General features: G+C 41.7%; 3 protein-coding genes across 4 annotated transcripts; all 3 read left to right on the top strand.

Annotated features, from left to right (window-relative positions):
- The first annotated feature begins 10,805 nt into the window (after positions 1 to 10,805).
- LOC309517033 (vomeronasal type-2 receptor 26-like) lies at positions 10,806 to 31,424 on the top strand. 2 transcript variants are annotated; one of them, XR_014213125.1, is made up of 3 exons: positions 10,806 to 11,654; positions 17,850 to 18,637; positions 31,357 to 31,424. XR_014213125.1 is itself a non-coding variant. In XM_082196041.1 (2 exons), the coding sequence occupies exons 1-2, from the start codon at positions 10,818 to 10,820 to the stop codon at positions 18,123 to 18,125; spliced, it is 1,113 nt and encodes a 370-aa protein (XP_082052167.1). In that variant the 5' UTR covers positions 10,806 to 10,817; the 3' UTR covers positions 18,126 to 18,758. The 2 variants fall into 2 exon arrangements, 1 of the variants encoding a protein (XP_082052167.1); XM_082196041.1 differs by lacking the exon at positions 31,357 to 31,424 and having other exon boundaries at positions 17,850 to 18,758.
- On the top strand, positions 26,541 to 34,024 carry LOC309517026 (vomeronasal type-2 receptor 26-like). Its single transcript, XM_082196025.1, has 5 exons — positions 26,541 to 26,855; positions 28,273 to 29,133; positions 30,608 to 30,835; positions 31,750 to 31,876; positions 32,649 to 34,024. The coding sequence occupies exons 1-5, from the start codon at positions 26,712 to 26,714 to the stop codon at positions 33,557 to 33,559; spliced, it is 2,271 nt and encodes a 756-aa protein (XP_082052151.1). The 5' UTR covers positions 26,541 to 26,711; the 3' UTR covers positions 33,560 to 34,024.
- Positions 34,025 to 39,050: 5,026 nt separating this feature from the next.
- LOC309517042 (vomeronasal type-2 receptor 26-like) lies at positions 39,051 to 56,476 on the top strand. The gene is made up of 7 exons (XM_082196051.1): positions 39,051 to 39,181; positions 41,933 to 42,059; positions 49,113 to 49,404; positions 51,783 to 52,613; positions 53,708 to 53,923; positions 54,585 to 54,711; positions 55,530 to 56,476. The coding sequence occupies exons 2-7, from the start codon at positions 42,028 to 42,030 to the stop codon at positions 56,429 to 56,431; spliced, it is 2,400 nt and encodes a 799-aa protein (XP_082052177.1). The 5' UTR covers positions 39,051 to 39,181; positions 41,933 to 42,027; the 3' UTR covers positions 56,432 to 56,476.
- Positions 56,477 to 60,948: the final 4,472 nt, after the last annotated feature.

The following is a 60,948-nucleotide window of genomic DNA, read 5'->3' as shown; positions in this document are numbered from 1 at the left end:
TAATATATAGATAGATAATGGAGTACTATCTTCATTCTTTTAACAAATGCCAGAAACGTTGACTCCATTCATACATGGCTACACAGTCTCTTCTGTAGTTCACAGTGTATAGACAGGTGGAAAGCCCCCAGAAGTGCGAGAATTTGAAGCTGTTTCTTCTTCTTCTTCTTCTTCTTCTTCTTCTTCTTCTTCTTCTTCTTCTTCTTCTTCTTCTTCCTCCTCCTCCTCCTCCTCCTCCTCCTCCTCCTCTATGGATTAGGCACAGCCACTTTCTGTATGTTGTGAGAGTTGCCACCCTGGTTCAAGCAAGAAAGTGAAGGAGGGAGGGCAATTTTGCTGCTATGATTGCATACCTTGTCCAGAAGGGAAGATTTCAGACCAAGAGGGTAAGATATATGTAGATAGATGATAGATAGATAGAGATAGATAGATAGATAGATAGATAGATAGATAGATAGATGATAGATAGATAGATAGATAGATAGATAGATAGATAGATAGATAGATAGATGATAGATAAATGATAGATAGATGATAGATAGATAGATGATAGATAGATAGATAGATAGATAGATAGATAGATAGATAGATGATAGATAGATAGATGATAGATAGATAGATAGATAGATAGATAGATAGATAGATAGATGATAGATAGATAGATAGATGATAGATAGATATAGACAGATGATAGATGATGATGATAGATGATAGATAATAGATAGATGATAGATAGAGATAGATGATAGATAGATAGATATAGATAGATAGATGATAGATAGATAGATAGATAGATAGATAGATAGATGATAGATAGATGATAGATAGATGATAGATAGATAGATGATAGATTAGGCTTCATATGCCATGGCCCAAGGTTCTTTGGGGGACTGTATGCTTTAAAATTATGCTGTGGATGTGAAAACAGTCCTTAGAGGGGACAAAAGTAAAAAGAAAAGAAAAGAAAGAAATTATTAATGGTACTGATGTTTTCAGTGATGAGCTCACAAGTTCATGGCCATAGACCTCTCCTCATTTTACTCATATGTAAAGACCAGTTGTGGGTTTAAGCTCATGCAGGGAGCCCCGACATATACAGAAAGTTCCCTGCTGCAGACAATATGATCGTATTGGAGAGGGAAAGAGATGGTTTCACAGTTTTAAAATGGAAAAAAGAGAATACACTGTGATGTCACTTGGGTCTTCCTTTGAACACTGCTTTGATGTTACTGCTGATGCAGGGAATGGTGATCTCACCTTGCTGCTTTACATCTAACACATTCTAAATAATATTTCAAAATTTTATCAAATAATTTCTTCTATAATTTACATAAACAAATCATCTATTCATATGCTTTATAGTCCATGGTATATTTATGAGTTCATGAGTTCTTCACCCACTAGTCATGTGGGAAGGCTGGACATGCCTTCAAAATTATGCAGAGAGCCTCTACTCTTATAGAAAGCTCTCTGCTGCAGATGGTATGATCAGTACAGTAGTGATGGTTGGGTCATGCAGGACTAAACTGACCACAACAAAACCCCTTTTCAGCAATTTTGCCCTCTATATGTGAGCAGAGTAAGGTGTGAAGAGGTCTTGTTTCTTTTTGTTTCAGATATGAATGACTGTAATAAATGCACAGATGAAACATACCCAAGCAAGAATCAGGATAAATGCATTCCCAAGATTGTAACTTTCTTATCTTATGAAGAACCTTTGGGGCTCAGTCTAGGCTGCATTGCTCTTTGCTTTTCTTTGATCACGGCTCTGGTGCTTGGGACGTTTATGAAGCACCATGACACTCCCATCATTGTTGCCAACAACCGGCAGCTCACTTACACTCTCCTCGTCTCCCTCCTGTTCTGCTTCCTTTCTACATTGCTATTCATTGGCCAACCTCAGAAGTTGACATGTCTCCTCCAACAAGCTGTGTTTGGCATCATCTTCTCAGTGGCTGTTTCTTGTGTGCTGGCCAAAACTATCACAGTGGTATTGGCTTTCATGGCCACCAAACCAGGTTCCAGAATGAGAAAGTGGGTGAGGAAAAGTCTGAGCAACTCTATTGTTCTTTGTTTTTCCCTTATGCAGGCTGGAATCTCTACCACATGGTTGGCAACTTCTCCCCCCTTCCCAGATGTGGACATGCACTCTGTGACTGAAGAAGTTGTCCTGGAATGTAATGCAGGGTCTGTAACCATGTTTTACAGTGTCCTGGGCTACATGGGCTTCCTGGCAATTACCAGCTTCACTGTGGCTTTCTTTGCCAGGAAACTACCTGATAGTTTCAATGAAGCCAAGTTCATCAGTTTCAGCATGTTGGTCTTCTGCAGTGTGTGGCTATCCTTTATTCCAGCTTATATGAGCTCTAAGGGCAAATACATGGTTGCTGTGGAGATCTTCGCTATCTTAGCCTCCAGTGGTGGTCTTCTGGGTTGCATCTATCTTCCAAAATGCTATCTTATTGTGTTGAGGCCTGAGCTTAACAACAGGGAACATCTAATAAGGAGAAAATTGTGAAGACTGATGAAAAGGAAAGTTGTGTCGATTGAGCTTTCAGCAGCTCTTCTTGAAATTCAGAAGCCCTTATATAGAGTTTGGAACTCTGTGCTCACCATAGATAGACAAATCTGTCATTTCCAGTTTTTTAACCTTCCCATTTTTTGAAGGACAGCCATTCATATATATCCCATGCCATTCTTTCTAAATGCAATATTTCTTCTCAATCTCTGTGATTCTGTTCACTCATTAGTTATATTTTTTAAATAAAAACTTTATCGCTGGGGAGGGTTCTGATTTGCACTACAACAAAGCTGGAGTAAATTAGTTTCAAAGCACTATATCCCTAGTTTTTATTGTTCCAATTCCAATCAGCTTTCATGCAACATGGAGGAATTTAAAGATGCTCTACTGCATGTTTCCCCTCTTTGGTCAGGTATCAGCAAATTCAGTAAACAGCACTGAAGAAAATGAAGCAGTAGACTGCAATGTGTAAATGTGGGATATAAGTTCCTTTTCACCCCACTACTGTTCTACCAAATCTATAGAAACCGATTTCCGCCCACTCCCCCCGCCACCATATATTTTAACTTGAATGAATGAATCTTTATTTGTGTCAGCCATCAGTCATAGCAATAAAACAACAATACGATATACAAAGAATAGAAATAAAAATAAAAAGTTGATTATATAAAATATATTTTAGGGTTTTGAATCAATAGTCAAGTAGCGGATCTTATTCTAATTGCCCCAGCTAAAAACCTTGCAACCGTTTGTGTCACCTGCTCATCTTGATCTGCCAAGAGAAAGGATAGTGTGGCAGTGGCTGGGCAACCCGTAATGGACAATAAAAAGGGGTGATAACCTCATTCCTCAAGTCTTTAAAAAGAGTGCAAGCCAGAAGGACATGTGTCACTGATTCAGTACTGCCATCTCCACAGGAACATAAGAGTTTTTCGTGTGGAAACTGTTGAAATTGTCCCTCAAGTACAGCCAAGGGCAATACATTCAATCTTGTGAGAGTAAAAGCGCATCTATGTTTTACAGTTGCTAGGTTATGCAGATAGGGTGCCAGAGAGTCAAATGGGAAGGTGGAAAATAGTCATACCATGGGCAAAATTCCCTTATTGTGGCCAAGCAAAAAAAAAAACCTTTTAATCCACCAGTACCTGTGGTAATTTAAGTGTGGTTCCAAAAGAGCATAGACACCTCTTTTTGAAAGTGAATTAATCAAATATTTATTTAAATTTTACAAAACAATTATTTAAAAATGGATGGTTATGTTTAATGAAAAGGATACAATGTAAAAACAACAACTCTCAATTCAGTTATTATGATTCAGAATGTTTAATAGGCTGCTGTTTCTTTAACAAAAAGGGGGATAGCTATGAGAGTTTCATTCCCCACAATTCAGAACCATAGCAAATTACACTGATTCAACTCCATTTAACACCATGTTCACTAGGTCCTGATAACTGCACTTGCAAGTCTTCTCATAAAAAAACCCCTTAATTTAAATATTTATTCTAATAAACATCATTTTGTATGCAGTTTTTACTAATATACTCATGGGGGGAATCCCCTAATTTTTTTTGTTATTTTTGCTAACATATGTATTTTTAAACAGCTTTCGGTTCATTCTATACAACAAAGTGTATAGGAAGAAAGGTTTCTTCCTGCAGGCTTCTTCTTCTGGAGGCTGATTTCTTGAAACCCTTTTTGATTCCCTGTATTCTAGATGTTCTTAACTCTTCTTTTTCATGTTTTCAAAAATTGTTTAACTGGAGGCCTTACCAAAACCTTAAGTAAAAGCATGGGCTGTTGGTGGTTGGGAGGCATTTGTCTGATGCCTTGCTATTTTCTTAATACCTAAATGCCATAGTATTCTACACAGTATAAGGAGTAGCTTAATAAAATTACATATCAATAAAAGAGCTGTTCAATTGAGGCAGCAAGGGTAAAAACAAGCTAACATCCAGCTGGTGGCAGCAGTGAAATTTGGAAGGCAGGGTTCAGTTGCCTCCATTCCCTCTGAGAGTACAGGCTGCATCCCAAACTACCCCAACTCCTGGTGTTGTGGAAAGTCCATTTTAATTATGCTTGCAGCTTACAATGGAAAAGCAATGACTGGGTCATGCTAGGAACAACCCATGTGGCTCATCGATCCCTGTAGTTTTGAAAAGAAGACTACTCCTATCATGAAAGAAGTTACTTTTGTCTCTAGCTCCGGAGCACAACATTATTTCTGGTGTCATTTTTTTCTTGTATACCATTCCAGACACATTGTCAGATGTGACAAACATAATTTATTCAACAATTCCATTGGGAACCCCAAGAGTGGAACCCATGACCACCTCCCTCTTTAATTACTATCAAATGCCTAGTAATTCATTCTTCTTGTCTAGCTCCCTGTGGGATTCATGAGCCACAAACAAGATTTACAGCAAACGCTGTTAAGCAAAGGCAACCAAGACTGTTATAAATATACCCAGCACCATGTGGGGCAGGGGAAAGGGACTGGTAGCAGAAACAGTCCTCCAGTGTGATCTCTAATAGTTTCTATTATTCACTCCAAGGCTCAAATAAAGAAGGCTGTTAGTCATCAAGACACTATATATAGTGTTGTAAAAGAAAATAGCAGAATTTCCATGTAAAAAATAAAATTATCCTTGTAGTGAGGATGGTGGTTTTAGTGGTCTTCCTGCTGGCACTGCTTCCTCACAAGTTATGGACATCTCATGCTGCTAAATGTAGGGTTTGTGGTCCACGTTACCCACAACACATGTACCATCAGTCAGGAGACCTCATCATTGGTGGCATTGCAACTCATGGTAGCTTTTTCGACAGTTCAATAGCTTTCACTGAAGACCCTCCACCAGCATTGCTTGAAGATTTCTTGTAAGCACTTATTCTTTATTTGTTTTAATGTCTTTGTATTTTGTCACTGAAATGAGCAGTGGTAGAACTACAGTCTATAAACAGTGGCTTCTTGTCTTAGATGTATAAAAAGGTAATACATTAATAGAATGCTGAAATGGAAACCCCCCCCCCAGGGGGGATACATTTAAGCCTTTAGAAGTTATTTTATTTCTCTTCACTATATCTTTCATTGGCTGTGTTACCAAAATTTTGCTGTGATTTCTTTGTTCCATCATATCTCTCACTTCTTTCTATTCTCACACTTTTGTTCTGCTATCTTAGCATAGGGCATATTAGATTCATGTTATCAAGAAACCCTATTGTAAAGTGTAGCCCTTAGTGTTTAATGCTCAGAAACATCATTCTGCACATGATTGTGCAGTGCAAGTGTTTATGGAAGCATGGCAGAGGAAGTGAACAATAACACTAGATAACTTGAATTCAGCATTTCTTTCTCTGTCTTTTGTTTCCTTTATCTCTTCTCTTGGCTCTCTGTCCTACCCCTTGTGCTGTTGAAACACTGACTCATTTTGAAATAAAAAAATTCCTTCCAGTAGCACCTTAAAGACCAACTAAGTTAGTTCTTGGTATGAGCTTTCGTGTGCATGCACACTTCTTCAGATACACAGTGTGCATGCACACGAAAGCTCATACCAAGAACTAACTTAGTTGGTCTTTAAGGTGCTACTGGAAGGAATTTTTTTTATTTTGACTATGGCAGACCAACACGGCTACCTACCTGTAACTGACTCATTTTGAGTTTGTTCCATTGTATTCAGGACTCCTGACAGATCCCTAGTACCACCCCATTTTCTTATGTGGAATCAGGAATCTTTCTCTCTCTTTCCCATAGCTGTAATTGAATTGTTGATTCAATGGCTTACAGCATTTCTAAAAACATCAAGCATTAAAAACCTTCCAATACAGGGCTGCCTTCAGATGTTTTCTAACAGTCCGATAGTTGTTTATTTTCTTGACATCTGAAGGGAGGGTGTTCCACAGGCGGGTGCCAAAACCGAGAAAGCCCTCTGCCTGGTTCCCTGTAACCTCACTTCTTGCAGTGAGGGAAGCAGCAGAAGACCCTCAGAGGAGGACTTCAGTGTTCACGCTGAACGATGGGGGTGAATATGCCATTTGGGGCTTTAAAGGGCAGCAACAACACTTTGAATTGTGTGCAGAAACGTACTAGGAGCCAGTGAAGATCCATTAGGACTGGTGTTATATGCGCTAGCAGAGGAAGAGGGGGGCAGGGGGAGCGCACCGCCTCCTGCAGTGCGATCCTGGTGGGGTTCCACCATGTCTGCTCCCCCACCCACGCTGGGCGCCCCACTGCCAGAACGCATGCCCCATCCCTTTGGGTGGCGCACCACACCCCCGAGGCGCTCACCAGCCCTGCCCCCACCTGCTCTCTGCCCCCGGTGCTGGAGCATGAAGCTCCGCCACTGGTTACATGGTCCCGGCGGCCACTCCCAGTCACCAGTCTAGCTGTCACATTCTGGATTAGTTGTAGTTTCTGAGTCAACTTCAAAAGTGGCCCCATGTAGAGCACATTGCAGTAGTTCAAGCAGGAGACAACCAGGGCATGCAACACTCTGGTGAGAGAGTCTGCGGGCAGGTAGAGGCTCAGCCTATGTACCAGATGGAGCTGGTAGACAGCTGACCTGGACATAGAATTGACCTGCACTTCCATGGACAGCTGTGAGTCCAAAATGACTCCAAGGCTGTGCACTTGGTTACCCCGTTCAGGACACCCCACACCCACCCTCCCCCTGTCCTCCAAAAACAGAACTTCTGTCTTGATAAGCTTCAACCTCAATGTGTTAGCTGCCATCCATCTGCCAACCGCCACAAAACGGTAGCAAAATAATAATAATGCTGAGGAAGATGCATAATATAGCGGGTTTATTATTATTATTATTATTATTATTATTATTATTATTATTATTATTTAGATGTGGAATAGTTTGATACAGAATGCAACTTTCATTCTAGTGCAGTGCCAAAGAATTACCAACACATTCTGGCCCTGGAATTTGCAGTGAATGAAATAAATGAAGACCCTCTGATCCTGCCCAATATCACCTTAGGCTTCAACATCTATGACAGCTATTTCAAGGCAAAGCAGACCTACTATTCTACAATGCTACTTGTATCTACATTGGAGAGGTTTGTTCCAAACTACAAATGTGACATCCAGAATAAGCTGACTGCAGTGATTGGAGGACTAGACTCCAAAATCTCTATTGCAATGGCAAATATCCTCGATAGCTATAAGATTCCACAAGTAGGTAAGGCACACATGCTCATTTGCATGTGGGAATAGTGCAGAATTAATATCTATCTATCTATCATCTATCTGTCAGGAGTTCATCAGGAGTTCAGCCTACACTCGAGTAGGACTCTGGCAGAGACACATGCTCGACTGGCATGTTCCCTCCCTCCTGGTATTTCTTTTGGGAGCTTCAAAAGCTTTCTTCAGCCCAAACACCACAGCGACCGATGCCAACCAACACCAGCACACTTAGGGATCCGCAGAGTTTGTGCAACTTGTGTGACAGACCTCAGCAACTCAGTATTTTGGCTAATCTACTTTATTTATATATAAACACACAGAGAGCACTGCAACATGGCTCCCTCTCTAGCATCAGACAGCAAAAAGGAAAAAGGACAATAGTCCCACTTCACAGAACACAGTAACACAAACATCCTGCCTCTGTCACATCCCACTCTGTGGAGTCAAAACATACACCATCATGTGAAAGACAGCAATCCCATGACTGCAATCATGGAGCAGGAATTGTAACACTATCATCTATCTATCTATATCAGATATGTATATAATGCTTAATGTTTGGATATTTAATTGATGTACATAAATAATAATTAGAATTAGAACTCATCATAGAACCAAAAGCATTGCTTTTTCATGCTTTTGAATGTTTTGTGGACTAGAAAAGATTTCAATGTGCAAAGGAAGCACATCAGTGACAGAGCAAGAAGGGAGGTCCACTACCCAAGTGTTGGGGAAATATTGGGGTTCAAAGCCAATGCCTTTGGCTGCCTGGAACAGTTGGGCAATGGTACCTGCTCACCTCTAAACCTTGGTTTATCACCCCTCTTAAGGCTCCCAAACTATTTGATTTCCTTAACTTCTTCGGCTCATAGATATGCCTTTGTAAAGGCAGGATTCAACACCTTCCCATCGAACGTGCTGAGAAATAGATTCTCCAATGGACAGATATCGCTCTTATGTGATTGTAATTGTGGGGCACCGGAATCGTTGCATCACATAATTTTTGACTGTGCTTTTCACTCATTGGCCAGGAGCAAGTTTCTTGCCCAATATCTAAAGGGAATTGCCGATGATACGAATGAAGCCAAACTGAGATATCTATTAAATGATGATGACCCCCTAAGATCACTCACGGTTGCCAGATTCTTGATCAGTGTCCTATCCCTAAAGAAGAGAAACGGACTCCTGTGTGGCTCGGAAAATCCCTTTAAACCATGATCTATGTTTTAGGATGTAACTAGGTGAATCACCATTGATGTCTTCTATTGATTTGTGAGCAGAGGGTGATGGTTATGTTACAAATTTATTGCAATGTATGATGTTGGTCTTTTGTTTTTGTTCTGCTTTGGTTCTTGTCTGTTTTTTGTAAGTTTTGACGGTTTTAAATTTGGAGGTTCAAGTACATTATGTTGGTATGGGAAACTGTTGTGTGACGGGCCAATGGCCGTAATAAAGATCAATCTAATCCATGCCTGGAACAGTCAACAGAATCCAGACACTATTTTTTCATAAAATGGGACATTTGTTTAGGCAATGAGACATATGTGGATACAATTGTGCAAGGTTTCCTGTTTGTAGGCATTGTACACCATAATACATTGCAGTAAACTCTGGGTTGGACCACCCATGTACACATACATATTTATTTCTTTTTTAAAATATTTGTTTCTGACTGCTTGTGAAAGAGCATGAGTTCTGAAGAAAGAAGTTCTTTCCCCAATCATAAAAGGAATTTGGTTAGACTATATTGTCTCATGGTCAGCCCTGTATCTTTAGCATGGGATAATAACCACTAACTTTATGAGGTTGACATACACTTTGTGTCTTAATGTCAGGGCTGGAGAACCTTTTTCAGCCAAAGGGCCTTATCTTCTTGTAGGCAACATTCTGAGGGCCACATGGTGGTGGTGGGCTGGGAAAGAATAAGAAGTCGGTGGAGCAATGAATATAAAATTTAACTTTGTGTTGTAGGCTAGGTTCGAGACAAACTCACATACCCTTCTCTATTCAGGAAGATAAGAGGCATAATCATGGATTTGTCAGGAATCTCTGCCGCAGTCAGAGGTAACTGGCCTCACTCAAGGCATCGGCTGAGATCCTTGTTGACCTTCGCCACCTGCATCTCCCGGCAGGATACAGGCAAGGTCACAAATCGGCGATTCTCCTTAAACGTGAGAAGAACACACCCTCCTCCTCTCCCTCCCTGCATTCCCCCAGGGAGGGGAAAAGAGACAGACAGGAGTCCTATTTACATGTCTTTTATTCCTGTCATTCAGCAGTACAGAGAAACGTGTCTGCACTCTCCAGTCTCCGGCAGTAGAGTCACAGCTCCACCCCGTACTTCCAGTACAGGTCAGATGACACTCTCAGCTAACATCCGGTGCTCAGTACAGAGAATAGCCTGCCCCTTTTTCCCAACAGTACAGCTCCAGACAGCAACATCCTGTTTTGCATTCCAGCCACCTGCAGCTGGCTTTCGCATTGCTGCTTTTTCCTGACAGGATTAAGGACTCACTCTAGCTTGGCAAAAACACTCATTGTAAGAAGCAGGACCAGTGACAGGTGCATATGCGCCACTGAGGTGCAAAGATCCACCCAGCGCCCCCATACTAACTTTTATGGAGTTTTTGGCGGGAGGGGGGAGCCAAAGTTGTTGACTTTTGTAAAGGAGGAACTCGCTCACCTGTAACAACGATGCAGCGGTGAAAAACTGCTTTCTTTCCTGACTCGTCAAGAATATTTGACACTATGGAGTAACAGAGCGACAGAGGCAGGGGGCGGGGATTTTTGTTTCATTGCTTTTAACTGCCAAGCGGTCGAAAGGGACAGGTACATAGTAGATATATAATTGGCGCCCCCCAGAATTTGGTGGCCGGGGACCCCTTGCACCCCTGGGTAAAGACAGCCCTGTACTGGTATGGCCTGGGGAGAGTTCTGAGGAACAGATAAAGAGGCCTAGAAAGCTGCATTTGGTCTCCAGGCCTGAGGTTCCAGACCACAGATTTAATTGACCACTACACATGAAACTACAGCTTAGAAATTACTATACTTATCTCTCCTTCTTAAATCTTTGTCTTTGTTCAGCTCGTGTATGGTTCTGCTCCAGTGATGAATGATAAAGCCCCGGGACTTTATTTCTTCCAGATGACCCCTAAGGAAACCCTTCAGTATTCAGGGATACTCTCTTTATTACTGCATTTTGGTTGGATATGGATTGGGGTCATTGTTATAGACACAGACAATGGAGAGAGATTTCTGCAAATTGCAGTTTCACTGTTCTCCCAGAAAGGTATTTGTTTTGCCTTCATGGAAGAGCTCCCCTTTGTAACTTCTTTAACTGAATTTGATGATAATTTGGAACACGGGTCAAAAATACACGCTAAAGCCATGAACAGCAAAGCCAATGTAATAGTGTTTTATGGAGAATCTAATGCTATGATGTATCTGAGATGGTTTCCATATCTGTCAAAAGAGGAACATGAGACAAATATATCAAGAGGGAAAGTGTGGATACTGACAGCCCAGATGGAGCTCACTTCATTGGTCTTTCAAAAGAATTGGGATACAGATATAATCTTTGGTGCTCTCTCTTTCACAATTCACACCACTGACTTACCAGCGTTCAAGCCATTTGTTGAGAGCATCAGTCCTTCCAGGACAAAAGGAGACAGTTTTATCAGAGACTTCTGGCAGCAGGCTTTTGGCTGTGTATTCCCAAATTCTGTTTTGGAGAGGAGAGATGGATACATTTGTACTGGCGATGAGAAACTGCAGAACCTTCCTGGAACGTTTTTTGAAGTGCGCATGACTGGTCACAGTTACAACATCTACAATGCTGTCTATGCTGTGGCCCATGCTTTGCATGCCATGGCCTTGTCTAGAGTGAAACACCGTGCAATAGTGGATGGAAGGATTTTGAAATTTCAGAATCTCCAGATGTGGCAGGTAGGGGCATGAACATCATCATATAACTTTGCATGGTATCTTAGATCTTACAAAAGGCCCCCAAACAGTGTAGAAACCTATTCCTCATATTCTTCCTGTGCTCACATTATCATCACTCTTTCTCTCCAAATCATATTAAAGCTATAGAAAAGTAAAAGTATAGGGTGTTTATAAACATGTGCAATTTATGAAGCACAAATACTTGGGGAGGTTTTTGGAGCTGCAAATGGAATAGCAACTTTGCTGCAGAGCTTGGCAATCCAAATGACATTCTGTAACTAGGCTAGGAGTAACCTTTCTGTAGCCGTGAGAAAAAGCTGTAAAAATTTATGCCATAACATGACTTTCTCAGATAGTTGGTGATGGTGCTATCAAATTATTATAAATTTGTATACAGTGGTGCCCCGCAAGACGAAATTAATTCGTTCCGCAATTTTTGTCGTCTAACGAATTTTTCGTCTTGCGAAGCACGAAATCCCATAGGAATGCATTGAAAATCAATTAATGCGTTCCTATGGTCAAAAAAAGTCCAAACAAAGCCAAATTTGGTACAACAACAGTTTATTAACTGCTCTTTAAAGTCACACATACTGTAAAGAGCAGTTCAAAAATTTAAGGGAAAATAAATTAACTTTATAAACAAAACATGTCTTTGTTTTTAGTCAAAGAAAAAAAGTCGCGAGACGTTTTCGTCTTGCGAAGCAAGCCCATAGGGGAAATTCGTCTTGCGAGGCAAATCGCGAACGGAAAAACCTTTCGTCTAGCGAGTTTTTTGTCTTGCGAGGCATTCGTCTTGCGGGGCACCACTGTACTTTCCTGTACCTGTAGATTTCAGGACATTTCATGACATAAAATTACAATATAAAAAAAACCATAAAATACATCCCCACATAAAAGATTTAAAAAGGCATTGGGTGTCAATCATCCAAAGGTCTGGTTGAAGAGGAATGTTTTTGCCTGGCACCTAAAGATATATAATGAAGGCACCAGCCAAACCTCCCTGGCAAGCGCATTCCACAAACAGGGAACCACTGCAGCAAAGGCCTATTCTCATGTTGCCATCTTCTGGACCTCTCGTGGAGGAGGAACACAAAGAAGGGCCTCAGATGATGTTCTCAGGGTTCATATTGGATGCAAGTGGTTCTGTGTTCTAAGCCACTGAGCCTCTTGGGCTTGCCAGTCAAAAGGTCGGTGGTTCGAATCCCCGCAATGGAGTGAGCTCCTGTTGTTCGGTCCTAGCTCCTGCCAACCTAGCAGTTTGAAAGCACACTAAAAAGTGCAAGTAGATAAATAAGTACCGCTCCAGCGGGAAGGTAAACGGCATTTCTGTGCTCTGCTCTGGTTCGCCAGAAGCAGCATGGTCATACTCTGCCGCCAGTATGCTCCACCCTTCCTCCCCTCTCCCCGGGAATGCCCTGGGGTGACACCCATAATAAGCCATGAACGGGCTCATTCCCGTGGACACATGTTCAGCGTTATTGTATGCAAATTCGGCCAACGCTAGTTTCTCCACCCAATTGTTCTGCCTCTCGCTGATGTAGCAGCGTAGGTATTGTTGGAGTATACTGTTCGCTCTTATCGCTTGCCCGTTGGTCTCCGGGTGTCTCGCCGTCGAGAAGCTCACCTCGACTTGCAGCAGGCTCATGAGCTTCCTCCAGAACCAGGAAGTAAATTGTTTCCCGCGGTCGGATAAAACCCTCAAGGGGGCGCCATGCAGCCTGAATATGTGATCCACAAACAACCTGGCTGTTTCCTCTGCCGTCACCGCGTGCAAGCAAGCAATGAAATGGCACATTTTTGTTAGTAGATCGACTACCACCATGACTGCCATTTCCCCCCTTGACGTGGGCAAATCGGTCATGAAATCTATGGACACCACCTCCCATGGTCTTTCCGGTGTGGGTAAGGGTTCCAGTAACCCTGTGGGTGCAGCCCTCTCCCTTTGCCCGCTGGCAGCGGTCGCATCCCCATACATATTCCTGTACATCTTCCCTCACTCTTGGCCACCAGAACTGCTTGGTGACTAGCAACATGGTTTTGTCTTGACCAAAATGCCCCGCCGTCGGGTTGTCGTGGAGTTGTTTGAGCACCCTTCCCCTCAAGTTCTCCCCCGGTACGTACAGTGCTCCCTTGTAATACAGTACCCCTTCCTTCTCCTCAAAACCACCATGGTTTTACCCTGCGTCCCTGAGTTCCCTGATTTTGGTTCGAGCAAACTCGTCGTCTCTCGTAAGTTCGGCTAGTTCTCGTCTCCCGACCAACACTCCCCGACACACCCATCGGTCCTCGGGGATCACGTGTCTGACTTCTGGCGGTCCCTCTCCTTCCATGTACTCCGGCTTCCGGGAGAGAGCATCTGCTCTTATGTTTTCCTCTCCCGGCACATACCGAATCTCGAAGAAAAACTTGGAGAACTCCTGTGCCCATCGCACCTGTCTCTGGTTGAGCACCCGCGCAGTCCTCCAGTATTCCAGGTTCTTATGGTCCGTACACACCTGGATCTTGTGCTGCGCCCCTATTAGCAAATGCCTCCAGCGTTGAAATGCTGTGTAAATCGCAAGCAGTTCACGGTCATACACCGTGTAGTTTTGCTCCGACTTGCTCAGCTTCCTTGAGAAAAAGGCGCACGGTCTCCAGCTCGGCTGGTGTCCCGGCTGTAGCAGTACTGCTCTGACGGCTCGGTCTGACGCGTCTGTCTCCAGCCTCATTGGCTTCTGCAGATCTACGTGCAGGAGCTGCTCTTCCGAAGCTAACGCCTTCTTCAGCCTTTCAAAGGATTGCTGTGCATCTTCTGTCCAGACGAACTTCCTTTTGCTACTGAGACAATCTGTGATGGGCGCGGTTAAGTGGGTGAAGTTCTTGATGAACTTCCGGTAGAAGTTGCTGAGTCCTAGGAACCTCTGCACGTCCTTCCGGGTTTTGGGGGTCTTCCATTCCAGCACCGCCTGCACCTTGCCGGGGTCCATAGCTAGGCCCTTGTCCGACAACCTGTACCCCAGGAACTCGACCTCTCGGGCGTGGAATTGGCACTTCTCCAGCTTGACCCACAACTGGTGCTTCTGTAGTCCCTTTAGCACTTCCCGGACATCTCTGACATGTTGCTCCTCGCCGTGCGAATAGATTAACACGTCGTCCAAAAAGGCTATGCAGTTCTTGTACAGCAGGGGCCCCAACATGTGGTGCATGAAAGCTTGAAAACAGGCGGAGCCCGACTGTAATCCAAAAGGCATAACTAAGTACTCAAAGGCCCCCAAAGGGGTGAACATGGTGGTCTTCCATTCATCCCCCTCCCTCATCCTAATCAAATTGTATGCTCCCCGAAGGTCCAGCTTCGTAACAATTTTTCCCTGCCTTACTCGTGTTAAAATGTCGTCAATCCTGGGCATTGGGAAGGTCACGGGTTCTGACACCAAATTGACGGCCCTATAGTCCACAACGAGCCTGGGCTGACTAGTGTCTTTCTTGTCCACAAAGAACACAGGGCTGCCCCCCACCGCCTTTGATTCTCTTATGAAACCTGTTTTCAGGTTTTTATCAATAAAATTCCTTAACTCCTGCATTTCCCGGTCCGACATGGCGTACAGCTTACCCATTGGCAGCTGAGCCCCTGGGATCAAGTTGATTTGGCAGTCAAAGGGCCTATGGGGGGGTAGTCTATCCGCTTCCTTCTCACTGAAGACCTCCTGCAGATCAGCGTATTGTGGTGGTACCTCCCCTTTCTGCTCCACAGCCATTCCAGCCACCCTGGCCACGGCCATTCTCGGGGCTTCCCCCCTAGACAGTGTTCCAAGCAGTGTGCTGACCCAAAGGTGACTGTCCGCTGATGCCATGCCACTACTGGATCATGTAGCGCCAGCCAGCTCATTCCTAATATGATTGGGGGTCCTGCCAGTGTGGCTACGTGAAAGGCAATGGTTTCTGTGTGTCTGGAAACCCTCATTCTCATGGGTGGAGTCTGGTGCGTCATTCCCCCCCCCCAGCAGTTCTCTTCCATCAATAGTGGTCACCTGCAAGGGAAAATCTAGCGGCAGTAGGTGGAGCTGGTGCTCTAGCGCGAAGTCTTTGCTGAAAAAATTGCAAGAACTGCCTGAATCCAGCAGCGCCTTCACTTTAACTGGGTGCCCGTATGGGAGTTCTAGTACCACCTCTATGGCTATAGCTGCTTTGGGGGGGTCTGGCTGGGGCACTTTTAGTGGTTGCTGGCCTGGCTGCTGTGCCCCATGATTGGCAGCCAAGCATTGGCATTTCCCTGCCCCTGCTCCTTTTCCCCCTCCTCCTCACAGCCAGCTGCTCCCACAATCCCTTGCCAAGCCTTTCTTTGAGGGCAGACCCTGGCAAAATGTCCTGGCTGTTGGCAGAGGAAACACTTCTTGGCTGTTTTCCCGTCCCTTCCCGCGAACTTTGCTGGAGTTTGAAACCCCGCTCGCGCGTGCGCCATCAATTTCCATTGGCTCCACTGGCTGGGAAGGCTGCCTCGGTATTTCAGGAATGCGGTTGTCATGCCAACGCTCTCCTCTCCCTTCCCGCTTCTCTTGAGCCCGCGCCTCTTGGCGTACACCAATCGCAAGCACAGCCTTGGTCAGCTGATCCATCGGTTGCGGGCGGGGCGCGCGGGAAAGCTCGTCCTTCACCGATGGGGCTAATCCTTCCTCAAACAACATTTGCACAGGTTCCGAGTCCAGATCCCACCCAAGTCTGTGGATAATCATCGCAAAACGTGACCAGTACTCTCTAACTGATTGGATCCCCTGCTTGCAAGCCATCAGTTCCTGGCGAGTCACATTTTGCTCCACTTGACTGGAAAACATAGTATCCATGGCGCCAAAAAATTTCCTAAGGTCTTTTAAGGCAGCGTTCTGCGTTGCCATTAAGGGCCTGATCCATTCCCTGGCCGCATCTTGAAGATGCCCTACAACATAAGCCACCCGCTCGCCATCGTCAGCAAAGTCATCATACTGCAGTTCCAAAGCGTACTGTACCTCCGTTCTGAACGCATTATAGTCTCGGGGGTTCCCCCCAAACTTGTGCACCAGTCCTGGTACCTTCCTTGCGATGGGGGTGGGCCTCCCCTGGGCATCCTGAGTCCGCCTTTCGTCCAGCCGCGCCATCAACAGAGCAACCTGCCGTTCCAAATCTCGGTTTCTCTCCTCCAGATTTGGCACTGCCGCTGCTCCCTCCTGGGCGCCTGCTCCACTGGTTTGACTCATGGTGCTGCCTGTCTTGCCGTTGTGCACAAGCAACGTCAAGGACTGACGGATTGCTGTAATGGGAATTTGCGTAAGTTGCTCGTGCGTAAGTTGCCGCCACTCTTGTCCAGGTTGCCTGCATAAACCTTTCCCTGGCTGGACAGCCCTGACGCTGCGGCTGTCTCAGTCACTGGCAGAATCCGTCAGTGGGCGTTTCCCGAACTTCTTCCAACATAAAAGTTCCTTGATGGATAGTCTCCGCCTAGCCTCCCTGCGCAGAAGTCTTCTGCGCAGGGTGGGTGTGGGCAGCGGAGGACCCGTGCTCTCCCCGCTGGTCTCTGGCGAAGAGTCCTGGAGCCATCTCTCCGAAGCCCGCCTCTGCCCGCCTTTCTCCCCGGTGTAACGCTGATTTCCTTCCCCGGCCGATGAGTCCCCTGCTGGGCCCTTCTCCGGCATCGCTTGGGAGCCTTTCCTCCACTCCTGGCTGTGATGGCAGTTCCCTGACATCGTGCTGGCCACATGACCCAGAACGCTGTCTATGGAGAAACACCAGCTCCCTTGGCCTGAAAGCAAGATTAGTGCCACAACATCATAGTCACCTTTGACTGGACTTAACCATCCAGGGGTCCTTTACCTTTTTACCTATAGAGAGAAGTGGTTGTTGAGGTATTGCGAACCTGAACAATTAAACAGACTTTGAATCGGAACTGGAAACTAATTGGCAGCCTGTGCAATCAGGCCATATGCTCAAAACATCTTGCTCCACTGAGCAACCTGGCCACTGATTTCTGCACTAGCTGAAATTTCTGAACCATCTTCAGGTTGTCTTTCTTCTTTGTGGTCTCTAAACTTACAGCATGAGCAGCCTACATTCATGTAATTTTGTGGATTCACATAGCGATTCCCCCACCCCATTCCATGGCAGCATTCTGATGCCACAATTAGACCTTAATTTGCAAAATCCATCTCTAGAGATTATTAAATTGTTGCCTTTTCTTTTCCAATCTAGCTCCATCAATTTTTGAGAAGTGTCTCATTTAACAACAGTGCTGGGAACAGGATTTCTTTTGACCATAATTTGGAATTATTAGCAGAATTTGATGTTATCAATTGGATAGTTTCCTCAAATCAAACCTTTTACAGAGTGAAAATTGGGACTGTGGATCCTGACAGACCTTCAGACCGAGTGCTGACCATAAATGAAGATGCCATCACATGGCACAAGTGGTTTAATCAGGTAGGATCTGACTGTTGGCAGCTTTGGAGATCTCCCATTTTTGAATAGTACTGCCTCTCTGTGTGGAAGTGCAAAGCAAATTTCTGTGAACAATTGTAATCTCTCTTTTAACAATTATGTTAGAAACTAGCCTTCTGTACTGCACAATAAATTTAAGCAAATTGGGTATCACCCAATCAGTTTTCCAAAATCTGTCAAATATCCGAGAAGTGAATGTGGATAAAAATAACAGAGTTATTATTATTATTATTATTATTATTATTATTATTATTATATTTAAAAATGTTATAGAAAACAATGAACTTGTAAAGGAAAAAATAATATGATGCATTGGAGTATATTGAATATTATGTTAAACAGAAGGTTCTTAATCCTATTTGTAAAATACATTGTGTTTTAAATAAATATAATTTGAATTCTGAAATACTGTTCAAGGGGCAGACAGGGGTAATTTATGCTTATGTTTACATGTATACCTTAATCAATATTACTTTTGTTATACAGTTTGGCATGAAAAATAAACAGCAACAAAATAAACAAATAATGTGTTATAAATATAGGCATAATACTACAAAATATACAGCTTGTAAGATCAGACCAATTCATACATGAATGAAATGCCTTCTTGCTATAGAGAGTCCTGGGGTGGGGGGACGGGGACTAAATATGGTTAATAATTTCAAACTATGTATTCTCATTAGGCACAGCCTCTTTCTGTCTGTACAGAGAGTTGCCATCCTGGTTTTAGGAAGAAAGGGAGGGAGTCGGAGGCATCTTGCTGCTATGATTGCATCCCTTGCCCAGAAGGAGAGATTTCCAACCAGGAGGGTATGAAATATATTATTTAGGTTTATCAAAAGAATGGGTGTCATTCAGAGGAGTATGCTTATAACCGTGAATGCTTCAAGGTTACTTTTTTGTTCTTTGAGCGATAGGTTTTGTTAAATGGTTTGGTGAATTGGATCTAAGAAGAAGCTGCTGCTTAGGGAGAATCTGGTCCATGTGGTATCATTTGGACCTGCTGATTGTAAAGAAATTAATTCAATTAAAATTGCAATGCATTTTTACTAGTGCTGCTCTGCCGATATCTAACTAAAGAAAGCACCATTCAAAGATGTTATTGAGGTACACCTCAAAATCGGGATAATCAAATTAGTGTTGCTCCTTGGCTATAAACTACAAATTGCCTGCTTTTTTGTTATGTTATGTTTTGTTTTTAAAAAGAAAAGCCCATAAACAGAGAAATTTGCAGCTATATTTTGCTTTAGCAGCTATCATTCATGTTTTGTGAATGGCACTGCAACAGGCTTTTACTTCAGTCTTCCTTTAAACTGTTCTTGGATTCTGCAGGGGGTGAACAAAAGTTCCCCCTTTAATGATCATGGGTCTTCTGCCACATTTAGGTTGGCACTGTAATCTCAGGCTGCTTAATACATCATTGTTTTTAGTACTAACAATGCTGCTTAATATCACTGAGGCTCCAAACCACATTTGAGAGTACCAGCACTGAACATATATGAATTTGACTGCATGAAAGAAACATTTTTATGCATCGTCTTGAAATGTTATGGCGTATTTGTAAAATAAAGATCTTGGCTTTTCTATTTCAGACATGAATGACTGCATTAAATGTGCTGATGAAAAGTATCCAAGCAAAAATCAGGATTTATGTATTCCTAAATCTGTAACCTATTTGTCATATGGGGGCCTCTTAGGACTTAGCTTAACCTGTTTCGCTCTAGCCTTTTCTTTCACCACTGCTCTGGTGCTAGCAATATTTATAAAACACCATGACACTCCCATCGTCAAAGCCAACAACCAGAACCTCACGTACACTCTCCTAATCTCTCTCCTGCTCTGCTTCCTTTGTGCACTGCTATTCATTGGGAAACCGCAGAAGATTATGTGTCTCCTCCGACAAACTGCTTTTAGCATCATCTTCTCTGTGGCTGTTTCTTGTGTGTTGGCCAAAACTACCACAGTGGTCCTGGCTTTCATAGCCACCAAACCTGGATCTAGGATGAGAAAATGGGTAGGGAAGAGGCTAGCCAACTCCATTGTGCTTTTCTGCTCTATTATTCAAACTGGTATCTGTGCTGTGTGGTTGGCAACTTCTCCCCCCTTCCCAGAAGTAGACATGTATTCAGTGAGTAAAGAAGTTGTATTGGAATGTAATGAAGGGTCTGTGGCTATGTTTTACAGTGTCCTGGGCTACATGGGCTTCCTGGCAATTGCCAGCTTCACTGTGGCCTTTTTTGCCAGGAAGTTACCTGACAGTTTCAATGAAGCCAAGTTCATCACTTTCAGCATGTTGGTCTTCTGCAGTGTTTGGTTATCCTTTATTCCAGCTTATATGAGCTCTAAGGGCAAATACATGGTTGCTGTGGAGATCTTCGCTATCTTAGCCTCCAGTGGTGGTCTTCTGGGTTGCATCTATCTTCCAAAATGTTATCTTATTGTGTTGAGGCCTGAGCTGAACAATAGGGAACATTTAATAAGGAGAAAATTGTGAAGATTCTGATGGAGGGGAAAGTGGTGTCCATTGAGCTTTCAGCAGCTTTTCTTGAAATTCAGAAGCCCTTATATAGAGTTTGGAATTCTGTGCTCACCATAGATGGAGAAATCTTTCATTTCCAGTTGTTTAACCTTCCCGTTCTTTGAAGGACAGCCATTCATATGTATATGTTCCATGTGATTCTTTCCAAATGCAATATTTCTTCTCAGTCTCTGTGATTCTGTTCACTCATTAGTTATATTTTTTAAATAAAAACTTTATTGCTGGGGAGGGTTCTGATTTGCGCTACAACAAAGCTGGAGTAAATTAGTTTCAAAGCACTATATCCCTAGTTTTTATTGTTCCAATTCCAATCAGCTTTCATGCAACATGGAGGAATTTAAAGATGCTCTGCTGCATATTTCCCCTCTTTGGTCAGGTATCAGCAAATTCAGTAAACAGCACTGAAGAAAACGAAGCAGTAGACTGCAATGTGTAAATGTGGGATATAAGTTCCTTTTCACCCCACTACTGTTCTACCAAATCTATAGAAACCAATTTCTGCCCGCTCCCCCCCCATATATTTTAACTTGAATGAATGAATCTTTATTTGTGTCAGCCATCAGCCATAGCAATAAAACAACAATACGATATACAAAGACTAGAAATACAAATAAAAAGTTGATTATATAAAATATATTTTAGGGTTTTGAATCAATAGTCAAGAAGTAGATCTTATTCTAATTGCCCCAGCTAAAAACCTTGCAACCTTTTGTGTCACCTGCTCATCTTGATCTGCCAAGAGAAAGGAAAGTGTGGCAGTGGCTGGGCAACCCGTAATGGACAATAAAAAGGGGTGATAACCTCATTCCTTAAGTCTTTAAAAAGAGTGCAAGCCAGAAGGACATGTGTCACTGATTCAGTACTGCCATCTCCACAGGAACATAAGTGTTTTTCGTGTGGAAACTGTTGAAATTGTCCCTCAAGTACAGCCAAGGGCAGTACATTCAATCTTGTGAGAGTAAAAGCGCATCTATGTTTTACAGTTGCTAGGTTATGCAGATAGGGTGCCAGAGAGTCAAATGGGAAGGTGGAAAATAGTCATACCATGGGCAAAATTTCCTTATTGTGGCCAAGTTGTTCTAGCGCTCAATATCATTTAGGCACAGACAAATTAGACTGATTGCTTTACTAAAACCCAAAGTGAGTAGCTGTTGTGGTGATAAGCCACAAGTGAAGTTTTTGATACACAATTTTAGATCAGGCACTCTTGTGACAATCTTGCAGCACTAGGGATATTAGACCGGAGGGATTTGAGTTTAGGCAAAGCCAATAGTTAAGTGTCCTGTGCCAGATTGGTAATTCTACCGAGGGAAGATTAGCCTCTAGGTGCAATGATGCATTTGGGGCACAGGGTGGTACTTGATACTAAAACAAAAATCTTTTAATCCACCAGTACCTGTGGTAATTTAAGTGTGGTTCCAAAAGAGCATAGACACCCCTTTTTGAAAGTGAATTAATCAAATATTTATTTAAATTTTACAAAACAATTATTTAAAAATGGATGGTTATGTTTAATGAAAAGGATGCAATGTAAAAACAACAACTCTCAATTCAGTTATTATGATTCAGAATGTTTAATAGGCTGCTGTTTCTTTAACAAGAAGGGGGATAGCTATGAGAGTTTCATTCCCCACAATTCAGATCCATAGCCAATTACACTGACTCAACTCCATTTAACACCGTGTTCACTAGGTCCTGATAACTGCACTTGCAAGTCTTCTCATAAAAAAAACTTAATTTAAATATTTATTCTAATAAACATCATTTTGTATTCAGTTTTTACTAATATACCCATGGGGGGGGAATCCCCTATTTTTTTGTTATTTTTGCTAACATATGTATTTTTAAACAGCTTTCGGTTCATTCTATACAACAAAGTGTATAGGAAGAAGGGTTTCTTCCTGCAGGCTTCTTCTTCTGGAGGCTGATTTCTTGAAACCCTTTTTGATTCCCTGTATTCTAGATGTTCTTAACTCTTCTTTTTCATGTTTTCAAAAATTGTTTAACTGGAGGCCTTACTAAAACCTTAAGTAAAAGCATGGGCTGTTGGTGGTTGGGAGGCATTTGTCTGATGCCTTGCTATTTTCTTAATACCTAAATGCCATAGTATTCTACACAGTATAAGGAGTAGCTTAATAAAGTTAAATATCAGTGAAAGAGCTGTTCAATTGAGGCAGCAAGGGTAAAAACAAGCTAACATCCAGCTGGCGGCAGCAGTGAAATTTGGAAGGCAGGGTTCAGTTGCCTCCATTCCCTCTGAGAGTACAGGCTGCATCCCAAACGACCCCAACTCCTGGTGTTGTGGAAAGTCCATTTTAATAATGCTTGCAGCTTACAATGGAAAAGCAATGACTGGGTCATGCTAGGAACAACCCATGTGGCTCATCGATCCCTGCAGTTTTGAAAAGAAGGCTACTCCTATCATGAAAGAAGTTACTTTTGTCTCTAGCTCCGGAGCACAGCATTATTTCTGGTGTCATTTTTTTCTTGTATACCATTCCAAACACACTGTCAGATGTGACAAACATAATTTATTCAACAATTCCATTGGGAACCCCAAGAGTGGAACCCATGACCACCTCCCTCTTTAATTACTATCAAATGCCTAGTAATTCATTCTTCTTGTCCAGCTCCCTGTGGGATTCATGAGCCACAAACAAGATTTACAGCAAACCCTGTTAAGCAAAAGCAACCAAGACTGTTATAAATATACCCAGCACCATGTGGGGCAGGGGAAAGGGACTGGTAGCAGAAACAGTCCTCCAGTGTGATCTCTAATAGTTTCTATTATTCACTCCAAGGCTCAAATAAAGAAGGCTGTTAATCATCAAGACACTATATATAGTGTTGTAAAAGAAAATAGCAGAATTTCCGTGTAAAAAATAAAATTATCCTTGTAGTGAGGATGGTGGTTTTAGTGGTCTTCCTGCTGGCACTGCTTCCTCACAAGTTATGGACATTTCATGCTGCTAAATGTAGGGTTTGTGGTCCACGTTACCCACAACACATGTACCATCAGTCAGGAGACCTCATCATTGGTGGCATTGCTACTCATGGTAGCTTTTTCGACAGTTCAGTAGCTTTCACTGAAGACCCTCCACCAGCATTGCTTGAAGATTTCTTGTAAGCACTTATTCTTTATTTGTTTTAATCTCTTTGTATTTTGTCACTGAAATGAGCAGTGGTAGAACTACAGTCTATAAGCAGTGGCTTCTTGTCTTAGATGTATAAAAAGGTAATACATTAATAGAATGCTGAAATGGAACCCCCCCCCTGGAGGATACATTTAAGCCTTTAGAAGTTATTTTATTTCTCTTCACTATATCTTTCATTGGCTGTGTTACCAAAATTTTGCTGTGATTTCTTTGTTCCATCATATCTCTCACTTCTTTCTATTCTCACACTTTTGTTCTGCTATCTTAGCACAGGGCATATTAGACTCATGTTATCAAGAAACCCTATTGTAAAGTGTAGCCCTTAGTGTTTAATGCTCAGAAACATCATTCTGCACATGAATGTGCAGTGCAAGTGTTTATGGAAGCATGGCGGAGGAAGTGAACAATAACACTAGATAGTCTCATGAACAGAAGGTGTAAGTGTAAAAAAAGGGGAAGGGTAGGAGAGCCTACTTAATGTTGGTTCAAGGAGAAAAGTACAAAGAAGGAGAAAAATCCTTTGATGCCAAGAGCTAAGTTTAAGGCAAGTACTATTTGGTGAGAGAACCTCAGAAGAGATTTTAATTCACAAAATAGGCAGCAAAGTAAAGAGTGGAAATATAGGCTCTAAATTGTTTAAGATACACCTTTCCAAGGGAGTTCCAAAATTGCCCTTTATAAAAGTTCCTTTCAAAGATTCCCTCTTCCCCAGCATAGGAAAAGACCACATGTGGAAAGGTTTTTTTTTTTAAAATGCTTACTTAACAAACTGCCCACAGGTCAAATTAATGTGCTGTTGCATATATGAGTCAGAAATGCTGCACAGGGAGTAAGATGTGGCTTTATAACCAAATGATCAAAGTTTATAAATTATTGGTATAAGTACATGAAAATGGCTGGTGACAGCTGTGTGGCTGAGCTGGAGCGACCATCTCAGACGGCATTGCATGCTGAATTCTCAGGTAGACTGGGGGGAGGAACAAAGGCTTGATTACCTATTTCCTCCTCAGACAAGGGGAAGTGACAAAGCTACTTACCCCCAAGGTAAGGGGAAGTGACTCACATGTTAGCTAGGAGAACAATCAGTTACTTATCAACTAGTTAAAGCTCAGAGACGGTCCTTCTTGTTTCTCTAAACCTTCAGTGGAATCTTCCAGTTAAACCCTTTCACCATTACACAGGCATTCCCATTTTCAGTGTGAATTAAACCAATTGTACTTACAAAGTGCTTCATCTATTGTTAGGCTCTCTGCTTTCTGTCCGAGCAGTCCCAATGGGCAGCACCTACTGAGGCATCAGGCATAAGCCTGCATTTTATTAATGTTTGATCAGGACTTGTATATTAAAGAGAGAGCTTAGATTTTCAAAAGTTTCATGCCAGGCAGACCAGCTGCTTAAGAAAACACTGGCAATGTTTTTCCTAGACAAAGGGGCCCCTTTGATTGATAGCAGAAAACAATTCTCAAAGTCGTAAAAGCTGAAATTACAGGCTAAGAACGAGGACACTGACCCTACATGTTACAGAAGATAAAAAAGGCAGAAATAAATATAATTAGGAATGAGTAAATAGTAAAATAATATCAATGTGCCTCCCAGTAAAATGAGCCAGATCTTCTTTCTAAGGTTAAAAGGCCAAGACCAAATGGAGGAGCATCTGGCTGGCAGAAAGAAAGCATTTTTTGGGAAGTCTTTTTAAAGCTGTTTCTTTCTTAAACTGAAGAGAGTTAAAGGGCAATAAATGTTGGGAAGAGCTAATGGGAAAAGCAGCTGGCTGAAGGAGGGGTTGTAAACTGGAGAGGCTTCTTTTGAAGCTGTTTTTTTACTGAGTTCCTTTTTACTTTACAAAGGCCTTATTCCTTTTAAAAGGCTACCTATGTTATGTATTAAATATATTGTCTTAAATGTAATTATGCAAAGGATTTAAGAAATGCTAGATTTCATATAGTTGTATTTTGAAATTAAGTCAGCCACCAGTCTTGCCCCCCTTGCCAGACAAGAGACGCCATCCAAGCAGGCCTGATATATTAGTTGTCAGACATTTGTTTAGAAACCTTCAAATGAAGGAGATCTTTCAATGTTGATGTGAAACTCAAGATCCTTGACATATGTTTAAGATAAAAATTTAAGATTAACCATTTGTTTTAGAAGGCAATAGGGCAAGGAGGGCAAGAGGTGAGCTGGTAATTAAGATGCCTTGTTGAGACACATGTAAGATATATTACTACTTATTTGTCATTTATAGATGTAACAATATATAGCTCTTTGTGTTCCATATAAGGACAGGAGGATATGGGTGTATCTTTTGTGATTGGTTCTAGCAATCAGCCAATAGGAATTTCAACCAGGCTGATTGGACAGAGGCAGCCACAGGAGGAGCAAAGGGGGCTGGATTAAGGGAATATAAGTGCTGGCCATAATGGCAGGAGGCCAGGCCAGAGCTTGGTAACCATATACCACTGTGCCTCTCATTTATTTGTCTGACAAATAAATTATTATTTTAATTTCTCTATTGCTGCGTTGAATATTTCATTCCAGCTAAGCGTTAACCACAAGCAGGGTGCTACATTACCACTGCTCCTGGGAAACAGAAACAAACCACAGCTTGCTTTTGTATATGCAGGCTGGGCACAAAATCACAATTTGTCATCTCACAATTTGGCTCGAGACGGTAATAAAATAATAATAATGAGGAAGAAGATTCAGAACATAGTGGTTTATTATTATTATTATTTAGGTGTGGAATAGTTTGATACAGAATGCATCTTTCATTCTAGTGCAGTGCCAAAGAATTACCAACACATTCTGGCCCTGGAATTTGCAGTGAATGAGATAAATGAAGACCCTCTGATCCTACCCAATATCACCTTAGGCTTCAACATCTATGACAGCTATTTCAAGGCAAAGCAGACCTACTATTCTACAATGCTACTTTTATCTACATTGGAGAGATTTGTTCCGAACTACAAATGTGACATCCAGAATAAGCTGACTGCAGTGATTGGAGGACTAGACTCCAAAATCTCTGTTGCAATTGCAAATATCCTCGATATCTATAAGATTCCACAGGTAGGTAAGGCACACATGCTCATTTGTATGTGGGAATAGTGCATAATTAATATTATTTATTTATTTATTTATTTATTTATTTATTTATTTATTTCAGGTATGTATATAATGTTAATGCTTGGATTTTTTATGGATGTACATAAATAATAATCAGAATTAGAATTCATCATAGAACCAAAAACATTGCTTTTCATGCTTTTAAATGTTTTGTGGAATAGAAAAGATTTCAAAGTGCAAAGGAAGCACATCAGGGACAGAGCAAGAAGGGAGGTCCACTACCCAAGTGTTGGGGGAATTTAGGGGTTCAAGCCCAATGTCTTTGGCTGCCTGGAACAGTCAACAGAATCCAGACACCAATTTTTCATAAAATGAGACATTTGTTTTGGCAATGAGACATAGGTGGATACAATTGTGCAAGGTCTCCTGTTTGCAGGCATTGCACACCATAATACATTGCAGTAAACACAGGGTTGGACCACCAATGTACACATACATATTTATATCTTTTAAAAAATACTTGTTTCTGACTGATTGTGAAAGAGCATGAGTTCTGAGGAAATACACTAAGTTCTTTCCTCAACCATAAAAGGAATTTGCTTAGACCCTATTGTCTCTTGGTCAGCCCTGTATCTTTAGCATGGGATAATAACCACTGGCTTTATGAGGTTGACGTACACTTTGTGTCTTAATGTCAGGGCTGGAGAACCTTTTTCAGCCAAAGGGCCTTCTTGTATGCAAAATTTTGAGGGCCACATGGTGGTGGTGGGCTGGGAAAGAATAAGAAGTCAGTGGGTCAATGAATCTAAAGTTTAACTTTGTAGTGTAGGCTAGTTTCGAGACAAAGAGGCATTATCATAGATTAAGGACTCACTCTAGCTAGGCCAAAACACTCATTGTAAGAAGCAGGGCCACTGGCAGGTGTGGCCTTGGAGAGTTCTGAGACACAGATAAAGAGGCCTAGAAAGCTGCTTTTGGTGCCTAGGCCTGAGTTTCCAGACCAGCGGGTGGCACTGTGGTCTAAACCACAGCGTCTAGGGCTTGCCGATCAGAAGGTTGGTGGTTCGAATCCCTGCGACAGGGTGAGCTCCCATTGTTCGGTCCCAGCTCCTACCAACCTAGCAGTTCTAAAGCATGTCAAAGGGCAAGTAGATCAATAGGTACCACTCTGGCGGGAAGGTAAATGGCATTTCCGTGTGCTGCTCTGGTTCGCCAGAAGCAGCTTAGTCATGCTGGCCACATGACCCGGAAGCTGTACGCCAGCTCCCTCAGCCAGTAAAGCGAGATGAGCGCTGCAACCCCAGAGTCGTCCGCGACTGGACCTAACGGTCAGGGGTCCCTTTACCTTTATCTTTACACATGAAACTACAGCTTAAAAATTGCTATACTTATCTCTCCTTAAATCTTTGCCTCTGTTCAGCTCGTGTATGGTTCTGCTCCAGTGATGAACGATAAAGCCCCAGGACTTTCTTTCTTCCAGATGACCCCTAAGGAAACTCTTCAGTATTCAGGGATGCTCTCTTTATTACTGCATTTCAGTTGGATATGGATTGGGGTCATTGTTATGGACACAGACAATGGAGAGAGATTTCTGCAAATAGCAGTTTCACTGTTCTCCCAGAATGGTATTTGTTTTGCCTTCATAGAAGTGCTCCCCTTTTCAATTTCTTTCACTGAATTTGATGATAAGTTAGAACATGGGTCAAAAATACACGCTAAAGCCATGAACAGCAAAGCCAATGTAATAGTGTTTTATGGAGAATCTAATGCTATGATGTATCTGAGATGGTTTCCATATCTGTCAAAAGAGGAACATGAGACAAATATATCAAGAGGGAAAGTGTGGATACTGACAGCCCACATGGAGCTCACTTCATTGGCCTTTCAAAAGAATTGGGATACAGATATAATCTTTGGTGCTCTGTCATTCACAATTCACACCACTGACCTACCAGCGTTCAAGCCATTTGTTGAGAGCATCAGTCCTTCCAGGACAAAAGGAGACAGTTTTATCAGAGACTTCTGGCAGCAGGCTTTTGGCTGTGTATTCCCAAATACTGTTTTGGAGAGGGGAGATGGATATATTTGTACTGGTGATGAGAAACTGCAGAACCTTCCTGGAACATTTTTTGAAGTGAGCATGACTGGTCACAGTTACAACATCTACAATGCTGTCTATGCTGTGGCCCATGCTTTGCATGCCATTGCCTTGTCTAGAGTGAAACACAGTGCAGTAGTGGATGGAAGGGTTTTGAAGTTTCAGAATCTCCAGATGTGGCAGGTAGGGGCATGAACATCATCATATAACTTTCATGGTATCTTAGGTCTTACAAAAGGCCTCCAGTATAGAAACCTATTCCTCACATTATTTCTGTGCTCACATTATCATCACTCTTTCTCTCCAAATCATATTAAAGCTATAGAAAAGTAAAAATGTAGAGCGTTTATAAACATGTGCAATTTATCAAGCACAAATTCTTGGGGAGTTTTTTGGAGCTGCAAATGGAATAGCAACTTTGCTGCAGAGCTTGGCAATCCAAATGACATTCTGTAACTAGGCTAGGAGTAACCTTTCTGTAGCTGTGAGAAAAAGCTGTAAAAATTTACGGCATACTTTCTCAGATAGTTGGTGTTGGCTGCTGTCAAATTATTATAATTTATTATTTATTAAATTTGTATACTTTCCTGTACCTGTAGATCTCAGGGCAGTTCACAACATAGAATTACAATATAAAAAACCCCACAAAATACATTCCCACACAAAACATTAAAAAAGGCATCGGGTGTCAATCAGCCAAAGGTCTGGTTGAAGAGGAATGTTTTTGCCGGGCACCTAAAGGTATATAAGCCAAACCTCCCTGGCAAGAACATTCCACAAACAGGGAACCACTGCAGCAAAGGCCCATTCTCATGTTGCCATCTTCTGGACCTCGCGTGGAGGAGGAACACAAAGAAGGGCCTCACATGATGTTCTCAGGGTTCATGTGGGACGCAGGTGGTGCTGTGGTCTAAGGCACTGAGCCTCTTGGGCTTGCCGATCAGAAGGTTGGTGGTTTGAATCCCTGCGATGGAGTGAGCTCCCATTGCTCTGTCCCAGCTCCTGCCAACCTAGCAGTTTGAAAGCACGCCAAAAAGTACAAGTACATAAATAGTTGCAGCTCTGGTGGGAAGGTAAAAGGCATTTCCGTACACTGCTCTGCTTTCAGTGTTGCACCAAAAGTGGCTTAGTCGTGCTGGCCACATGACCCGGAAAGCTGTCTGTGGAGAAACACCGGCTTCCTCAGCCTGAAAGCAAGATTAGTGCCATAACCCCATAGTCACCTTTGACTGGACTTAACCATCCAGGGGTCCTTTACCTTTACATTTTTACCTATGGAGAGAAGTGTTGAGGTATTGCGATCCTCAGAAATTAAATGCACTTTGAATTGGATCTGGAAACTAATTGGCAGCCAGTGCAATCAGGCCATATGCTCAAACCGTCTTGCTCCACTGAGCAAACTGGCCACTGATTTCTGCACTAGCTGAAATTTCTGAACCATCTTCAGGCTGTCTTTCCTCTTTGTGGTTTTTGTGGTTTCTAAACTTACAGTATGAGCAGCCTACATTCATGTAATTTTGTGGATTCACATAGAGATTCCTCCATCCCATTCCATGGCAGCATTCTGATGCCACAATTAGACCTCAATTTGCAAAATCCATCTCTAGACATTCTTAAATATCTATTTAAGATATTTGCCTTTTCTTTTCCAATCTAGCTCCATCAATTTTTGAGAAGTGTCTCATTTAACAACAGTGCTGGGAACAGGATTTCTTTTGACCATAATTTGGAATTATTAGCAGAATTTGATGTTATCAATTGGATAGTTTCCTCAAATCAAACCTTTCACAGAGTGAAAATTGGGACTGTGGATCCTGACAGACCTTCAGACCGAGTCCTGACCATAAATGAAGATGCCATCACATGGCACAAGTGGTTTAACCAGGTAGGATCTGACTGTTGGCAGCTCTGGAAATTTCCTATTTTTGAATAGTACTGCCTCTCTGCGTGGAAGTGCAAAGCAAATTTCTGGGAACGATCGTGAGCTCTCTTTTAACACTTATGTTAGAAACCAGCCTTCTATACTGCACAATAAATTTAAGCAAATTGGGTATCACCCAATCAGTTTTCCAAAATCTGTCAAATATCCGAGAAGTGAATGTGGATAAAAATAACAGAATTATTATTATTATTATTTTTAAAAAAGTTATACAAAACAATGAACTTGTAAAGGAAAAAATAATATGATGCATTGGAGTATATTGAATATTATGTTAAACGGAAGGTTCTTAATCCTATTTGTAAAATACATTGTGTTTTAAATAAATATAATTTGAATTATGAAATACTGTTCATGGGCAGACAGGGGTAATTTATTCTTATGTTTACATTTATACCTTAATCAATATTACTTTTGTTATACAGTTTGGCATGAAAAAATAAACAAATAATATGTTATAAATATAGGCATAATACTACAAAATATACAAGCTTTGAATCACAACTTGTAAGATTGAACCCATTCATACATGAATGAAATGCCTTCTTGCTATAGAGAGTCTTGGGGTGGGGGGACGGGGACTAAATATGTGCCAGTGTGGTGTAGTGGTTAAGAGCGGTAGTCATGTAATCTGGGGAACCGGGTTCGCGTCTCTGCTCCTCCACATGCAGCTGCTGGGTGACCTTGGGCTAGTCACACTTCTTTGAAGTCTCTCAGCCCCACTCACCTCACAGAGTGTTTGTTGTGGGGGAGGAAGGGAAAGGAGAATATTAGCCACTTTGAGCCTCCTTAAAGGGAGTGAAAGGCGGGATATCAAATGCAAACGCTTCTAATAATTTTATACTATGTATTCTCATTAGGCACAGCCTCTTTCTGTCTGTACAGAGAGTTGCCATCCTGGTTTTAGGAAGAAAGGGAGGGAGTCAGAGGCATCTTGCTGCTATGATTGCATCCCTTGCCCAGTAGGAGAAATTTCCAATCAGGAAGGTATGAAATATATTATTTAGATTTATCAAAAGAATGGGTGTCATTCAGAGGAGTATGCTTATAACTGTGAATGCTTCAAGGTTACCTTTTTGTTCCTTGAGTGATAGGTTTTGTTAAATGGTTTGGTGAGCTGGATCTAAGAAGAAGCTGCTGCTTAGGGAGAATCTGGTCCATGTGGTATCATTTGGACCTGGTGATTGTAAAGAAATTAATTCAATTAAAATTGCAATGCATTATTAGTAGTGCTGCTCTGCTGATATCTCACCAAAGAAATCACCATTCAAAGATGTTATTGAGGTACACCTCAAAATCGGGATTCTTAAATTCGTGTTGCTCCTTGGCTATAAACTACAAATCATCTGTTTTTTGTTTTCTTTTATTTTTAAAAGGAAAAGTACATAAACAGAGAAATTTGCAGCTATATTTTGCTTTAGCAGCTATCATTCATGTTTTGTGAATGGCACTGCAACATGCTTTTACTTCGGTCTTTCTTTAAACACTACTTAGATGCTGCAGGAGATGAACAAAAGTTCCCCCTTTAATGATCATGGGTCTTCTGCCACATTTAGGTTGGCACTGTAATCTCAGGCTGCTTAAAAAATCATTGTTTTTAGTACTAACGATGCTGTTTAATATCACTGAGGCTCTACCAGCACTGAACATATATGAATTTGTACAAACAGTTTTGACTGCGTGAAAGAAACATTTTTATGCATCGTGTTGAAATGTTATGGTGTATTTGTAAAATCAAGAACTGGCTTTTCTATTTCAGACATGAATGACTGCATTAAATGTGCTGATGAAAAGTATCCAAGCAAAAATCAGGATTTATGTATTCCTAAGTCTGTAACCTATTTGTCATATGGGGGACTGTTGGGACTTGGCTTAACCTGTTTTGCTCTAGCCTTTTCTTTCACCACTGCTCTGATGCTAGGAATATTTATAAAACACCATCACACTCCCATCGTCAAAGCCAACAACCAGAACCTCACCTATACTCTCCTAATCTCTCTCCTGCTCTGCTTCCTTTGTGCACTGCTATTCATTGGGAAACCACAGAAGATGATGTGTCTCCTCCGACAAACTGCTTTTAGCATCATCTTCTCCGTGGCTGTTTCTTGTGTGTTGGCCAAAACTACCACAGTGGTCCTGGCTTTCTTAGCCACCAAACCTGGATCTAGGATGAGGAAATGGGTAGGGAAGAGGCTAGCCAACTCCATTGTGCTTTTCTGCTCTGTTATTCAAACTGGTATCTGTGCTGTGTGGTTGGCAACCTCTCCCCCCTTCCCAGATGTGGACATGCACTCAGTGAGTAAAGAAGTTGTCTTGGAATGTAATGAAGGGTCTGTAACCATGTTTTCCAGTGTGCTGAGCCACATGGGCTTCCTGGCAATTGCCAGCTTCACTGTGGCTTTCTTTGCCAGGAAACTACCTGACAGTTTCAATGAAGCAAAGTTCATCACTTTCAGCATGTTGGTCTTTTGCAGTGTTTGGGTATCTTTTGTTCCAGCTTATATGAGCTCTAAGGGAAAATACATGGTTGCTGTGGAGATCTTCGCTATCTTAGCCTCCAGCGCTGGATTGCTAGGCTGCATCTTTTTTCCAAAATGTTACATTATTCTTTTGAGGCCTGAGCTGAACAACAAGGAACATCTAATGAAGAGGAAAGGCAGAATAATTTGAATATAGATTTAAATATAGCACAGAAGCTGCTATGTGTATGTGCCTCTTATACATTGTGTCTACACTGCAGAATATTTCTAAGGGGTTTTTTTCCTAAAATGTGACCTAGACAAATATTCACTCAAATTCCATCAATTTCCTCTAATTAAAAAATTCCAATGGAAAAGTGGAATCTTCCTGAATGGATACCATGTATTGAGTAAAGTACATTACATCAACTTATATTCACTTACATACTATGCCCACCAAACCTGGTGGTAGGTTGGAAATGCCAAAAAGGAAAACCTAATCATACAAAGCAAATGACCACCACATCACCTGCAGCCACATCACTAGTATAAACTACCCTGTTAAGGGGATTAAATGTTTAGGAAGAAAAAGGCTGTGATGAACACCAAATTATAATATAATATTTATATGATCTTACCCAAATACCAGATGTTAGAAGTATATTTTTATACTGTAAACCATTCTGTGATAGTCTGATGCAGGTATATAAATTTAATAAATATATAAAAGTAAGATTCACTCATTTTCTGTGTTTTCAAATTCAACCATTTTGCAAAATAATTTGTGAAATAAGTGTGTACAGGAGAATGAAAGCTATCCAAATGTTAGACCTTCAACAGTCAGGCAGTGTTCACATGTTCCATGTTCACAATCTGAGGACAGGTGGGGAGGATTATAGCCATTCGCATCTGTAATCAATAAAGTTGTGGCCTATTTGAACCAAATTATAAGTTGCTGTCTTGGGAGCGACAGGGTCATGGGGCCTTGGCATGCAATTCTTAATACACTAAGTCAATACAAGATATATGGAAATAAATCCCTTTTGTCAAAAGTGTATCAATTGTAGAAGGTTAGCTTCAGTGGTTTCCCTTCAATGGGATGAAATGTATGAAAAAAATAAAATAAGGATTCACCAGCTACAGCCATCCCTGCGTCTGGAAGGCTTGACTTCAGTTGTTTGTGCTGTGGTGGCCTCCTGTCTCATCTACTGCAATGTGCTTATGTGGGACCTACCTTGAGGATGGTCCAGAGACCTCAATTATTACAGACTGCATCTGCAAGGCTGGTAAGTGGGAAGCCTGATGGGATAATGTGTCACTGGTTCTGAAAGCAGTGCATTGGCAGCCAATGAGCTATTGGGCTTAATTCATGGTGTTAGTACTAGCATATGACGTCCTAAATGGCCTGGGATCTAAGTACTTAAAAGTGTGCCTTCCCCAGTATCAACCATTTTGCACTCTATAATCGGAAGTTACAACTTTCTCTCATGTTGAATTTCAGGAGGGGGTGGGATCCTGTTTAATCTTTCCAAATGACATTGATTGAGCCTGGCATTTGTGATTCCTGTGAATCCTGTGTTATACCCTTACTTCATGCATATATTATAAAGAATGGATACACATGGAAATCAACTGTTCAAACATGAGCAGACCCTGTGGCTAGGAGTGGAAACACAATATCCCCGACTCCTGCATCTTAGAGTCAATTCAGTTGGATGCCATGGTCTGTGGTATCAAAAGTTCTTGAGTGAATTGGGAGAATCAACAGGGTTACACTTTCTAATAACTAAGAAGGGAAATGTTTAAGCATGTAGGTAACAGGCAAATCCTCTCTACCAAAGCACTGTGTCCACATCCAGAGGCTTTATTATCTGAAAAATGTTCCCCCAGAAAATGATTAGATGTTGCTCCGGATATCTACACAGGACTTGTATCAAGAGCGGTTCAGTATGAATAAGAGCAGCTTTACCCACAATATGCCTTGCCAATTTGTCAGAGCAGGCTCCTGAGTTTTTGTTTTAATCACTGTAAAGATCCAGACACTCAAAGGAGAAGTATCAGTCCAGTTACTTTGTAGTGAGTGCAGCCTCCCTCCCACCCCAAGGTCTCAGTGTTTTGCTGACAATGCTGGGAGCAATCATGTGGGATGCACTGGAAGTTTCCCAGGATGTGCTGGTGGGAGGTCAGAGGGCAATCTGACCACAATCCTGGACATTACTGGAATTTCAAAGGTGGAAATGACATTCAGGGGGGATTTCCTGGAAGCAGAGGTCTGTCCTGGATCTTCAGCAAGCTCAACAATTTTGGGGTGTCCTGGCTTTTACTTTTTGAAATATGGGAGCCCTCCTTAACCATGATTCTTAATAGTTGCTACAGGGCCTGGTTACTGACCCCACATTTTTTCTTTTCCCTTTCCAGCCATCACCACTTTTTTGAAGCCATTTTACACATTGGATTTTTTTTAAAAAGTTCTGTGGGCACCATTCACAAAATGGCTGACATGGTATATCACAAAATGGCCATATTGGGGACATCATATAATACAAAATAGCCATTGTGGGGAGGGGGAAAATAATGACTTCAATGTAGGAGAGGCTGAGCTAATGCCAACAGGAAACATTGTTGTGGTTGTGGTGGTTGTTTTGAAAATAGTGTTGTCATCTTTCTCATTTCAAACTTTTTTGCCCCTTCCTTTCCTAACTGAAAGAGAAAATCTGTGTCAAAAAAGAACTTTCCAGAGTATGAGACAAACAACTTTGTTCATTTGCACAGGGACTTTCCAATTTTAACTCAACAATTACATTTAATTTAACAACTGACTTCTCAATTAAAGGACAGTAATTAGTTCTGATAGTCATCCAAACCTCTGTGGAATTTGCATGGCCATTACCAAAACAAAGAGCAAAGACTGTGAAGGATGTCATAAATATACCCAATGCAATTCAGAGCTGGGGAGAAGGACTGGGAACAGGGGGAGGTTCACAGCTCTGATCTTGGCTATTCCACGCTTCAGGCTTATCAGGAAAATGTAAAATGTTCAAATCATGAAGTTTTAACCACAGAAGCTGTAGTTATTGTGCTATAAAAGCGGGGGGACTTTATGTGCAGAGGAAAGATTTGTACTGTATTGAGGATGGTAGTTTTAGTGCTCTTCCTGCTGGCACTGTTTCCTCACATGGTATGCAAGGCTCACACTGTTCAGTGCAGTATGGTTTATCCACACTCTCCACTTCACACATATCATCAGTCAGGAGACCTCATCATCGGTGGTGTGGCTTATCATGCTGGCATCGTCACCAGTTTACTACCTTTCGAAGAAGAACCTTTGCCTGTGATGATGGAACCAATTGTGTAAGGTCTTAATAACTGTTTGCTTTTCTTGTCTTTTTCAGACACTGGGATAACTACAGCCTTGAAACATTGGCGTCTTGAGTTGAGTTGTAGGAAAAAGCTAAAGTGTTTAAGGCAAGGATTGAGGGTCTGGTGAGAAAAGGTAGCTTTATAAAATAAATTACAGTCATTGCACACACAGAATATAAAAGCATAAAAATAAAGAAAGCATAGAATAACAAAAAACCCCCACCCCAATTCCATTTAGATAAAGAGCAATATCCTCCTGATCTTTAAACAGTATTCCTTTTTTAAAAAAATAATAATTTTTATTAACAGGCCAATCACATCACATTATCCATATCACATTAGTTCCAAATTATACAGCCAAATTTTAAATTTTGTTGGGGGTACCCATACATCAAGCTCCACACGAGTCCAAAACAGGCATCACTTATCTTACTGCTTTAATTAGACAGTTCTATCCAGTTTGATCCGGATAGTCCTTTATTACTTCCTTTCTCTTCTTGTTGTTATCGTATATTCCTTTCTTTGCGATCTCTGATGATTTTCACAAGCAGGTTGAAAACTGGCATTCTGTGTGAGTTTTGTACTCTTCCAAAAATCATATTGGTCAGGGACAGCCTCTGTACAACGCTTCCATAAACAAAATTAATCTCTGGTCTGTCCTTTATTTTTTTCAGGCTTACCAAATAAATCAAATGAATCAGGGGGCTCTGTCAGGTCAAACTTGCGTTCCAACATTCCTTCTCATTTGAACGATCCTGCTTCTCCTCCCCCTGTCCTTCTTTCTCCGGCAAGCCTGTCTTGGCGAGACGCCATTTTTTAACTGCGACATAAAAATTTTCCTCTTTCTCACTGTTCACCTCTCTTCTCTCCTGTTGTATTCCATCCCACACAGTTCTTAAAATCCTGCCTATGATTAATAAAAACGTGATGATCTTGTTTCTATCTGGGGTGAAGGGTTATTAATATCACATCGTGCAAAGAAAAAAAGAGTTTTTTCCTCCACCCCCCCCCCCTTCATTCCAAACATACAGTCTCCTTGTGGTGATTCATCAGAAGATTTACTTATCCATCCGTCACTCCTGGTCGCAGAGATCCATTAATCAGCAGTCTTATCTGTCGAGCTTTACTTGATGCATGTGCTTTCAGCTTCATTTCCAATCATATGTTTCCAATTATAATTCTGAGCTGAAGCAACCAGCACGCGCTAATTGGAATCGGTGTCAGGAAGATCTGACTTCACCGAGGGCCTGTGCCAAGTGTTCAGCACCCCCATCTCTCGGATCAGGGGGTGCATTGTGAACACTGCTGGCAGGGCAGTGCCCCCCCATATCCAGGGGTGGGTGGGAAGGCTGCATACTTCCCATAGCAGCCCCTTAGTATCTCGTATGGGTCAGAGAGATGTTATTGTCGGCCATCTTCCAACGCGCCACCTGGTGGCCCCCTTTTAAACAGTATTCCTTTTACAATTCTGAATAAAAATATTGTAGGTTCTAGCCTCAGTCTTTCTGCTAAGATAACATTAATAACTTGCTATCTTAGATTCCAAAAGCCATTAACAGATTTACAGATTCATGTACAATAGATAAAATCTCACTCATCATATTTGGGGTTGTTACCATATCTATCACCTTTAAACAATTTTCCTGCAGTAGAGAAGCTACAATAAAGTTACTGAGCTTCCCCCATAAACATCATTCCTAGGATTTTCTTTTAGTAAATTTGCTGCTTATTTTTCCAAATATGATAGGCTAATTTTGCTAATGCAATGCCTGGCGGTATATTTTTTAAACTGCTTTCTTTGGGTTATTAAACAAAATATTTTCAAACCATGATAACTCTTGATAAGTTGTCATTATCCTCACCACCCTCCTAATTTAAAATGTATAATTTCTGAGTATTCAAATAGTAATGGTGCTCATTGACATGTTGAAAAGTTTTTTGTGTGCTTTTATCCAGTCTCTTTGCATACTGTACACCATGATACATCTATTGGTCAAAATATGCTAATTGTCCATTGTTGAAATTTCAATGTAAACACTGGTGTTGTTTATCTAAATATATATACCTTATAAATGCTGTAATACTTGCTTTTTGAAAAAAGTAGGTACAGAAGACCGTGACATTGCTTTTTTTTTTAAGTGTGGAATAACTTTCTGAAACAGAATCTCACTTTCATTTCAGTGTAGTCTCTAAGCATTACCAACACATCCTGGCTTTGGCTTTTGCAGTAAAGGAGATAAATGAAAACTCTCTGATCTTACCCAATCTCACTCTGGGCTTCCACATCTATGACAGTTATAACAATGCAAGGAGGACTTATCATGCCACAATGCTGCTTCTATCAGCACTGGAGAGATTTATCCCTAATTACCTGTGTGACAAGCAAAAAAATCTAATAGCAGTTGTTGGAGGACTGGATGCCCAAATTTCCATTCACATGGCAACTCTCTTGAGTAACTATAAGGTTCCACAGGTAGGAATCTCTCTGTCTGTAGGTGAGTGGGTGTAACATGGGGAGTTAACACATATATTCTTAGACATACTGCATTTCATATTCTATGATTCAAAGACGTTAATGTGTGCATTGCAAAAAAAGAGACAAACTTATTTTTTCCATGCATCTCAGAGCCAAACTTGAAAAACAAGAAGTTTAGTCCGATGTTGCTGATAGAGTTTTTATGATGCTGCCAGTTCTGCTGTTTCTTTTGTTTTATTGTTTTGATTGTATTAAATTCAGGAGGTTAAAAGAGGGCTTAAACTGTAGAAGAAAATATTCTTCATAGTACATTCACCATTGCGGAAAAAATTAAGTGCAAATAGGACTACATAAAAACCATCAATGTATGGAAGAACCACACCTTCCCAGGTGAACTCTGCATGTAATTTAAAGAAAATCAAGTGCTCAGAACTTGAGTAACTAATATCAAGGCAACAAGGAGAGTTCAAGGGAGATAAGCATTCACTATTTATGTGGACATCCAGGTAGACACAACTAGGAGGAAACACAGTTAGCGGCAAGGGAAAGCTATGTGTAGTTGGACATGCACTCTGGATTGTAAGAATGCTGATTTCAAAAAAGCTTAAAGAACTACTAGGTGAGATCTCATGGTCAGAAATACTCAGAGAGAAGGGAGCCCAAGATGGATGGGAGTTTCTTAAAGGTGAAATACGGAAGGCACAAATGCAGATGATTTCAACAAGAAAGAAATGGGGGAGGCACCTAGAAACCAGTGTAGCTGCATAAGGAGCTTACAGATGAGCTGAGTTTTGTTTTTGGTTTGTTTTTTTAAAAATCCTCTTGTCCCCTTTAGCCCCCATACTCCACAAATAACTGTTCTAGGTTTAGGGAGCAGTGCTTTCCCTTGAGGTGAGCAGGAATCAACAAAATGAAATTCCCTATCTTGTTGACATATGGCTTTCATCTGAAAAGGGAACAACCTACATGGATATGTTTTAAAACCTTCAATATACCTACATGGATATGTTTTAAAACCTTCAATATACTATATATATCTGATTATTATTGCCTTCTTCATCTCTTCAGCTCATATATGGCTCTGTCCCATTGTTGAATGATAGAAACCTAGGACTTTCTTTCTACCAGATGGTACCCCATGAAGCCCTTCAGTACAAAGGGATTCTTTCTTTGCTTCTGCATTTCAGGTGGACATGGATTGGGGTCCTTGTAATGGATAATGAAAATGGTGAAAGATTTTTGCAAGCTGTTTTGCCAGTATTTAACCAGAGAGGTATCTGCTTTGACTTTAAAATAAGAGTCCCTATGTTAACTTCTGGCTCTGAACTGGATGAAATGTTAGAAGATGGGACAAGGATACACAATATAATAATGAAAAGTACAACCAATGTAGTTGTGTTTTATGGTGAATCTAATTCCATGGTGTTTTTGAGATGGCTTCCCTATTATTCGAGAACTCCACCAAGCCTACCAAAGGGCTTAGTGTGGATATCAACAGCTGAAATGGAGCTCACTTCCTTGGGTTACCAAAAGAATTGGGAAACAGAAATATTCCATGGTGTCCTGTCCTTCACAATTCATTCCAGTTATGTCCCCAATTTCAAACCATTTCTTGAGAGCCGAAATCCTTCCATTACAAAAGAAGATGGTTTTATCAAGGACTTCTGGCAACAGACATTTAGTTGTGTATTCTCAGATCCAGATGTGGAAGATGTGGAAGGGGATATTTGCACTGGGGAGGAGAAACTGGAGAGCCTTCCAGCACCATTCTTTGAGATGGGAATGAATGGCCACAGCTACAGCATCTACAATGCTGTCTATGCTGTAGCCCATGCTTTACATGACAAGTTTTCATTTAGATTCAGAGCAAAGGGAGGCAAAGGAGGCCAGAAGTATCAGAATCAACAGTTTGGGCAGGTAATAGGCTCAAGTGACAGAGCATTGCAACTGTATAATCTATCTCTGAATTCTAAAGAGTTAGCACATTTATCATGAATATTTTCTCACTCAGAATGTTGTACCCAACATTCAATTTTGTTATGAAAGCCCCAGCTGTGTCCGCTTCTAAATTCTGGCCTTTTCCTTATTCAAACTAGATCCATCACTTTCTCAGAAGTGTGTCCTTTAACAACAGTGGAGGAGACAAGATTTCCTTTGACCAAAATGGGGAGTTAGTGGCTGGATTTGATATAATCAACTGGATTGTTTCTTCAAACCAATCATTTCACAGAGTGAAAGTTGGGAGTGTAGATGCCAACCAACTGTTCAGTATCAATGCGAATGCTATTACATGGTACGACTGGTTTAACCAGGTAGGCCCCAATTGTTAGCCATTTGAGTAGCATTGCCACTCATCTTCCAAGCCCCTGTACAGGGAAGCTAAGTGAACAGCAACACTTTGAAGTGCACCCCAACTCCCACTGAATTCTGAGAGACTCGGGTTATTCCCGCACACAATTTTGTCAATTGACCTCTCCCAGAGGGAAAATGATCAGCAACACTTTGAGGAGCACCCTGGTTCCCACCAATTTATGTGAGAGCCAGGACATGGTGGAGGGGCCATGAGGCAGCAATTCCTGTTTTGCCTCAGGTGGTAAAATAGGATGAGCTGTCTCTGACTCCATTCAGAGATGGAGTCTCTCGAAAAGAGGTATGACTTTAGTAACAAATGAAATGTTCACACAAAGGAAAGGATTCTAATCTCATAATTCTGAACATTATTTTTCTGCTCTCTCTTTTATGGATTAGTCCCAGCCTCTTTCATTATGTACTGAGAGGTGCCACCCAGGTTTTAGGAAGAAAGTGAAAGAGGGAAAGCCATTTTGCTGCTATGATTGCATCCCATGTCCAGAAGGGAAGATTTCAGATCAGGAGGGTAAGTATCTGATATATGAGATCACTTGAATCAGGGTATTAAAGACAGATCCAGTCAATAAAAATGACGGTGCCTTCTGTGTATCTATATAATGGGTAGTTCTGGTGATATCTTAGCAGAGAAGAAAACTTTCAAAGGTAGTGTTTAGTATCACCTACACATTGAGGTTTCAAACACATTACCTGTTTGTTTGCTTTTTTAAATTGAAGTTTGTGATTCCCCTTCCCCCCAACTTAGCTATTCTGGTTCATGCATTTGTGAAATGGACACTTAACTTTTGTAATGTAGCTTAAGGGGCCCTGCCTTCAAAGAATTTCACTTCCTTCAATGGATGTGAAATAAGGAGATCAGAACTTCCGGGGTTGACGCGATCTGGGAATGGCGGATTCCCTCCGAGCTCCGGAGGGAATCGGCTCAGCAGGGGACGGGTCTTTGCCGTGCCGGCGACACGGGGACCCTTAAAACCGCAGGCGCGGTGCCTGCGGACTGAAGACTCGGCGGGTGCCTTAAGCGCCCCCCCTGATTCGCGAAGAGCCTTTTTAAAGGCTACGGAGGGGATACGGGGGGTGGCGCGGCACTGAGAGTCCATCGCTACCTCTGCTGAGCGAAGCCGCGAGCCATGACCGGAGAGCGCTGACTTCCTTCCTTGAAATTCGGCTGAAAAACCAACCCGTGAGTAATTTGGACTTGGCTTTTAAGAAATTTATCCATAGAATTTGAGACGAGCGGGGGATGTGCTAAAAGGAAGTCCGCACCCCCCACCTTGCAGACGATCTAGAGCAACGAAAAAAGAACTAAGCTGGAGTGCCTACCCTGTAAAGGGTGAGTTTTAAAAAAAGACAGTAACTTCCAAGATTTGGAAATTTTGAGCAGGAGAGAGGAGTGTTGGATGTTTTGTGTTCTGTTGTAAACAACCCCCCCTCCCGGGCCCGGGAGCGTCCTGCTTTGGAGCTGGTTTAAGAAGTGCAGAGTTTGACAGCTGTCAAAGCTGTCAAACGGACTGTTAATGGTGGAAAATTGCTACCTAAGTTACCTCTGGATTAAAAAGAGTTACAATTGATCTAAAATTGTTGGAAATAAAGAAACAATAACAAGACAAAGGACTGTTGGGGAAAAGAATACTAAGTAACCAGATTCCCTCTAGAGGGAATTCTGTGGAACTACAATGGCTGTGGATGGAAAGATACTGGGAGAAATCGAAAGGATGTTCTATTTGGTCGGAATCTTACAAGAGCAGACTACCGCTATGAGTGAACAATTGATGACCTTGACTTCCGAAACAAGTAGTCCTGCTGAATGTAACGAGGACCTCAATGAGAAAGAATCCACAGCTGAACCAGAAATGATAATAAAAGAAGAGGAGAAGACAAAACAAGAAAGAGAAGAAGTGATGTGGGAAAATACTGAGCAGAAGCTGACGTCTGTGGAATACAAACAAGGAGACTATTGGAGCAAATCTACTATAAATCCACGAAAGATGCAGAAGACGAAAGTGGAGGCCCTGGGAGTTTATGAAATTAAGGAATTTAAAATAAAGAAATATAATTGGGGCCTCCACATAGACTCTGACTTTGATTACCTTCAAGATTCATGCCTTGTGGAAACTCTTCAGCAGCTGTTTGCAAATATGGGAAGAGACTTTGGATTGACGGTGAAAGAACTCTTTCGAGATGTGACGACTGGCATAAAGGATTACCAACAAGACCGGCGGAGAGGGACTGAAAGAGACTGGAGGGCCTCGGACGTGAGGAACCCGGGCTAGGAACTGTTATTTTGGACATGCTTTGGGAAGGGACGCAAACCGGGGATGGGAGGGAGGGAAAAATTAAGTTCTAACAACACTCATGATTATGGGATTTGGTTAAAAAGATCATTATTCAAGACAAAATGGGAAATCGATGGAAGGGAATTGAGGTCCAACTTAGAAAAAATTAATTTTGTTTGTTTTTATAAAAGGACTAATATTAAGACAGGGAAATGCCAATTTGCTGACATAAATTTGGAAATGGGGATGCAAGGGAGGGGGTAGGGGGAAGTCAATGACCAGGGTTAGGAAATAATATTTTCGGGAAAGTATATATGTTTGTTGTGGCTTTTTTTTTTTCTTTGGTTATGTGTTTATTTGTTTTTTGTGTTTTTGTTTTTGTCTATATAAAATGTGAAAACCCAATAAAAATTTTATAAAAAAAAAAAATGAAATAAGGAGATCACTCTGTGATCATCCAGGACCACATCGTTTTCATCATTTTATTTTCTACATGTCTGTTTGTCTGTGTATTTACCGTATATATATTTAATTTACTTCTCCCTCCCCCACCTCATCTCCTCTCTTTCCCATGCCTGAACTTTTTTGTAACCCCTAGAGGGCTATGAAGAACAACCACCATTGACTTGTTGGTGTGGCTGGAAACCGTAAATGCTCAAAAATTAATTAATGAAGGAAGAAGGGGAAAATAAACAGAATACAAGAACCAATCAAAATGTATCAATTACCAAATATATGGTTCTTACATATTTTATGGTCATGACCTAAGATTAGATCATATTGTGACCAGGTATTAACTGAAATAAATGTCACAATGTGGTATGAAGTGTCAAGAGATGCTCAGCATAGCTTTAGAGCTACAAAAACACTGACATTGCTATAGCATATGAACATAGAATCTTATCTGTCAGGAAAGAGCAATTTCAGCATGTTGCTGAGACTAAGGCTACATGTTTTCTTTTATAGACATGAATGACTGTAATAAATGTTCAGATGAAGAATATCCAAACAAGAACCAGGACATGTGTATTCCCAAGGATATAAGCTTCTTGTCTTATGAAGAACCTTTGGGCATTAGCTTAGCTTGCTTTGCTCTTTCATTTTCTTTGATCACTGCTCTGGTTCTGGGAACATTTATGAAGCACCACAACACAGCCCTTGTCAAAGCCAACAACCGAGACCTCACCTACACTCTCCTCATCTCACTCCTACTCTGCTTTCTTTGTGCATTGCTATTTATTGGCCGACGTGACAAGACGACCTGTCTCCTTCGACAAACTGCTTTTGGCATCATCTTCTCAGTAGCTGTTTCCTGTGTGTTGGCAAAAACCATCACAGTGGTTCTGGCTTTCATGGCTACTAAACCAGGATCCAGGATGAGGATGTGGGTGGGAAAGAGACTGACCAATTCCGTTGTTATTTCCTGTTTTCTTATTCAAGTAGGCATCTGTACTGTGTGGATGGCATCTTCGCCACCATTTCCAGATGTTGACATGCACTCAATCACTAAAGAAATTGTACTGGAATGTAATGAGGGCTCTGTGACTATGTTTTACTCTGTCTTGAGCTACATGGGCTTTCTAGCTCTTGTCAGCTTCACTGTAGCTTTCTTTGCCAGGAAGTTACCTGACAGTTTCAATGAAGCAAAATTCATCACTTTCAGTATGCTGGTCTTTTGCAGTGTCTGGGTATCTTTTGTTCCAACCTACCTCAGCACAAAGGGAAAACACATGGTAGCTGTGGAGATCTTCTCTATCTTAGCCTCTGGTGCTGGTCTTCTGGCTTGCATCTTTGCTCCCAAATGCTACATTATTTTGTTGCGACCTGAGTTGAACAACAAGGAACATCTAATAAGAAATAGGGCCTGAAGAATTTGCATCTCTTCATCATACTTTTTAGTTTTTAATTCTATAGTTGCTCTATGTAGATTTTCCAACAGACTTCCACATTCTTCTAATATGAAATTTTAATTTGGCAAACTGAATTAAGATTTGTAAGGGGGAAAGATTGTGTCTGTATCCCATCCCTCCATTGTACTGTCTTTTTTTGCTTTTCAGCAATTTTTGCTGCTGCCACCTGCCCCACCCCCAGCAAGGTGCTTTTTGAATGTTAAGAAGTCAGCTGAAAACAATCTCACTCTCAAAGTGTCCTGAATCATGTTGTCTCCAAACTTTTGATGGTGGTTTGTAATGCTTGTCACGTTGTTAAAAACAAACCTCTATACTTTCCAGAGAATGTTAATATGTAGCTAAAGTGTGAGAGAAAACCTTTCTTTAGAATATAACAAACAACCATTCCTTTTTTTCTGGGGGTACTCATGGGTTATGAGCTACCGGCACATGTTTTTCTAAGAAGAAAAGTGCTGCAAATGTTTCTTAATTCCAAAAGGACTCCAAATCCTTCGCTTAAGAATTGCCTTTGATGTAGTAATTAACTACACAATTACCTAGTCAGAAGGACAGTAATTAGTTACTATGTTCAACCAAACCCCTGTGGAGTTTCAGTTGCCACTAGGAAAACAAAGAACAAAGACTGTGAAGGTCATCCTAAATATCCCAGTACAATTCAGAGATAAAGAGAGGGACTGGGAACAGGCAAAAGCCTACAGTGGTGATCTTTATTCCAGGCTTCAGACCTCTCAGGGAAATGCAAAATGTTCAACGTGGGCAGTTTTAATGGCAGAGGTTTAATGCTTCTACTGTAGAAGAAAATATAGGTTTTTATACAGAGAGGGAAGATTTGGACTTGTACCGAGGATGGCGATTTTAATCATTTTCTTGCTGGTCCTGTTTCCTTGCATGACATGCAAGGCACATATTGTTCAATGTAATATCTATTATCCACAGCCTCCTCTTCACACATTTCACCATCCAGGAGATGTCATCATTGGTGGGGTTGCTTATCACGCTGGATTCATCATCAGTGAAATACACTTCATGGAAGAACCCCGGCAAAAACTGGGAGAACAATTTGTGTATGGCCTGACTGTTTACTTTTCCTCCTATGTGTTTTATTCACTTATTTTATTTAACAAACTATTGTCACAGGGTGAATGGGTGCTATTGCTGCAGCCTTAGAAATCTGCCTGCTTGGCTTGGGCTGTAGGGAAAACATCACTGCACTTCCTGCAGCAGTAGGCAATATTGTGCTCATGAGATGTTGTTGAACTGAACTAGAAGTTCTTATCAGCCCCAGCCAGGATGTTCAATAGGCAGGTATTAGGGAGTTGTGGTACAAAAAGCATTTGGAGGAGGGCAGCACACTGGCTACCCCCGAGTTAGTGGGTGGGCATATTATATAAACCTACAGATGTATTACAATATATGGGTATGTGTGTTGGTGTGTGCATATACAGTCATACCTCTGTTTACATATCCCTTTGGATATGTAATCTTCAGGTTACAGCTGCGGCAAACCTGGAAGTGTATGCTTCTGGGTTCCACCGTGTGCGCAGAAGCGCTCAATCACGCTGCGCATGTGCACAGAGTGCACCTCTATTTACATAATTTTCGGGGTGCAAACGGACCCCCAGAGGGAGGGTCAACTGTACATCTGTATTTGCCATTGATAGCTAAGGCACATTTCCCTCCATAGTTACTCTCCTCTCTACTTGTGTCTTCCTGTTCATCTCCACTCTTACCTCAGTTGGCTGGCTTTCCTTCTTTTAATAAATTTTCTTCCTTAACAAAATTGGACTTCTCAAAAAGTTTGCTTAAGGCTTATTTAGTCCTTTTTACTCTATTGGTTATTTATTTAAAACTTCTTTTGTCCCTATTAAGGAGACTTGCATGCTAATACAAAACTAATGGAGCAATCCTATGTGCAAGAAGCTGGTGTAAAGCAAACTGGTATAAATTAAAGCAGCATAAAGTTACACCAGATCCAAACCTAATGCAGCAGAAAAGCAGCTGCTGATGCCCTGCCTAAGCCTGGGAGAGGGAAAACAAAGAATTTAAAAATGGTATTCTATGCCAGGTTGCCAGGCAATGCGACTAAGCAGAACATGCTTATGATCCAGTTTAATGCCCTCCCTCTGTGGTCCCATGCCGCCATGCCCCCAGTATGTCCACGTTTCAGATTTAAACTGTTCAGGCAGCTCAAGCTCAGGTGGCTCAATGTGGGCATCTTGAAACCCTATAAAGAACAACCCTGCAAAGAAAAGCCAGTAAATAAAATTTCAAGGGAAAAGAAAGCATTATGTTCACCAGCATGTTTATCAGAGATTTCTTAAGCCCATGGTGAATATTCACCCCTTGCCTCTATTCGGCTATGCTTTTAGTTTTATTTTGTATTTTCAAAAAAAGAAAAAGCTAATGATGAAATATTATAGAGTGTGTGATCTTCTAAATGTTACCACTCCTATACTTCAGCATTTATATTTATGTAAGCCAACATAGAAACATTATCAGCGGCGTAGCGTGGGTTATCAGCACCCGGGGCAAGGCAAGTAATTTGCGCCCCCTAACCTGGGGCAAGGCAATTAATTTGCGCCCCCTAACCCGGGGCAAGGCAAGTACAGTAATTTACTCTCCCAAGCAGCAGCAGCGAGGCTTCTCTTTCCCCCGCGCTCTCCTGGAGCTGCCTCTTTTCTTTCCTTTTTTCCCTTTCTCCAAGGCTTTTCGCTTTCTCTCCTTAATTGATTCCTCCTCCACACCGCAGCGTTTCCTGGCTGCTTCCCCCCCCTTCCCCTCTCTCTCCTCCTCGCTCTGCTTGCCTTGCCCTGCCCTGCCCTGCCTGAGGGCGCCCTGAAGAGACTCCGCTCTCCTTTTTGACCAGGCGAGGTGGAAAAGTCTCTTCCCGCCCCCTCGCCAGACTCCCTGCTCCGCTCGGCTCACTACCCAGGCGGCCAGTGGAGAGAGAGCCGCAATTACCATAAAGCTCCTCTCCCTCCGCTTCGCCAAGCTGTCAAAGCCCGGCAGCAACGGCAGCAGCAGGCGCAGCCAGACCCCCGCCAGCCCGCCCGCCCGCCCGGCTTCCTCTCCTTTTTTTGCCCGCGGCAGAAGGCTTCGCTCTCCCCCTTCCGCGACCTCCTCGCCAAGCCGAGCGAGCGCGGGCTCCCTAACCCGTGGATTTTAGTAGGGGCAGAGAGCTGCTAGTGCGAGCGCGCCCCCCGCCCATGTTGCGCCCGGTGCGGGCGGCCCCCCTGGCACCCCCCACGCTACGCCACTGAACATTGTATATAAATACTGTAATGGTTAATTATTGATAAAGGAGATCCAGAACACAGCAGCAATAACTAAACTAAGTTTGGAATAGCATTCTGATACAGAATCTCACTCTTATTCCAGCACAGTCAGTAAGCATTACCAGCATATCCTGGCTTTGGCATTTGCGGTAAAAGAGATCAATGAAAACCCTCAGATTTTACCCAATCTCACATTGGGCTTCCATATCTATGACAGCTATAACAATGCAAGGAAGACTTATGATGCCACAATGCGACTTCTATCATCATTGGAAAGAGTCATCCCTAACTACCTATGTGACAGCCAGAAAAATCTAATAGCAGTTGTTGGGGGACTGCATGTCCAAATTTCCATTAATGTGGGAACTCTCTTGAATAACTATAAAATTCCACAGGTAGGACAGCTCTGCCTGCTTGTGTGTGTGTGTGTGTTGGGAATTTAACACTCATATTCTTAGTCCCACCATTTTTCCTATTCTATTGTGCCAAGACATTACCTTGGTTTGCAAACAGTCTGGTTTGCATACATTTTGGATTACAAACATGTCAAACCCGGAAGTGCGTGTCCCAGTTTGCAAACTTTTTTTGGATTACAACCTTTTGGGGGGGGGGATTATGAACAAATTTTTTTGAGAGGCCCCATTGGCAAAAGCGCGCCTGGGGTTACAGCCTGTTTTGGTTTACAAATGGACCTCCAGAACAGATTATGGTTGTAGACCAAGGTACCACTGTACTGGGCACCTTGAAAGCAATGAATCAAGCTTCATATTTTTAGAAATCACACTTCCAAACTGGAAAAATGAGATTCTAATCTGCTGTTGTTCATATCATTTTTTTAATGTTCTGAGTACTGCTGCTTCTTTTGTTTTATTGGTAGGATTATATTTAATTAAAGATGAGTTAACTGATGAGATGAAAAAACAAAAGAAAATACACTTTATGATTCATTCATAATTCAGAAAAAGTGTAAATACAGTTTAAAGGTAAAGGTAAAGGTACCCCTGCCCGAACGGGCCAGTCTTGACAGACTGTGGGGTTTGTGCGCCCATCTCACATTTATTGGCCGGGGGCCAGCGCTGTCCGGGGACACTTCCGGGTCACGTGGCCAGCGTGACATCGCTGCTCTGGCGAGCCAGAGCCGCACACGGAACGCCGTTTACCTTCCCGCTGGTAAGCGGTACCTATTTATCTACTTGCACCCGGGGGTGCTTTCGAACTGCTAGGTGGGCAGGCGCTGGGACCGAACAGCGGGAGCGCACCCCGCCGCGGGGATTCGAACCGCCGACCTTTCGATCGGCAAGCCCTAGGCGTTGAGGCTTTAGCCCACAGCGCCACCCGCGTCCCTCTAATACAGTTTAGAATACAGTTCTAAATACAGTTTAGAACTATATAAAAATAGCCTATATAAAAAGGGACCCCACACTGCCAAGTGAATGCTGAATAAAATTTGAAGCAAAGCTATAGTGCTCTGAACTTTGGTAACTGATATCCAAGCAACAGGGAAAGTTTAAATGGGATAAAGGGGGTATTGCATGTGTACACCCAGATATGGGCAAGAGGAAGATTGGCCTCTCCTGAAACCTGGGATAATTCTTTTGTGCACCTATAGCATGTTATGTAGAAATACAGAATATAGGAATTATAGTAAAACATCAAGAACCTTCACTGTCCTGATTATGATTATTTTTTACAAACTCTTCTATGAAAATATTTTTTTTTTTTTGCAAGAGAATTGCTGTCGGTGAGTGGTAGAGCATCCACTTTGCATGAAGAAGACTCCAAGTTCAATCCCCAGCATTTCCTAGTAGGACTGTCTGAAATTCTGCAAAGCCACTGCTGTCCTGGAGATAGCTGGGCAGATGGTCTGAGTTGGTATGAGGCAGCTACTTAAATTCCAATATAGCTGGAGTTATGATTTCTCATGTAGACTGTACAAAACCTTTGACAGAAGTTAGCTCCCAAATACAAACTCATTACTGCAAAATATTTTGAAAACCTTGCTCTCAGAAAGATGTGATTTAGCAATTGAAGAATGAAAAATAATAACAGTACAGTGGTACCTTGGCTTTCGAACGGCTTGGCTCCCGAACAAATTGGTTCCCAAACGCCGCAAACCAGGAAGTAAGTGTTCCGGCTTGCAAACATTTTTTGAAAGCCGAACATCCGATGTGGCTTCCGATTGAGCACAGGAAGCTCTTGCAGCCAATCAGAAGCCACGCCTTGGTTTTTGAACAGCTCCAGGAATCGAACAGACTCCTGGAATGGATTAAGTTTGACAACCAAGGCATCACTTTACATGAAGTACCTAGTACAATCAATGTCCTTAAGTCAATCTATTCACTTTCAGTCACCACTCCCTATCTGGAGAATGAGAATAATAAAAGTCCTCCTACGTTTTACTTGCAAAGCTTGCTAATGTGATTATAGGGGTTCCAATTGTACCACCCTGTATTAACAAAAAGCATACATCAGTGGAACATGTAGAGGGTCCATTTTTTGCTATTCCTCTTGCCCCCTGTAGCCCCCACACACCACAGATTCCTTCTCTGGAACATTACCAATGCTCTCAAAAAAGATTTAAGGAGTGGTGGTTGCTTGGGGGAGGGAGGAGGGAAATAGCCAAAACTGATTCCCTGTTTTGCTGACAGAAAAAGGGAACAGTACTAGATTCCAAAAGGGGAACAACACTAGATTCTAACCTACCTTAATTGTTTGGAAACATTTAAGATGCAACATACATTCTATTTTTACTATCTTTTTTCCTCTCCCCCAGCTCATATATGGCTCTGTCCCATTGTTGAATGATAGAAACCTCGGACTTTCTTTCTACCAGATGGTACCCCATGAAGCCCTTCAGTACAAAGGGATTCTCTCTTTGCTTCTTCATTTCAGATGGATATGGATTGGGTTCCTTGTAATAGATAATGATAGTGGTGAAAGATTGTTACAAACTGTTTTGCCAATGTTTTCCCAGAGAGGTGTCTGTTTTAACTTCATAAAAAGAGTCCCTTTGATAAGATCTGTCTCTAAACTGAACAAAATGCTAGAAGATGGGTCAGAAATACATAATGCAGTAATGAGCAGTACAACCAATGTAGTTGTGTTTTATGGTGAATCAAATTCCATGGTGTTTTTAAGATGGATTCCATATTTTGCAGAATATCCACCAAAGCTACCCAAAAGTATAGTGTGGATAACAACAGCCCAAATGGAACTCACTTCACAATTTTATCAAAGGGACTGGGAAACAGAAATATTCCATGGTCTCCTCTCCTTCACAATTCACTCTAATGATGTACCAAATTTCAAACAATTTATTAAGAGTCGAAATCCCTTCAGAACAAAAGAAGATGGTTTTATCAGGGACTTCTGGCGACAAGCCTTTGGCTGTGTATTCCCAAACACTAATGTGGTAGATGTGGAGGGGAATATATGCACCGGGGAGGAGAAACTGGAGAGCCTTTCAGCACCATTCTTTGAGATGGGCATGAATGGCCACAGCTACAGCATCTACAATGCTCTATATGCTGTAGTCTATGCTTTGCAAGATATGTCCTTACAAGCAATGGAGGACAGAAGAGGACAGAAGTATCAGTTGTGGCAGGTAATAGGCTCATTATTGTCAGATGGCAGAGCACTACAACTCTGCTACAATAGACCCAAATATATGTAATAAAACTGTCTCCCCAAACTCTGACCATCCTCATATTTTCAACTCCCCTTCATTTCCCATCCCAGACCACCAGCCTTCTCTCATTTTGAGCACATTAACAGTATGTTATTATGTTCCTGATTTATGTAGGCTCTCTTTAAGCGTTCTTTAGGTTATTGAAATGGTATGCAGTTATCGCTTTAGGAACTCTTCTTCTTATCCTTCCTTATCTTCTTGAGTGGTCTCCATCTGACTGTTTGATCCTTTTAATCAGCCAGGTCCAGCCAATGGACAGTGTCCTCCAGATATTGTTAAACTACAGTTCCCATCAACCCAGACTATTGTCCATGCTGTTTAGGGCTGATATCTTTTCTAATAAAAAGACATCTGTTGAGTTCCACATTGGCTAGTTCTATTCTATATTGTGCATTATGGTTGCCATCTGATTAAGACTTTAATGCATCTGACTAATTTATGATCCCAAGGACAGCCTTTCTGGGAGTGGATATACATGAGCATGCATGCCTATGAAATCACTTTTCTAAAAAACAAAACAAACAAAAACCACATTACATGGTGTAAGAAGTAGGCTTTTTCACACTGTGTAAACCCAAAGTACAAGCACGTTGAGTTTGGGTGGTGGTGGAGTGGAGGGCAGCACCTGAGAGATGTGGGGAGCCAGAATGCTAGCTTCCCAGTAGGTGTGTCACTGGCAAATGGGGGTGAGCTACTACTGCCAACGAAACACAAATGAGGGGTATTTTAACTACCACCTCTGCTTTTCCTTTATGGTCCAAGAACTTTCTATATGAAAGTGAATAAAAATATTTTATCAGCCTTTGTACTGGTATGAAAATATTTTGTTTGTATATTGAATTTTGGAAATCACTTTGAAATCTCTAGGAATTGCAGCTAATAATTTCTCCTGTCCCTGAATCACACAGCACATCTGTAATGAATACAACACCATAAACAATATCAGACCTTAATACAGAAGATCCAACTGCAGACTTTTCTTAACTTTTGCCTTTTCCTTTCTTATTGAGCTCCATCACTTTCTCAGAAGTGTCTCCTTTAACAACAGTGGTGGAGACAAGATTTCCTTTGACCAGAATGGGATGTTAAAAGCTGGATTTGATGTGATCAACTGGATTGTTTCCCCAAACCAATCATTTCATAGAGTGAAGGTTGGGAATGTTGATCCCAACCAATGGTTGACCATCAATGGGGATGCCATAACATGGCCCAACCATTTTAACCAGGTAAGCCTCAGTGGTCACTGTCTATCTGTCTTGATGTCAGAAATCAATTTCATTAGACAATGAGGATGTCCAATAAATACAACATAAAAAAATAGTAAGAAGCACAATAAATGGATTGAAAAAATAGGATTCTTTTGGTTGCTGTATTCTTGTCTATACAGTGGTACCTCAGGTTAAGAACCTAATTCATTCTGGAGGTCCTTTCTTAACCTGAAACTGTTCTTAACCTGAGGTACCACTTTAGCTAATAGGGCCTCCCGCTGCCGCAGTGCCGCCAGAGCACGATTTCTGTTCTCATCCTGAAGCAAAGATCTTAACCCGAGGTACTATTTCTGGGTTAGCGGAGTCTGTAACCTGAAGCATCTGTAACCTGAAGTGTCTGTAACCCAAGGTAGGAAGTACAATTAATTATATTGACACTAGTTTAAGTATACATGAAATCACAATCAATGTCATTTAACATTCAACCAAGCTCCATTCATTCAAGTAGATGGTTTCTTAAAAGTCTGTGGTACCGCAGTTGTGCAAATATAGGGAATGAACACTTGCTCGTAGCATTGATCATACCTTACTGGATGGAGGCGTTACTTAGGAAAATAAGAAAAATTTCCCCAAATATTCTAATCTCATTATTCTCAATTTTATCTCACTTGTGGATTAGTCTCAGCCTGTTTCTTTATGTACTGAGCAATGCCATCCTGGCTCTAGGAAGAAAGTGAAAGAGGGAAGGCCATTTTGCTGCTATGATTGTATCCCATGCTCAGAAGGAGAGATTTCAGTCCAGGAGGGTAAGAATTATACATATACCATACAGAGCAAAGGCTGAAAGTCAGAGGAGTGAGTGATATCAGAATTAATTTTCTTGCATGTTCGAAATGTGATACAAACATTTCTCTGTCTTGGGAGACAATAGCAGAGGGTGCCTTTGGGAGTGGAGTCAAACTGTTGGAAGGTTACAGTGCCTGCTGTGACTGTAGCGACCAATATGGAAGAGACATGTTTTGTTGCAGCTGGGGCAGCTGAAGGCATCCAGTTGTGCTGCTGCAAATGCACCATTGCGTGCTCCTCCCAGCAGTCCTTCCTTCATTGGTTACTGCTATGGATGGACAATCTGACTGCTGGTTTCCAGGCACTGCAGTTGTCTGAAAGGGATACAACATATATTATAATATGAATATCAGACCATGTTTTTTAAAGCCATTAAATTACAGGATTTCTGTTCAATATGTTTATTGTTGTTTTGTTTCCAAAATCAGACCCCCCCAGACATGAATGACTGTAAAAAATGCCCAGAAGAAGGCTAACAAAATAATCACAATATGTGTATTCCAAAGAAAATAAGATTTTTGTCCTATGAGGAAAATCTGGGCATCAGTTTAGCCTTAACTCCTAGCCTTATTTTGCTTACAGATTATTCTAACACACAATGTTAGTTAAAACTGCAAACACCACTTAATAGGGATTCACCAGACAAGACAGAAAACTTTCATAATCAAACATCTTTAAAGATTAAACAATAGCCATTAAAACATAATTCAGGTAGACATGATTTCTACAGAATATGTGTTCACTTCCTCTGATTAAGACCACGTATTTTCATTTTCAGACATGAACGAGTGTAATATATGCTCAGAAGAAAAATATCCAAATAATAATCAGGATATGTGTATTCCCAAGGAAACAACCTTTTTGTCCTATGAGGAACCTCTGGGCATCAGTTTAGCCTGCTTTGCTTTTACTTTTTCTGTGCTCACAGTTTTGGTCCTGGGAACATTTTTGAAGCACCACCACACACCCATTGTCAAAGCAAACAACAAAGACCTCACTTATATGCTTCTAATTTCTCTCCTACTCTGCTTCCTTTCTGCATTGCTATTCATTGGAAAACCTGGAATTGTGGCATGCCTCCTCCGACAGACGGCTTTTGGCATTATCTTCTCAGTGGCTGTTTCTTGTGTGCTAGCAAAAACCATGACAGTGGTTTTGGCTTTCATGGCCACCAAGCCAGGATCCAGGATGAGGAAGTGGGTGGGGAAGAGACTGGCTATTGCCATTGTGGTTTCCTGTTCCTTTATTCAAGTAGGCATCTGTACTGTGTGGATGGCATCTTCGCCACCATTTCCAGATGTTGACATGCACTCAATCACTAAAGAAATTGTACTGGAATGTAATGAGGGCTCTGTGACTATGTTTTACTCTGTCTTGAGCTACATGGGCTTTCTAGCTCTTGTCAGCTTCACTGTAGCTTTCTTTGCCAGGAAGTTACCTGACAGTTTCAATGAAGCGAAGTTCATCACTTTCAGCATGTTGGTCTTTTGCAGTGTTTGGGTATCTTTTGTTCCAACCTACCTCAGTACCAAGGGAAAATACATGGTTGCTGTGGAGATCTTTTCTATCTTAGCATCTGGTGCTGGTCTGCTGGGTTGCATCTTTGCCCCCAAATGCTACATTATTGTGTTCCGGCCTGAGCTGAATGAAAGGGAACATCTAATAAGAAATAAGACCTGAAGAATTTGAGTGCATAGCATGCATGTATGAAGAGTGATCACTAGACAAGGGGTTAAAATTGGCTGAGAGAGCTGAGAGAAGAGTTTAGCAGTTAATGATTAAGTGGGGCTAAATCTTATCTGGGTCCATCACAAGGTGTTTAGCTTAGAATCACATGAAACCTCTAGTGTTACAAGTCCATTTGCTTATCTCTTTCAAAGAAAAGGACCTCAGGCTAATGGAGACTGGAATGGAGGAAAGACAAAGCTTGGAATTTTAGCACTCGAAGATATATATATTGGAATCCAAGTGTGCTACGCTTGGACATTATTCAACTATCTGAATGTAACTTTATTTGTTTCAAGTTGCTTCAGAGTAAAGTTCTGCAGTAAATCTTTTGAACCATATTTTTGCACTGAAGAATTTTTATTTCAAAGAGTCAGCTTTTATTCACATTATTTGCCTCCATATGTGCACTGTTAATGGCCTCAATAGCCCGGGTTCTGAGATCTTTGGGGGAAGTCCTTTTCATGTTCTTACCACCCACATAGGTTCATTTGGTAGCGAAGCAGGAGAGGGCCTTCTCAGTGGCTACACACAGACTTGGGAACTTCCTCCAAAGAGAATTTCTCTCTCCCAGTTGTCCTTCCTTCAGCAGGTGACAGCAGGTGTCAGCAGGTGACAGCAGGCAGAATACATATGGAGTCTGTCAGTGCCTATAGCTTGATGCATCACAGGTCAATATTACTAAGCGTCTCACAGTTGGCGTTCAAACTCATAACTCTCTGGTAAAAGGGGTTCTTTGAGGCAGTTAATGCTTCTCAAGTGCCCCCCCCCCATATCCTGACCAACATCCTCTTGTTTAATGTGGATTTATGAGGGAACCTTTATTGAGACTGCTCATAGTGCAATAAGAAGGAGACGCAGGCATAAGGTATCCATGAATAAAGGTAAAGGTAAAGGTACCCCTTCCCGTACAGGCCAGTCGTGTCTGACTCTAGGGTTGTGCGCGCATCTCACTTAAGAGGCCGGGTGCCAGCGCTGTCCGGAGACACTTCCGGGTCACATGGCCAGCGTGACAAAGCTACTCTGGTGAGCCTGCACCAGCGCAGCACACAGAAACGCCGTTTACCTTCCTGCTATAAAGCGGTAGCTATTTATCTACTTGCACTTAAGAGTGCTTTTGAACTGCTAGGTGGGCAGGAGCTGGGACCGAACGACGGGAGCTCACCCCGCCACGGGGATTCGAACCGCCGACCATAAAATCTGCAAGTCCTAGGCGCTGAGGTTTTACCCACAGCGCCACCCGCATCCCTGAATACCTTGTTGCTAACCCCTACCACAAATATTTGAATCCAGTGACCTCTTCATGCTGCGGGTCATTCCAAACTTTACCATGCCTTCCTACCTAACTAAAGCGTGAGGGAAATCTTCTCTCCAGAATACGTGACAAACAACTTTTCTTAATTCCTAAAGGACTCCACACCCTCCATTTAGGAATTGTTGTTAATGTAATAATTAACTACACAATTAGCTAGTCAGAAGGGCTGTCATTTGTTATGATATTCAGCCAAACCCCTGAGGAACTTCTTTGGCTGTTAGGAGAACAGAGAGCAAAGAGTGTGAAGGTTGTCATAAATATATCCAGTAAAAGTCAGGGATATGGAGTGGCGCTGGGTACACACAGGGGTTCACAGCTCTGCTCTTGGATACTCCAGCCTTCAGACTTCTGTACTGAGGATGGTGGTTGTAGTCATTTTGCTGCTGGCTCTGCTTCCTCCAATGGGATGCCAGACTCACGCAGTTCAGTGCAATATCTGTTACCCACAGCCTCCACTTCACAAATATCATCAACAAGGAGATTTCATAATTGGTGGAATTGCTTATGATGCTGGTGTCATGCTCAGTGAAATAGCCTTCAGGGAAGAACCCCTGCCAACATTGACAGAACCATTAGTGTAAATCCTGAATGATTGTTTTCTTTTCTTTCCAAGTATTGTATTAATTTATTTTATATAATAATAAGATTCCACTAGGACAATTTGTGCTAGAGCTGCAGCTAAAGAACACAAAATGGAGGCATAAATCCTATCCGCCAAAAGCTAGTGTGAAGTGAGATGCTGAAAGTTAATGCAGCATAAAGTTACACCAGATCTAAACCCTGTTCGGCAGCAGGGCTCCTGCTGCTACTCTGTCCATGCCTGGCTGAGGGGGGAAAGCGTACTATGCTAGATTGCCAGGTTACATGACCAACTGAACATGCTTAGGATCTAGCAAAAGTTCTGCTCTCTGGTTCCACCTCTGCCTTGCCCCTGGCATGCTCCTTTTTTCAGTCTTAGACCAGCTTGGCTCAGCCAGCTTCATCACAGCCATCTGAACCCTCCATTTTCTATGATGAATAAATTATGCTCATGTATGCTAAGCTGAACTGGGGTTGAGGAATTAATGCCAAATGAGCAAGGTTAAGCCAGAGATCCAGTGAATTCTAAAATGCTCATCCTGGTAGATCTTGCCATAGGATTGCCTCCCCAATCTGCTCCATCTTCACCAGTTAAAAAAAACAAAAACAAAAAACCCACCATCCCATCTGTTTTGGTGGGGCTTTTTTTTTGCTTATTTTCAAAAAAGCTTTATAATAAAATAAATGATAAAAATCTAAAAACTTATTTTAATCAGAATGGAGAGTTTTATATTGTAAATGTGACTGCTTACATAGTTATTTTTTATATTTATGTAGGCCACCTTATAATTATATCCAACTTATACTGTAATAATTAATTGTTAATAAAAGAGGCACAGAACACATTGGTAATAACTAAACTAGGTATGGAATATCCTTCTGAAAAAGAATCTCACACTTCTTTCAGCATAGTTCCTAAGCATTACCAGCACATCCTGGCTTTGGCATTCACAGTCAAAGAGATCAATGAAAACCCTCACCTCTTACCCAATCTTACTTTGGGCTTCCACATCTACGACAGCTATTGCAATGCAAGGAGGACTTATCATGCTACAATGCTACTTTTATCCACAGAGGAGAGATTTATCCCTAACTACATATGTGAGCAACAGAAAAATCTAATAGCAGTTGTTGGAGGAGTGGATGCCCCAATTTCCATTAATGTGGCGACGCTCTTGAAAAACTATAAAGTTCCACAGGTAGGAGACTCTGCCTTTCTCTTTCCCTCCCTCCCTCTATGTGTCCTCCCACATTTCCTATTCTATTATTTCCAGACATTAATGTGAGTCTTAAAAATACAGAGACTTCCTTTTTTATGAATCTCACATGCAAACTGAGTTTTAGGATCCTGTTTCTGATATGGTTTTTAAGATGCTGTGAGTGCTGCTGTTTCTTTGTGTTACTTTATTTATTTCAGGAGTTTAAATGTGCAATTTTGGGTTGCTAGTTGACATGGCTGGAAATGATTTTTTCCTCTCAACCTGATTGGCATTTGGTTGGGGTTTGTTTCATATTTCCTTATTTCACTGCTGTCATTTGTCAAATAACGTGCCTAACTGGGCAATAAGAATTTTCTTTTGTGTTACTGTATTTATTTCAGGAGGAGTTTAAAATGCAATTTTGGGTTACTAGGTGACAGGACTGGAAATGAATTTTTTTCTCTCAACTTGATTGGCATTTGGTTGGGGTTTGTTTCATGTTTCCTTAGTAAAATTGTGTCCTTTTTTGTTAGGTGGTAGAAAATTGTTTGTATGTTTGTATGAAGGGGGAAATGGCATCAGGCAAGATCAACATAGTATAGGGAGCCCCCATAAGGGGCTATGAGATGGGTTGGGCTGATACAAATCCAGCAGATCCGTTCCATCGTCATGGAGTTTGTGGAATATGAACTGATCCTGTCGCTAATGGCATGACAAATATTACCCTTCCTGCTGATGTTAATCAAAATTTGGTCTGATTTTATCCCATAACCGTTGTACAGTCTGATTATTTCGCTTCTCTCATTGGTCAAAAAATGTGTCAATAAGAATTTTGCTCTAAGAATGTTGCTGTAATCAAGCAATTATAGATGCAAACTTTGAGCAAGGAAATCCACAGTGCATTTCCTCTCAGTGCATAAATCCACTTGATGGCTATTGATCATTGTATATTCTTTCAGCCATGAATGCCTAACTCAAGCATTTGAATAGTCAAATTCAGTACCTGACGTTGTATTTCTAAGGGTTGCTAATATAATATATGGGTGGAATACACTGGCAAAATCCATTTATCAGTGGAAATTGGAGCGGGGTGGTGTGGTGTTGGAGTTTTGGGGTTTTTTTGCAATTTTCTTGCTTCCTTTTGCCCTCAAACTTGAAAATATTTGCTGGGGGGGTGGTCCCCAATCCTCTATAACAGATATATTTCATTCTTCCTGGAGATGGAATTGTGAGAATTCATTCTCTGATGGATGGCTATCTATCCTGGGTGCCTTAGTAGAGATTCTTGCTTTGCAAGGGCTTGGACTAAATGACTCTTGGGGTCCCTTCCAACCCTACAATTCTATGAGAGTCTATAGTTGGCTTCCTTCAGCAGAGGT

This window comes from Podarcis vaucheri (genome assembly GCF_965113315.1).
Source record: "Podarcis vaucheri genome assembly, chromosome: 13".
Classification (NCBI taxonomy): domain Eukaryota; kingdom Metazoa; phylum Chordata; class Lepidosauria; order Squamata; family Lacertidae; genus Podarcis; species Podarcis vaucheri.
Note: the sequence above shows the minus strand (reverse complement) of the source record. Positions and strands in the feature narration are given on the sequence as shown.

What these genes read in the sequence shown, in the direction of transcription:
- LOC309517033 (XM_082196041.1), top strand. Translation starts at nt 10,818, where the DNA reads ATGAATGATAAAGCCCCGGGACTTTATTTCTTCCAGATGACCCCTAAG. An exon ending in AGAATCTCCAGATGTGGCAG is followed by an intron (nt 11,655 to 17,849) that starts GTAGGGGCATGA and finishes TTTCCAATCTAG; the next exon opens with CTCCATCAATTTTTGAGAAG.
- LOC309517026 (XM_082196025.1), top strand. Translation starts at nt 26,712, where the DNA reads ATGCTACTTTTATCTACATTGGAGAGATTTGTTCCGAACTACAAATGT. An exon ending in GGCACAAGTGGTTTAACCAG is followed by an intron (nt 30,836 to 31,749) that starts GTAGGATCTGAC and finishes TATTCTCATTAG; the next exon opens with GCACAGCCTCTTTCTGTCTG. An exon ending in AGAAATTTCCAATCAGGAAG is followed by an intron (nt 31,877 to 32,648) that starts GTATGAAATATA and finishes TTTCTATTTCAG; the next exon opens with ACATGAATGACTGCATTAAA.
- LOC309517042 (XM_082196051.1), top strand. Translation starts at nt 42,028, where the DNA reads ATGTCCAGAAGGGAAGATTTCAGATCAGGAGG. An exon ending in AGAAGTATCAGTTGTGGCAG is followed by an intron (nt 52,614 to 53,707) that starts GTAATAGGCTCA and finishes TTTCTTATTGAG; the next exon opens with CTCCATCACTTTCTCAGAAG. An exon ending in GGCCCAACCATTTTAACCAG is followed by an intron (nt 53,924 to 54,584) that starts GTAAGCCTCAGT and finishes CTTGTGGATTAG; the next exon opens with TCTCAGCCTGTTTCTTTATG.